General features: G+C 37.2%; 4 protein-coding genes and 1 long non-coding RNA gene across 6 annotated transcripts; all 5 read left to right on the forward strand.

Annotated features, from left to right (window-relative positions):
* Positions 1 to 10,431: 10,431 nt before the first annotated feature.
* On the forward strand, positions 10,432 to 15,228 carry LOC112195345. The gene is made up of 11 exons (XR_002934470.2): positions 10,432 to 10,852; positions 11,191 to 11,271; positions 11,569 to 11,634; positions 11,775 to 11,835; positions 12,076 to 12,125; positions 12,281 to 12,460; positions 12,788 to 12,839; positions 13,266 to 13,344; positions 13,730 to 13,881; positions 14,016 to 14,051; positions 15,015 to 15,228. It is a non-coding gene; the product is annotated as an uncharacterized LOC112195345 (long non-coding RNA).
* Positions 15,229 to 24,153: 8,925 nt separating this feature from the next.
* On the forward strand, positions 24,154 to 30,361 carry LOC112193022 (phosphatidylinositol N-acetylglucosaminyltransferase subunit C). The gene is made up of 3 exons (XM_024333025.2): positions 24,154 to 24,225; positions 24,333 to 24,397; positions 29,164 to 30,361. Exon 3 carries the CDS (start codon positions 29,269 to 29,271, stop codon positions 30,178 to 30,180), a length of 912 nt encoding a protein of 303 aa, XP_024188793.1. The 5' UTR covers positions 24,154 to 24,225; positions 24,333 to 24,397; positions 29,164 to 29,268; the 3' UTR covers positions 30,181 to 30,361.
* On the forward strand, positions 24,156 to 29,155 carry LOC112193021 (putative pentatricopeptide repeat-containing protein At5g08490). Of its 2 annotated transcripts, XM_024333023.2 has the most exons (3): positions 24,156 to 24,225; positions 24,333 to 24,397; positions 25,030 to 29,155. In XM_024333023.2, exon 3 carries the CDS (start codon positions 25,362 to 25,364, stop codon positions 28,044 to 28,046), a length of 2,685 nt encoding a protein of 894 aa, XP_024188791.1. In that variant the 5' UTR covers positions 24,156 to 24,225; positions 24,333 to 24,397; positions 25,030 to 25,361; the 3' UTR covers positions 28,047 to 29,155. The 2 variants fall into 2 exon arrangements, with proteins under 2 accessions (XP_024188791.1, XP_024188792.1); XM_024333024.2 differs by lacking the exons at positions 24,156 to 24,225; positions 24,333 to 24,397 and adding an exon at positions 24,404 to 24,917.
* Positions 30,362 to 31,109: 748 nt separating the features above from the next.
* LOC112194653 lies at positions 31,110 to 31,712 on the forward strand. Its single transcript, XM_024334870.1, has one exon. It carries the CDS (start codon positions 31,110 to 31,112, stop codon positions 31,710 to 31,712), a length of 603 nt encoding a protein of 200 aa, XP_024190638.1.
* Positions 31,713 to 35,364: 3,652 nt separating this feature from the next.
* On the forward strand, positions 35,365 to 37,374 carry LOC112191393 (cation/calcium exchanger 1). The gene has a single exon (XM_024330738.2). The coding sequence runs from the start codon at positions 35,504 to 35,506 to the stop codon at positions 37,220 to 37,222; it is 1,719 nt and encodes a 572-aa protein (XP_024186506.1). The 5' UTR covers positions 35,365 to 35,503; the 3' UTR covers positions 37,223 to 37,374.
* Positions 37,375 to 72,089: the final 34,715 nt, after the last annotated feature.

The following is a 72,089-nucleotide window of genomic DNA, read 5'->3' on the forward strand; positions in this document are numbered from 1 at the left end:
AAGTGCCCGCAAGCAAGAAATATATTCATAAGCCAGAATAGGCTGTTACATACCCTTCCGTTGCCATTTAGACAGACAAGAAGATAGTGGTAGTACCCACAGTGGTACATAGAAATAAACCTACTCATTGTACTATTAGGTACGTAGAACATAATGGGAGGCCCCTTTGGTACTACGCCGGAGGCGCTAGAAGGATCCGGCCCTCCCAACCTAACTATTACCCAGTAATCTAGTCGCCTAGAGACCTCAATTGGTGTACAACTAGAGACACTGAGAATTAAGTCGACAAGACCAAAACCAATAGCTAAAACTAGGTGCACAGAAGTGCCTAGACTGTCCCTGAAAATAGGGAATTATTGACTAAAGAAAACTAGATAAAAGGTAGGGCCCAGAGACCCCAGCCCAAACTGCAGCCCAGAATAGGCCCACAGCCACTGCCAAAGCCCAGAGAAAGCTAAACCAGAAGATTGCCATCCCCAACCCTTCCCGGCCCTAGACCAGCCTCGCTGCGCCGCCCCCCATCTCCACCACTGATGTCGGACAGAAAGACGTCGTCACCGCGGGACCACCAGCGAGAAACACCACTAATCATCATCCCAATCCCACACTAGGCCGCACCCTGAACTCTGCGCCATAACCAAGCCGGCAACCCGATCACCATCGACAACCAGTCGAGCCAACATCAGATCCAATCCGGCGAAGTGGCCCTCCGAATGCCGACCATCACCTTAAGCCGCAACTCCCCAGCAGAGCCCCGAGTCCGCACCAATCCAATCTGCAACCACAGCTCGACTACGCCATCCACCGAGAAAGAGAGCGTAGGACATTCCCAGATCTCCTCCTCCAAACCTGAAGCACAGCCTTAATTACCCGTCCGGCCGCACCCAACGTGCGTTGGCTAGGCCAGAGGCCGTCGCCATTGCCGGGGCATAGCCGGACAGGCGCTAGCACAGTGTCGGCGACTAGGGTTTCTAGAGAGAGTTGGACGGTGTATAGTGGTGTTTAGTATTGTTGTTGATTTTCCTGAAAAGAAAAAGTTAATTACCACAAAATAGAAAGATTTTATGGTACGTAAACCTGTTTTTGACTATTTATTGTCTCAATTTTCATGGAAAGTCCTATCTAGGGTCTCTGGTGGTATCAGTTTCCATCATTTAACGATTGAGTTGACGGGAAAAATGGAACTCTCACGCTGATACTTTGTTTGTCGATTGAGCCAAATATTTTGTAATCTTACCTAGTGTAGCAGGAGTGCCTTGAGTCCTTGAGGCATGTTGGCTTTTGGACTAGGCAATCACCATGCAAAGACAGACCATGAAACACTAGAAAATGAAATGTCTCAGACAGCCATGAAATTGGTTGGAAAATTAGAATCAAACCCTCAAAACTCACAAGGTTAATCATGTCAACGTATGTGTAATAATAGTTTTCTGATGAACTATCTACTACTGTAACCTTTTCTAACCATAGCTGGTGGCATTAGGCCTCAGAGTTGAAACAAATATAGCTGATGATCCAAGCAAGAGCAGCACACTTCTATGACTACTCAGACTTGTAGGCTGCGGATATGGAAAAAATTTTCCAATCAGGCAAGTTGTCATTGTTTGGAAGTCCATTGTGGGACGGAAATATTGTTGCCGATCAGATTTGGATTAGAAATCCTCTTGGAAAGGTAAGATAAATCAAATCCAACCAGATATCTCTTCGACCTCATCTATGAAACAAAATCTTTCTCCTCCTTTTGCGACCTTCAGCCACCATAACTTGAACCTCTTCTCATGAATCATGATCATCTCCTCCATCTACTTCTAATCCAATTTGGCTGAAGTGTGATCCAGATTCTCCCTCCGTCTTCTCCTACTCCAATTCAGCTGAAGCTTGATCCAGATTCTCCCCTCCATCTTCTCTTCATTTTTTTTTTCTACAATGAAGATTGTTGATCTTTGACCTTGATCTCGATCTCGAGCTATTGATTATATCTAGACTTGTACAGTGAATGATGTGATGAGACTAATATGGACTCGTATACTGTGAAAGATCTAATGAAATTGACTTGGAATTGTTTGCATCGTTTGCCATCAACTCCGCGTCAGCTTCAAACGAACGTCGCCGATGGGAATTTTTTTAATTTTAATATTTTCAATATCCCTTTAGAAATCTTGCTCCACCAAACACTTACAAGATTGATTGTAATCAAATCAAATCCAATCCAATCTATTTATCTAATCCAGTCAAACTCACCAAACGCGGTAGTGTTTGACTAGCTTAGATTTGTAAGCTTTGCGGAGTGAATGATGTAATTTTTTATCTTTTTTTAGAAAATTACACACAAATGTCATTTTGAAACTTTAATTAGCCATAAGGCCACCTAATTTATCTTGTACACATAAGATCACTTGCATCTTCAAATTATTTCTTCTCTGACAATTTTACCCTTCCACCTAAACTAGTTGCTCGACCCCTCTCTCTCTCTCTCTCTCTCTCTCTCTCTCTCTCTCTCTCTCTCTCTCTCTCTCTCTCTCTCTCTCTCTCTCTCTCTCTCTCTCTCTCTCTCTCTCTCTCCGTCAGACCCGTCTTCTTTTCCTCGTTCTACATTTCTAGAGTTTTCTTCAATTTGAGCCGTCTGGCGAGGGATCTAAGAGTAGCTTTGAATGGCATTGAAGCGTTGGAAAATCAAACAATGGAGTACTGAGGTCCGATTGTGAAGTCGGAGCAGGTGCAGCTCTCCGAGTAGATGTAGGCCAGAGTCAGAGCTAATTTCAGATCGCCGCAACAACAATTGAATTTGACGGCTCACAGAGGTCCGATTGGCTAGGTTGGGAAGCATGTCCAATTGTTGGAATCAAAGCAGGTCAAAGTGTAAGCTAAATTCTGATCGCCATCGAAGCATGCCAGGGCCGGAGCCGAAGCTTTTCTTCTTTAATTGCTTCTCAGATCCAGTTAAAATCCAGAATTCTAGTGGTTACAGTTGCTGAGTGTCTCTATCAGAAGTAATAGACTTGGGCACTCCATGCAAACGAACCACGTCTCTGAAAAACAATTTGGCTATATTGGAAGCATCAACAGTCTTTTTACAAGTGATAAAGTGCGCCATCTTGGAGAACCTATCAACTACCACAAACACAGAATCCACATCCCTTTGGGTACGGGGTAATCCCAACACAAAGTCCATAGCAAGATCCTGCCAAATATCTTTAGGAATACGTAAAAGTAAATAAAGACCAGTATTTTGGGACTGACCCTTAGAAACCTGGCAAGTGTAGCACTTCCTCACAATGGCTCCTACATCCTTCTTCAGCTGTGGCCAGAAATACCTCTCCTCAAGGCTAGCAATAGTTTTATCTCGGCCCAAGTGTCCACTCAAACGCCCCTCCATGCAGATTTCTGATTAGTTTCTCCCTCAATGATGAACTAGGAATACAAAGCCGATTGCCCTTGAATAAATAACCATCATTCACATAGAAATCTACAACTGCATGATTGCTACTGCACTTGGCCCAAATCTCCTTAAAATCAACATCTTCCTCATATAATTCCTTCAAGAGATCAAAACCCACAATCTCCTGAGCTAAAGTGACCAACAAGGAAGCTCTCCTACTCAAAGCATCTGCCACCCCATTAAGAGTACCAGATTTATGCTGAATTACAAAAGGAAATTTCTGCAGAAAACTCACCCATCTTGCATGCATCTTGTTCACAGTTTTCTGACTATTAAGGTACTTCAAGGCTTGATGATCAGTGAACAATACAAATTCTCTCTAGATTAAGTAGTGCTCCCATTGCTTCAATGCCCGGAACACTGCATAAAATTCCTGATCATAAGTACTCCACTTCTGACAAGCTTCACTCAATTTTTCACTAAAGAACGCTACTAGCCTCTTCTATTGTGACAACACAACACCTACTCCCACGCCACTAGCATCACATTCCACCTCAAACACCTTGTCGAAATTGGGAAGAGCAAGAACCGATGCAGTACATAGTTTCTCCTTGATTAAAGCAAAACTCTTTTCTTGTTCTTCTCCCCACTGGAATTTGCCTTTCTTCAAACATTCAGTAATAGGAGCAGTAATGGTACTGAAATCTTGAACAAATCTCCTGTAGAAAGTAGCCAAACCATGGAAGCTTTGCACCTCAGAAACTGTTTTTGGGGCTGGTCATTCTCGTATAGCTCTTATCTTCTCTTCATCAACCTGAATGCCTTCTTCTCCAACCACAAAACCTAGAAACAACAGCTTGCTAGTACAGAAAGTACACTTTTTCAGGCTAATGTACAGTTAATTTTCCTGTAAAGCTCCCAGAACCTGCTTCAAATGTATAAGATGTTCTTCTTTGGTCATGCTATATATCAATATATTATCAAAATACACCACAACAAAAGAACCAATAAAAGGACGAAGAACCTGTTTCATTAGCTTCAACCCGAATGGCATCACCATCCACTCATATAACCCATCATTGCTCTTAAAGGCTGTCTTCCACTCATCCCCTGGCTTGATTCGAATCTGATGGTAACCACTTCGAAGATCTATCTTGGTAAACACCTTGGAACCCTCCAACTCATCAAGCATGTCCTCCAAATGAGGAATAGGAAACTTGTACTTCACAGTTATCTTATTTATGGCCCTGCTATCAACACACATCCGCCATTGATTGCCCTTCTTAGGAACAAGGAGGACTAGAATTGCACAAGGACTCATACTTTCACGAATGAACCCTTTTTTCAGCAAGTCTTCAATTTGCTCCCTCAGAATCTCATTTTCCTTAGGACTCATGTGATAATGGGCAGATTAGGCAAATTGATAAACAGGAGTCATGGCAATTTTATGACTATTCCACATAAACATCATCACATTAGCTCGACCTTTATAAGTCACATCCACATCATATTGCCAAGGTCGCCCAAATAAAATATAACAAGCATCCATATCAATAATATCACACAGAACTTCATCTCTATAATGCTTATTACCAATGGATACTGGTACTTTGCAGGACTTAGCAACTCGAACTTGTGGACCTTTCTTGACCCATCCCAGAGAATAAGGTGATTCATGAGGCTGTGTAGGTAACTGCAAATACTCCACCAATTGCTTGGCTACGAAATTTTCGTAGCTCCCATTATCCACAATTAGATTGCACACTTTGTTATTAATGGAACAAAGTGATCTGAAAATATTGTGCCGCTGACCATCTTCCTTAGGAGATAATAAGATCCTATGCAACACAATATTAACCTTCTCAGGAGACTCCTCCACTGCAAACTCAACCCCTTCATATTCATCACCTCTTCCAACTTCTTCTCCATCTTCATCATAATCATCTATAAGGGCAGTTTGTCTCCTCTCATGACACACATTAGACCTATGTCTAGGCTTGTTGCATCTATAGCAAACTTCTGTTGTAGGCCTCGCATAAAGATTATTAGGCTTCTGATTTGGGACCCTACTTTGAGCACCACTAGAACTGCTAGAACCGCTAGTCCCTTTAAAAGGAGGATTGGAAACCCTAGGAGTACTCTCTGTATTTTGCTGTATGACTTTTCCCTTGCCAGCTGAGGAGTTCACCAACTCTGTGCTTCTCTGATAGGTATACCTCTAGAAGGAAGAAGCTCGTGAAGGCTTCTCTAATAATTATGCTTTCAATGCTAGGCTTGAAGCTTTTGTCACAGTCCACACAGTTTGCAATCCAATTTTCTCCTGAATGAATTTGTTTAGCCCACTAATATTTAGCCACCTTATGACTTTCAGTTTCTCCTAGTTCATTACGCTCTTAATAGCGTAAGAACTCAGCAGTGTACTCAGTCACGATCCTAGTGCCTTGGACACAATCAATATACAACCTATACAAAATCTGCTCATAATCATCTGGCAAGAATCTCTCTATCATCAGCTGTTTCATCCTTCGACATGTTTGAATGCCCTGCTTCCTCTGCTTCTTTTGAGTATTCTGCAACTTATCCCACCAAACTGTAGTAGTACTCTTCAGTTGCCAAGCAACATGCTTAACCTGCTTGTGTTCAGGAACCTCTATAATCTCAAAGAATCTGTCCACCTGAAGCTGCCAATCCAGATAATCTTCCACACCTAAGTTGCCCGAAAAGAAAGGAATTTCAACCTTGACTTTGTAATCCTGGTCTGCTTGCCCCTGTTGTTCAGGTTGCACAATTTCTTCATAATCAAATTCTGAATTATCAACAACTTCACCACGTGGAGCCCTAACTCGCTAGCCTCCTTCCCCGCCTCTATTCCGATTGTTGTTGTTGTTGTTGTTGTTGTTGTTGTTATTATTCCTCTCTCCCAACATTCCACGAATTTCTCCAATCTGAGTATTCAAGGAGTTGAAGGCAGCGGTAAACGCTGCTGTAAGAGATTCAAGATCTGCTTTTGTAACTTCACCCATTGCTACTAAGGTAAATAAGAGAGACATGGAAGACCTGCTCTGATACCACCTGACGCAGTCGGAAAGATCACCGAAGGTTTACAAGCAATAAACCTAACACAAAGGTGCTGGAGTCCACCAGAGATAAAAGAGAAAAATCTCAATTTGATTGATAATATGATAAAAGATAGGTTCTGCAGCCGTTTAAGGTTGCTTATATATGAGAAAAGAAACCCTAGGGTGACTAACAATGAAACTCTAAAGCCCACGGGTAAAAATAAAACAAATCCAAAACAAACTAGGAAATCAAAAATTCTGAAAAACAATAAATTGCAGTTTTGAGGCTCTAAAAGACCCCGAAAGCCCGAAAAAGCCCACTCATCATGGCCAAGCCACGAGTTTTGTTCCTGGTGTCGTTCCCTTTCCGGAAACCTATAACAATCACGAATCAGACACCGAATGCCAAAGTTGCAATAGTAACTTGGGCTTTCCTCCTTTTGCACGATCAAGCTATTCTTTAATTCGGATTGCCATTCGTTCTACATCAGGCCAGAGAGAGGAGTCTTAGCTTGACCTCTCCTATTATCCTCCAGTGATGGTGGTGACAACACGAACAATTTCTTGACCTTATGGTGGATCCGAGCCTCCTTGCTCTTCTCTGGCGAGAAACTGGCCAGATGATCTTTTTTCTTGGGAATAATTGGGACTAATATGTCGTTGATTTGATTTGTTTTTATTGGGAATAACTGACAACACGAACATGATCCTTTTATTTTTGTTTAAGATTGGTTTTTTTTGTATGAGGATTGGTGGTCTCTTCTTCTTTGGTTGATGATGAATGTTCTTCCTAGTATGAATTCATCTATTTTGTGGTGATGGAGTTTCTTATTTTATGTGTTCATTTGGTTATGGTTGATTCAGATTCATTTGGATGTTCACATGTTTGTGTAAATCTAGGGTTCTTCATTTTGCCAAAAATTCCCAAGTATTCTAGAAGAATCTTGAGTTTTGAGTCATCTTGAAGCCACATGGTCTCCTAATGCTCTCAGGTTTCCTAGCCACATCAGGACTCCTACTTTGACTGGGATTCCTAGTCTGACCAGGAATACACCATTTCTTCATTTCAGCTCATTTCTGCATCCCTTGTGCCTTGACTTTGTCATCTCCAACGTCTCACATCCTTCTCATGTGTCTTTAAGCTCATTTCCTTGTTATTTTCTTCGATGTACCTAGAAAATAGAAACTAAATTAAAAAAATGATTAAGTAAAGGAAATAACTAAGCAAAATATGGAGAATTAAATATTAAAATGTTGCATTAAAATGTTCCTATCGTATGGCAAAGCATAGAATCAATTAAGAACAAAAAGATGAATGCATACAAAGTTCTTTTTACTTCCCTTAGTTAAATTAACTAGATGAACGCCCCATAGTTAACCCTATTAATCATGCAATTACTAGTGGTAGCTAATTACTAACAAGAACACTCTTCACTCATTAAACATATTGGAAGTTTGATCAATTCAAGTCAAGAACGCAAGTTAGAACGCTAATCAAGCATGCAAGACTCATTGTTAATTTACCTAAATAATTATAGGTTTTCCACTTAAATTATTAAAGCCTAAGATGCTAGCACCTTAATAAGAATTCAATTACATGTTCATCAACCTAAGTATGCATTCAAAGATCAATTTACACATAAAAGACGGGATTGAAGTTCGAAATTAACAATCATGCTTAAACATATAGAAATCGCAATTTTTCAATCTAAAATCCTAAAACATGCTTCATAGTATTAAAAAATCACATATCTAAAATCAACACTTCATCATCATAAGAAATCGCAAAACATAATCTGGAGGAGTAATCATTAAGAGATCTATTTCTCCTGTTGTGGAGGGAGTTGTAAATTCCAATAATTTGAAATTATGGCTGTCCATCAATTCAAACTTTCCTTTTTTATTGATTTGTTTAAAATCTAATTTTGGAATTGGTTTGTGGAGTTTTTCACCTCCTGTTCTATTTCATTGTATTCAACTTCTACATTTAGGAGTTGTACTCCTTTCTTTTTTCCAAAGATGCTCATCATCTTGAAATCTCTTGCTACCAAGTGTTTTGGTTTTTTATATCTAATACTAGTTAGACTAGTAGAAGGTTCTAGAAAAATCATATTTAGAGTAGGATTCTTCTCAGGTTTTTCTAATAGTTTGAATCCATTAGATTTCTTAGATTTAACTAGAGGCTTTTTCTTATCCTTTAGTAAATTTTTCATAGAATCTAGCATTTCTTGCTGTTCACTGATTTTTTTGCCAACACTTGTTAGCTCTTCTTCTTCCCTTTTAGGAAGTTCTTTAATATAATCTAGTTTGTACTCCAATTTTTCTAATTGGGAGACTATATCTGGTACCCTTTCTAGATGATCTTGACATCTAGATAATTCTTTTATCAGATTTTAATGTTTCTCATCAGAAGATTTTAATAGAGAATTCAACTTCTCTAATATTAATTCAGACATTGTCCCCAATGAGAATTCCCTGTTGAGCTTTTTCAGCAAGCTCTGATACCAGTGGAATGCATATCTAACCGATGCTCAAATAATCAAGAGGTTTTTGTTTCTCTTTAAGAGTATATTTGATATCTCTAATATTTTTCTCAGCTTTATAAATTCTTTTTTGAACTGTAAAGATAATATCTCAATAATCAGATGTTTCTCTTTTAAGTCTTGATCTATAATCTTTTAAGTTTCTCAACTTTTCTCTTTCTTCAGCTAACTCTTTACTGGTTATTTTGCAAATGGCAATTAAATCTCTTCTAGAAAGGATAGAAATTATGAATAGTGAACAATTACCTGTTTACCTTTGAATATAGAGGATGAATTTTAACTGTAATTGCTATCTAAACAAACAATTTCAAGATATGGGCTCACCATGCTCTGTCATTAAAATTGAAAAACAAACGTTAAACTATTCATAATAATAGTAAAATAGAAAAGGTCGGAGAAAGAAAGGGAAAAAGGGTACTAATGATATGAAAGTATGTGAGATGGGTAGGTGAGAAGAAAAATGAAAAAGTTTTGTGTGAAAGGGAATAAAAATATGTTGGTGGAGTGTATGGGAAGTATATTGGTATTTTAGGGGTGTATGAACATTTCCCCTTTAGTTTTTGTAACTTTCCCATTAATTGTTTTAACCATTGCAAAAGTATCTCCTTACAATGTTGCTGCTATTTAATCTAAGAATCTATCTTTTGTCCATATGTTTCTATAATTAGTTATTAAAATGGACATGGATTGTGCCCAATCTTAATTATATTGTTCTTTCTTGATCTTTATAAGGTATATGAGTTAGATCAAGATATGTCACCTTTTGGGCCACAGTTTGTTTATTCATATCATCTCTTCTGGTATAAGTTGGACTTGGTTGATCTATAGGTTCATTTTTTATTCCAAAAGTTGACGCATAATTTGTTGTTTTGATAAAATCCTCATATGTTTCATCTTAAGTGTTTCTCAAGTATTCTTCAAAAGCTTCTTGGTTAGTAAACTCAAGAAGAGATTCTTTAGCCTCTTTTTTCTTTTGAGATTCATAAGTGTTTTCTTCTGTATCCATTTCTTCATCACTTAAAGTATTTATTTCATTTTCATCTTCATGTGATTCTGAAGATGTTGTTTCATCATCAGATAACATATTAATATCATAGTTGAAATAAGAAAATAAATCTTCATATTCCAAACAAGTTGTTCATATTTAGTTTAAAATATGATTTCTTTCCTCAATTGTTGATTGAGGATCTTTATAGATTGTTTTCCAATAGTCTAAAATTTCGACTATATTATTATATTCATCTTGAATTGGTTCTTTGTCTTGAAGAACCATTATATCTTCTGATCACTACTAGAAATATTGGCTTTAAGGACACCCTACAAGGACACATTTTTATGCATGTGTCCTAATAACCTTATGAGGAAGACTAAAAAAACAACAGGAGCCCCGCCGATTTTTTTCGCCAAAAGTTAAACTTCCCACACAAATTTGCAAGTGACCCGCCTCTCACTCTCTCTCTCAAATTGAGACTTTATAGGTCAGACCTAAATCAAAACCAGATCTGTGCAACCCCCTCTCCCTCGTCCACCCTCTGTTTTCGATCCCTGTCTCTCTCTTCTCCATTAGCGGCCTGCTTCTCGGCCGCTACCTCTCTTACCTTGATTTCTCACTACTGATCGAAACCCTAAGCTAACACCTCAAAAAAGCCAACCCAAAATCTGAATGCAAACCACTCTCCCGCCACACTTTCTGTCTTCCTCCACCGTCATCCGCCATCTGCAATTTCTCCATGCTCATCTCTTTAATCTCTTACCACTTTTGTCTATAAACGTCAAACCCCCATCATACCCTTTTCTAATTCCCTTCCAAATTTCCCATATTTTTCTCAATCTAACACCCAATTTTCTCTGCCCAGCATTTTCATATGCAGGTACTTTGATATATTTGAATTTTTTAAAATTTCATTCAAGAAAGTAAAAATTTTTCTGGGTTTGGGTTTGATTTGGTGGTCAGTTCTGGGTTTGTAGTAGTTTAAGTATATGTTGGGGTTGTAGTTTTCATTGAACAAAAGTCCAGATGTCTATTTTCTTTCGAGGGGTTTCAATTGCTTAAGGGGTTTATTGGGATTTATGCAGAAGATTGACTTGTGGGAAAGAAAACTAGTGTTTGAGTTGAGAGTCAATTTTTTAGGCTTTTGATTAGCATGTGCTTTGTATTGTAGGATTGTAAGACAAGAATTTGAGTTTTATAGTGTTTTGTTATTTATAGGGTGTGGGGGATCATGGGTTCCAAGGATCCTGCTCTGGTGGTTGACAACGTTAAGAGGGCAAAGCAGGTGCCGGTGGACTGGTAAATTTTACAGATCTTAGGTTTGATGTAGATGTAGAAGTGTCTATGTGAAAACTTGGAATGTCAGTTACATGTTTTGGAACTGTGCATTTATGAGAACATATAATCCTACTTTGCTTCATTTCATCTTATATTCATGATTAGCTTTCGATATTTTTCTTTAATCATTATCCATATGATAGTGGGTGGTTCTTAATTGACCTTTTTTATCTTCCTCATGATTGGAACTCTGAAGCATAAAGATTTGGAACACTTAACCCGCTTTGGTTTATTGCTGAAGTCGAATGGTTTGTGCAGATTTCACTCTCTTTATAGCATGCAAGTGAAAACATAAATGTGGTATTGCTTATATTTGCATAAGAGGTTAGTCTAGTATACTATGACACCATAAACATTACACAAACAGATCTGATAGAGTGCACAGAATGCAAGTTTGTTGTTGTTTTGACCTGATTAGTGTGGTACTCTCAATTCATTGCATTACATTATTGTTGTGTTTGCAGGTCTTGTGTGAAAATTAAAGTCGGACAATATCAAGGGGGAATTGTACTTGGTATTAATAAAGTGAGTTTCTTTCCTTTTTCTGTAGTTTCGGGTTGAGAAACTTTTTAAATTGTTCACTATATCAGCTTCTTGTATTTCCTTTTGACCTTTAATTTTCTGTAGTTTTGGATTGAGAACTGAAATTTATGAAACATACTCTTAATAAACTTCTTCACATTATGGCATTAGTTTTTCCTTAACCATGTATTTATTATGTCACTGTCCGTTAAAGAGTAATTGATTCTTTGAATCCTTTTGTAGTTGGAGGATAGATTTGTGTCTCGAACTAGCATGTCATGCACAAGCCAAAGGTATAGAATTCCTATCTAGCTAGCTTCACCCAATACATTCCTTTATCAACACCAAGTTCCCTTTTTTTTTTTTTTTTGAACAATCTAGGTTATCAAATTTTGAGATCTTTGTTAGGTAGATTTGTTGATTAGTGGAATTAATCTGTTGTGGTTAGGTTTGTTTAAATTGTCATCTTGTCAATTATGACGATTCTGAATTTGGGTTTCATGATGGAGAACGAGGTGAGTTGCTTACCGCACACACCAGAGGAGGAGAAGCGGATCATTGATGAATTGGGCTGTCAATCTGAAGCCAATGTCAAACAAGGCAACTTGTTCTACGTTATTTCTAACAGGTTTTTCTCTCCTTTTTTCTCTGTGCTTACTGGAAAAGGTTAATCTTTGTAGAACTAGCATCTAATTGAAATATTGGATGTTTTTATTCGTTTCTTTTATCGTTTCTTCTATTTGTTTGATCACTTTCATTAGTTGACATCATTAGATGTCCAATAGGTGGATCAGTTTGAATATAGAAGAAACTTAATGTAACCTGCATGAGCACCTACTCCACTGCATTGGTGGCATCTACTCTCTGTACATTCAGAGTTACCATCTTTTTTTTTCAATATCAATGTATTTTTTATTTTTTATTTCTTAGTAGGTTCTTTCTGCTCTTTGTCCAGGTGGTACTCAAGCCTCTAAAAGAGATGTAGGGGTTATTGTTCAACAATTCAGGTTATCAATTTTACCTCTTTCAAAGAACTTCATTTCCATTATCAAGCCAAGGAAGTCATTAACCTTGCATTGTCTTTCAAACATTTGTTATTTCTGAGATTTGAATTGATAGGCATTCTTTGAAACATGAGGCAAATGATCTCCTTGGTGAAGTTAAAATGCATCACAACAGTGCACACACAGTGTTAAGCATATAGTCTTGTACAAGGTTGTTTACTTTTATGTATGTTTGAGCATAGATAATCCCTTTTTTCTTTTGTTTTTCCTTCTGATCATTCATTTTCAATGATGGTCATTTTTTCCTTTATATATATATATATATATATATATATATATATATATATATATATATTGTTTTCTTTCTTATTTTCCATTATTTTCCACACTCAGGTTTGTGACATAATCAGTTGCAAAATGTATATGCAGATCTGACATTGACTTCCAGGAATTTTGCTTGCAAGTGTTACTTGAATGTGTAAGCAAGGACATGCCTGCTCTTTTACAGGTACCCACAAAGTCTCTCTCTCTTTTTTTTCTTTTCCTTTTTTTGGTACCATAGAGGTGTAGTCGTATAGATTGACAGGTTTACAAGTGACACTTTCCAATGCAAGTGGATATGCTTTTCATCTTGATCTAAAGATGATTTGATGTTCCATTTATGTATTATGAATAATAAATTCAATGTCATCTCTCTACACTTATGCATGTCTATTTGATATGCTTTTCATCTTGATTTATCTCCAATCTTAAGGTAGTTTGTTGACCTTTTCTTTTGTTCTACCGATAACTTTCAATGCAATTTAATCAGATTACAATAATCTGATTGTATTATTTGCTTTAGAGTTCAGAGTCAGTATTCATGTTACCTGCCTAAAACATTACATAACCAGGATCTAAGATCTTTCTCCGTTGCCTCTAACGAGGATCTAAGAGCTCGTTTCGGATCTCGTTCTGTGCTGTGGAATAATGGATACTCGTAAACGAGGGAGGAATGAAGCTACTGGCTTTCATGCTAATGGAGGCTTCAAGAAGAACAAGCAAGGTTCGCTCTCTGCTCTTTCACACCTTTTTTTTTTTGTTAATTTAAATTCCATCAATTTACTTCAAGTTTTATTTTTATCTGTGTTCTCTTAACTATTTTTTATCTTCTGTTTAATTTTCTATGTTGTTTAGCAGTTTTGATTGAATGACTCCCTGCACCAAGTTTTTCAGGTTCAAATCTTTGCCTGTCTATTATTTATATCATGAACTTTATCTTATACAAGTTTAAGGTGTATATCAGTTCACTAAAGAGTTTAAACTGCAACTGTAACAAAATAATATCTTGCAGGAAATTCAAAGTTGTTATACAGGTATAGACTTTGCTTTGGTTTGATGTAGACGACTTAAAAAAAAGGAGCAATAGTTTGCTCGGCCCGCCAAATTTTTTGGTCGAAAGTCAAACTTCCCACTTTTTTTTTCCCACAATTATTCGCACTTTGGCCTCCATTTTCCAGTTGACCCCTCTCTTTCTCTCTCTCTTTTATTTACAATGCAAAAAATATGTAAAGTATACACAAGGTATATTCTCCTCCGGTCTCCATTTGTTTCTGTTATTGGTTCTTTGTCTGTCAGCACATATAGAACTTTCAGTATATGGGGTCTTGTTGTGACTTTGGTTCTTATGGAGATAATAAGATTTTGAATGATTTAGTGATTTAATGGACATGTGGTGGTCATTAATCCTATATCTATATCTAAATTACTAATAACTACTCTCTTTTTTTTTACCAAGAAAGAAACAATCAAGAATATGAAGATGAAATGTTATTCATGCTCCTAGCATTATTCTGCAGTATTCCTTTTCATTTTTGCAAGTACCTAGAAATAATATTGACTTTGGAGTGCATAAAAACACAAGTACATGGAAATAATTGCAGCCTTGAAATCAGCTTTTAATTTTTGGTTGCTGATGAGTTTGTTTGTGTAGTTTGCAAGTATTGAGTAATTGATTTTTATTTTTCATACTTCTGTTGCAATTGTATATGAAAATGAGACGTTGTAATACAGACTAATTTGAATTATATATTGTTGGTTGGAAGACCTGTGGTTGGATTCTAGACTTGGCTCAATCAAATTGTTGAATTTCAGGAGTGTTAATATGTACTTGATATTGGTTTGTGCTATATTTATCAGGTTATGATTGAAGATATTGGGAAGCAGATTAAGCAACTATAAACCTACAAGGTGCAAGACATTGATTTACTTGACTAGAATTGTTGAACTGTAATTTGTTATACTTTATAAATTTGTTTGCATATGGTGTATTTTGATTCAGTTAATATTGCATTTGGTGGTGTATTTTGAGGGGTGTACAATTGGAGAAAGCTTCCTCTTGTTATTAATTAATTAATTTTTTTTTGGGTTTTTTACAAGTTTTAAGGACACGTTTTGAACGTCCTCTATGACTCTTTTAAGTGTCCTGTTTTAGTTTTAAGGACACATATGAGTGTATTTTTTGTGTCCTATTATGGTTTTAAGGACTCTATTTTCAGAGCTTTTAGGACACAGTTTGTGTGTCCTAGTATAGAATAGAGGACACATATTAGAAGATATAAGGATGCAATTTAGGTGTCCACTTATGGATTTAAGGACATTGCATCCAAAGCTTTAAGGACACACAAATTGTGTCCTTGTATAGAAAAGAGGACACGTTTTCAGTGTCCTTGTTTGAGACTTATAATGACTGCCAGATAGAGGACTCTTTTTTAAAGAGTCCTTGTATGTATTTAAGGACACAGTTTCAGTGTCCTTAAATGGTGTTTTTCTAGTAGTGGATCCGTAGAAGAATCTGGAGATTTTGTTATCTTCAGGATAACTCATCTCATCTTGTTGTAAGATAAGAGTATTAACTGTTTTAGTTAACTCTTGTATTTGTTCTTTAGTCTTTATTTTGAGATCTATGTCTACAATTTGAGCAAGAGATTGAATTTTTTGTTCAATCTTGCTTGTTGTAGTATTAAGATCAGGAAGTTGTTGTTCAACTTTTTCATTATGTGTTTTTGATTTTTTGATAACATATGTAACATATCACACATAAAATTTACAATACTACTAAGAATAGAAATATCCTTATTATAATTTTTTGGAATATGTAAAGTATGATTATAATTTTGTTTATCATATAAACATTCTAAAGGTTCTGTTACAAAATTTTTTGTCATTAATATTTCATAGATGGTACCAAAAACTGGTTCTTCTGGTGCTTAAAACCAGTTCCCAAAAGGCCTAACAACCACCACTGGTTTAAATGCCTATATAGGGATATGCGCTTTGTGAGAGTATGAGTTTTACTAAGAAATATATATGTCAAATCTTTTTATAACAAGATTTAAACTCTAGTATACGAACAAAAAACTATGCTAATAAGATAACAATCAAAAAGTAATTTACATAGTAAGAGCACTTACTAGATGGATATGTACAAGGATGAAACCCTAATGCTTGAGTTTCCTCAAGCTTAAAGCTTGAAGCTTTCAAGCTTCAAGCTTTAAGCTATATGCAGACTGGATCTTGTTGAGTTCTAGCTTTGATACCAGTAACACAAACGGGGAAATTTTATTGATGTAGTGGAAATTTTTACAAGAGTTGTGACAATGAAAGGACAAAGCAATTAACTCCAAAAGAAAGTATGGATGTGAAGGGACCGTGTCCCTCAATTTACAACATTCACTCCTATATATAAAATTGAGAAGTAACTATGGTTAACAAAAAGTAACTTGTGTTAACTAACTATGGTTTCAAAAATAACATAACTAAGGTTACAAATTATCAAGTCACTGACCATGGTTAGGTTAAAGTGACACCTATACAATATCTACAAACCTCTACATATATGTGTGTGTGTGTGTATTTGAAACTCAGGGGCCTTGTGCAGCGACACCACTTGCACACCTCCAGGGCCACCCCTGACATGTTATATGACACACTACATTGTTGAATAATATTACCAACAAATGAGAGGTGAAATGAAATATTCTCACGCAGGAGAATTAGAGCTAATGCAGTGATATGTTCAATCGTCAAAATAGATGTTGACCATGTTTTTTTTAGATAATGCATAAGCAAAAGACCATTGAGACAACCGACACTACAAATCCTAGATCAATGATGCAAGTAAGTATCCCTATAAATTGACTACTAGCTTGTTCATCGAATGCAGAAGGAAAAGACCATTGAGACAACCTACACTACAAATCTCAGATCAATGATGCAAGTTAATTAGTATCCCTAAGTACTGAAGCTTTTCCCTTTTTTTTTTTCCTTGTTTGTTCCTCTTTTATTGTATGAGATCTTTGTATTTGTTATCCTTGAGTGCTAGAGGTCATGGATCTGGTCAAGGTATTTCTGAAACAGACCAAAATTTGAACACATGCTCTTCCCTTAAGTTTTATGTGTTTTCCATCGCAGATTTTTGAGGCTCCCTTGCTGCCACTCCCAAAGAGGACTACAAAGTTGCCAGAATTTCATGCAGTCTTGTTTAATCCATATGGAGCATCTGCTCTCAATTATGTTTGGAGCACTCCTCTAGCTTTTTGACCATTTTGTCATTTTAGGAGTAAATGTCTTTTGTAAATTATAAGGATCATGATCAAAGACATAAATTAATGTAATGCCCCATTATTACAATTTCTTTTGAATCATTTTATTTTGAGAAATGTGGATTGAATATCCTAGCAGCAATTACAAATCAGTTTATAATTATAAAAAAGAAATAAATAAGAACTTATACATCAGTTCTAAAAGAAAATAACGATGTCCCATTAGTAAGTGGATAACGAAATATTATGATAGAACCGATGTCCCAAAAGCTAGTGCACATAGAATGATAACATATTGATTGATGTGCTCTATAAGATTGGACAACAATACAGATTCAATAAACGATGTCATAAGAGTTACGGGACATCGATACAGAATGAGAACCGATGTGCCAAAAACTAAAAGACATCGTTTGTGTCTTGAGAAACGATGTTAAAATGCAGGTTGTGCTGCTGGACCTATATTTCTTTAAACATTAAATGCTAAAATATGAAGGTTTAACAATATCTAAACATACCAATATGTCATCATAACAACGGTTTTACATCGATTCTTGTTGCTTATCCGATGTCTATTTTGTTATGGGACATCAGTTTTTAACCGATGTTTTTTTTTTTTTTCATGATCTTTAACATCACCCACTAAGATATAGGTATGCTCTTTTTTTCATCGGCCAGGAAACGATGTCTGAGGCTAAAATTTTAGTAGTGTGTTGACTGAGATCTATATAGATTGTTTTCCAATAGTCTAAAATTTCAACTATATTATTATATTCATCTTGACTTGGTTCTTTGTTTTGAAGAACCATTATATCTTCTGTTCTGTAGAACAATCTGGAGATTTTGTTATCTCCAGGATAACTCATCTCATCTTGTTGTAAGATAAAAGTAGTAACTGTTTTACTTAATTCTTGTATTTGTTCTTTGGTCTCCGTTTTGAGATCTATGTCTACAATTTGAGCAAGAGATTTAATTTTTTGTTCAATCTTGCTTGTTGTAGTGCTAAGATCAGAAAGTTGTTGTTCAACTTTTTCATTATGTGGTTTTTGATTTTTTGATAACATATGTAGCATATCACAGATAAAATTTACAGTACTACTAAGGACAGAAATATCCTTATATTTTTTTGGAATATGTAAAGTATGATCATAATTTTGTTCATCATATAAACATTCTAAAAGTTCTGTTATAAAAAGTTTTGACATTAATTTTTGATAGATGGTACCTAAAACCGGTTCTCTTTGGTGCTGAAAACCAGTTCCTAAAAAGCCTAACAATCACCACTTGGTTTAAGTGGCTATGTAGTGATATGAGCTTCGAGAGAGTATGAGTTTTACTATGAAATATGTATGTCAAATATTTTTATAACAAGATTTAAACTCTAGTAGACGAACAAAAAAGTATGATAATAAGATAACAATCAAAAAGTAATTTGCATAGTAAAAGCACTTACTAGATGGATATGTACAATGATGAAACCCTGATGCTTGAGTTTCCTCAAGCTTGAAGCTTGAAAGCTATATACAAACTAGATCTTGTTTACTTCTAGCTCTGATATCAGTAACACAAACAGGAAAATTTTATTGATGTAGTGGAAATTTTTTACAAGAGTTGTGACAATGAAAGGATAGAGCAACTAATTACAAAAGAAAGTATGGATGAGAAGGGACTGTCTCCCTCAACTTACAACATCACTCCTATATATACAATTGAGAAGTAACTATGGTTAACAAAAAGTAACTTGAGTTAACTAAATATGGTTACAAAAACGACCTAACTAAGGTTACAAATTATCAAGTCACTAACCATGGTTAGGTTAAATGACCCATATATATATATATATATATATATAGACACACACACACACACACACAAACAGATCTTATCTAGAGTAGAGCTCCGCTTTGAATTTAAGTGCAGATTTAGAGTTTAGGGTCACTTTTCAATCGTATATTCACATCTCAACCGTTCAATTTTTAGGCACTAACGTATAAATCATCTCTGCAAATTTTCAGCCAAATTGATGATGTTTAAGGGATCTAACTCATTTAAACCAATAGACAAACTGAATCTGTCCAACCGGAACCGTACTGGCATTAAGGTAGTTATGAATGCCCTAACGATCATTAATTTGGCTAAAAATTTTGCAGAGATGATCTATACATTAATATCTAAAAACTGAATGGTCGAGATGTGGATATGAGACTGAAAAGTGACTATAAACTCTAAATCCGCAGTTTAATTTCAAAGCGGAGCTCCTCTGAACCATACTAGATTTAAGGCAGTTATGAATGCCTTAACGATTCTCATTTTGGCTGAAAATTTGCAAAGATGATCTATATATTAGTACCTAAAAACCGATCGGTCGAGATGTGGATATGCGACTGAAAAGTGACCATAAACTCTAAATCCGCACTTTAATTTCAAAGCAAAGCTCCGCTCTAGATAGGATATGTGTACACACACACACTATATATATATATAAATATAAATATATATATATATATAAATATATACTGGGTCATTCCAATGAGGGATCCATTTTCTTAGCCAATCTGAGGGATCGCTTATTAGACCCACTTTTCAATCACATATCCATATCTCAATCGTTTAGTTTTTAGGTCTATACAAGTAAATCACATATGCAAATTTTCAGCCAAATTGATAATCATTAAGGCATTCATAACTGCGTTTTACAATTATAAACATGAATGATTCAGGTTGGACAGATTTGGTTCATCCATTGGTTTATTCTAGTTCGATACCTTAACGATAATCAATTTGGCTGAAAATTCACAGAAGTAATCTATTCATTAAAACCTAAAAACTGTATAGTCGAGATGCCGAAATAAGATAGAAAAATGGGTCCCATGGATCCCTTAAAATGGCAAAAAAAAAAGATCCCTTAGTGGAAGGGCCTATATAGGTTTTATAGATGACCTCCTTATTTTTAGAATTTGAGGATTTTTACTATCTTATACTAGTATATAACCTAATTCAACGATTTCAACCATTCGATCCTTTAGATTTATATGCAATAATTGTGTCTATGAAAATCAACTAATCCATAATGATTTGGTCATTCAAAATTGTGTAAATAATTATAATCCATTAGAAAAAATTAAAACGAACAGTGTGCTAATTAAATGGTTAAACGTTTTCCAATTTGACTAATTTTTTGTATGATTCATATGTATGTATGTAACTAAAGAATGAATAGTTTAAATTATTAGGGAGCTTCTATTCATACCTCCAAATTTGGCATTTGGACCTCCCTACCTTAATAGACCTCCAACTTACTTTTACAAATAACCAATTTGCTATCTACACCTCTCTAATTTTCCTATAATGCCCATCGTCCAATAAAATCAATAAAAGCTTTTTTTTTTTATATTTTTATTCTATTCATACTTTCAAAAATCAATAGTTGGATCTTCTTTAGTTTTTGAAGATTTGGAATTGTAGCAATTATTTTTTTTTGGAAGTTCATCCTCCATATACGAGTAACAGAGGTGCTAGCACTTTTTCAATTAATTGTCGACTCTTGTTAAGTGTAAGCAACAATACCATGTTTGCTCATCATCTCGTACAAATATGTTTTCCAAGTATTATTTTCATTGCATTTAGGTGTCATTGTCCCTAAACAGATTTTCTCTGACTTGTTTCCATAGCAACTGAACATGCATGGTCCTTTTTTTAGATATGTATGGGATAGTGGAGGAAATTACAATAATCAACCGTGAGTCTATTGCATTCTCCATAGATTTATATCAGAGGGTCGAATTTTCATCATATCTATAGAATAGTTCCACATAAAATTGCTCTGCACTGATGATGTGCAGGAAGATCTTGTGGACAACTATCCATTGCTACGTTTGTCATATAAACGTGTTGGAGTACTGCTTTTTGTCGCCGCTCGTTCACATGTTTGATTGCATTCAGAATGAGTAGGGCTTCATCAACTGAGGTGTCTTTATATTTCCCATTTTCTCTCCTTCTATTTTTTTTTTATAGCGTAATGATAAATCTTGTAAATTGTCAGCTGTGTGAGCAAGGAAATCTATCACTTTACAAGGACAAAGTCAAATTCAGAAAATTTTGACTACAACGTTAAATAACGTTTGGCGATATATATTTTAGGGTTTACATTGGAGGAAAAATTTTTCCCAAGTTTAAAAACTATTATTGTTCGTAGAGATAAGAAGAGATTTTTTTTTTCCTTATTTGTGTCTTTATTGGTAATTTGACATGAGTTGACAAAGTTAACTATTACTTGTAAAAAGTGAGAGGTCCAAAGGTAGGCTCTAAGTTTAGATCTCAACACAGACTCTTCAAATACACTTTTGTCTAGTTTTGAAAAGGATTAAATATTGTTTACTCCCTATACTTATATGGTTTCATCGTTTAATTCCCTGACCTTCGAATTTCACCTAAAAAGTCTCTGAACTCTCAATTTCCTTCAAATTGGTCCCTGAACTCTCAAAATTAATTTTAGTGAACAATGACCAAAACAATATGTTCGTATTCAAGAATTAGGTCAATCTTCAAGACATTCGCATTATTTTGCAGATTCTGCTTATGCGGACATTCTGTCAAGAAGAGATTATGACTTAGATAAAATAAAAGAATTTGAAGATGAATTAAAAAGACTCGAATTGAATATGGTAAAAACAGCTTCGCAAGTTAGCTACCCCTGCTATGAAGATACAAATAAAATAAATCAAATACCATATGATAATGAACAAACCTCTCCAACTAGGGGTGTGCAAAACACGGTACAAACCGGCCAAACCGGTCAAAACCGACCGGTAAATATGGTTTGGTTAAGATTTTTTAATTTTAAAAATTGAAAGCCGGTTCAATACCAAACCAAACCATTTATGAATTGGGTTGGTTTGGTTTCTCTTTTTCTTAAATCGCAGAACCCGAACCGACCGGTATGTTTGAAATGTAATAAGAAAAAGTTTTAAATTTATATATATATATATATTTATATATATTCATTTGTCCAGTTGTTCTAATAAGTTCTAAATATCCAATTATAACTTTATTCTCAAATGATATACTACCATATTGAATCCAATGCCCAAAGGCCTAGAAGTTTAATATATAATCGCTACGATTAATTTGATCCTCTCATATCACATCAGTAGTGTTCACCTGGACAGTTGTTGACCAAACAATTTATGCTCAACAACCCTTAGATTTACATCCAAGGGTGGAAAACAAAACACCTCAACTTAATAATAATTCTCTCTGCCCTTGGATTTACATCCAAGGGTGGTTGAGCATTATTTTATTGGTCAATAACTGACCAGGTGAACATTTTGATTATTGTATTTTAAATTTAGATTATGCTTATTTAATATAATTTTTATTATTTAGATTGAATTTTACTAGAATTTTTTTGCATAAATAGTATGTTAATATAATATAGGTTAAAACCGCCCAACCGACCAAACCAAACAATCTTTAATTGGATTGGATTGGATCGGGTTAAGCTTTTTTTTTTTTAATGATCGGTTGTCTAAAATGTTTAAACCGCTCACTTTAGTATAGAGACGGTTTAGAGTCAAAACCGATCCAACCCAATCCGTGTGCAGCCCTATCTCCAACAGCTATTGATTTCAAGGTTGTTCCTCATATTAACCTTGAGTTAAATACAAGGGAGCTTCTATTCATACCTCCAAAATTAGTATTTGGACATCTCTTTTTTTCCAATTTATGGTTGACTTCGTCAACTTATGTCAAATTACCAATAAGGATACAAAAGAGGAATTTTTTTTTTTTTTTTTTCTGAAAATATTTTTTTTAACCCTACCTCACCGCCCTTCCATGATGTAAGTGAGGTTTGAATCTGTGACTTCCACGATATCGGTGATCCTAGATAACCAACAGGGCACAGTTCACTGCCAAAAAAAAAAAAAAAAAACCTCTTCTTACCTCTACAAACCGTATGTTTCGATGAGGCAATTCACAAAATTCTAAGCTGTGCATTGCCTATTATATTGCTGCTTGTGCTTTTTACCCAACTCGAAGCAATTAGTAAATATGTGTCTTTCCAAGCTAAGGAGCATTATGGTGGACTGACTTTGGAACACCATGACCACTTTCAGTATGGGTACCTGCAGTACGTAATCCATAATTAAGTGATGAAAACTTTGTATCCAAAAACTCAGTTAAATTAAAAATTTGAGATTGGGAGTAATATCTAAACATCTCAGATAGTAGTATACTAATTTGCTTTTATATTCAATTGATTTAATGAAAAAAAAAAAACTATATTGACTACCAACTGGAGATCTTTTATTTATTTTTTTTTTGTGCAGCTTAATTGTATCAATGGTAAAATAGGATTGTGAAATCTTCAAAAATTGAATGAGGTTCAACTATCGATTTTGGAGGTATATGAATAGAACCTAAAAAAAGAGAAGTTTTTATTGATCTTATTGGACGAGGGACGTTGTGGGAAAATTAGGGAGGTATAGATAGCAAATTGATTATTTATAAAAGTAAGTTGGAGGCCTATTAAGTTGGGAGGTCCAAATGCCAACTTTAAAGGTATGAATAGAAGCTCCTCAAATACAATTAACAAAATATTTAAAATAAATCGGAAACATTTAAGCAAAGATAACCTGGCTTGTTCACGAATTGGACTCGAGCTGTATTTACAGCCCGACCCAGTACCCACCCACAAAGTGGACGCCGTCCGGAACGTGTCAAAAAGACTTCAACCCCTTGATGTTGGTGTTGGTGTTGGTGTTGGTGCCCGCCCATATGAAGATGAAGTTGTACTCCTACCTACGGTACTGTTTCTTTCGATCTTTGTTCCCCTTTGAGTATAACATATGTTGGGCGGCTATCTGTAGTAGAGTTGGAAATCTGATTCAGTTTAATCTACTGTTGCCCTCAGCCCCTGTTGATATGTGTCTTAAGAGTTGAGCCCTATAGGCCACACTGCCCCCAAATCGGAATCAGGTAATGGTAATTTATTTCTTCTCCGGTTTTACATTTAGTTTCAAACTCAAGAGCATACTAATGCTTGAATCTTAGTTAATCTGTGATGCTCTGCTAAGAAATTGAAGGAAAACTGCTTGTGTTTCATTTCTCTATTCTGATAATGGTTATAGGATTGGTTGACAAGAATCGCAGTGTGAAGTTTTGTGGATCCTTGTTCTTTTCATTTAGAGATTTGCTGCATTTTCAACTGCATTTAGAGATGTTTCATGTATCCCAACTCTGATTTGAATGAAACCCACTTTTAGTTTTTTTTTTTAATCTGTTTCCATTTTTGACGATTTTTGTTAAGAAAATGTTAAATTCCCAAAGAAGGCAGATGGATTTTTGTTGATTTTCATATGGCTTTTCTCTTGATTTTGTGATTTACTTAGGTGTGCCACAATTCCACACTGCTATATATTTTTTTGCATTTTTCTTTTGTTTGGCTTGGACAAGACAAGCTTAAGAAATGAGAGAGAGAAAGGGTGAATACATAAGGGTGAGTAATTGGCTATTGTACGTATGCCAACATGCAATTGTTCCAACCACTAGGTTTAGTTAAAAGCTGAGAGGTTTTGAATTAGAAATAATGCCATGTTTATTGAAAATAGGGTCCAGCACGGCCACTAAGACGAGTTGTGCACTGAAGCGATAATTCTTAAGGAGGAGGCCGGAAGTGTCTTAAGATATAACCCTTTTCCTCCTCAATTTCAGTCATCTTTTTTTGAGCAAAGAACTCAGAGTGACCAGTATTTGGAAGAAGACACTGCAGGACTCTGTTGGCTGAAATTCTCTGCAATCAGAAAAAGCGGGGATGTAAAGCAACATAAGAATGTGGTTCCATACATGTACTCGGTGGAATTCTCTCCACTGGCTGTCCAATTTTGGTTGAGGTTTCCGAGTGGGAATTTGAAAAGCTTAAAACTTCTTTAACTCAGCTATAATGCTGAGAAATTTTAATGCTTGTAATATATATTTAAAGCGTACAAGAGCTGCTTGTAGACATGTGTCACCCAGTTCTCGAAATTTTAAAAGGAGCTACTGCATAGATGACAGGCATAATGAAGTGTTGCCTCTTCCACTTCGTAGTTCTCAAAGTTCTGGTCAGTTTAAACCCTATTACCAGGTATTAGCAGCCCTTCTCAAATCCTGTGCTGCCCTCTTAGCAATAAATTCCGGAAAAGCACTTCATGGTTATGTTGTCAAGCATGGTGATCTTTCATGCCTCTCTGTCTCGAAAGCGCTGCTCAATATGTATGCCAAATGTGGCGCATTGGATGATTGCAAGACACTCTTTGGTCAAATGTGTTACTCAGATTCTGTAATTTGGAACATTGTCTTATCTGGGTTTTCTGCATCTCGGAAGTACAATAGTGAGGTAATAAAGTTGTTTCATGAAATGCATGTAGGTGGGAAGGCTAAGCCGACTTCTGTTACCATTGCTACTGTTCTTCCGGTGTGTGCTCGCTTAGGGGATTTAGATATGGGGAAGAGTGTGCACACTTATGTGATTAAGTCTGGATTAGAAACAGATGTTCTTGTGGGAAATTCTCTGATATCTATGTATGCAAAATGTGGGCTAGTTTCTGATGATGCATATACTGTGTTCGATAACATCATTGACAAAGATGTCGTTTCGTGGAATGCAATGATTGCTGGGTTTTCTGAGAATAGATTGATAAAAAAGGCATATGAGTTGTTCAGTTGGATGCTCAAAGGACCAATGGACCCAAATAATGCAACCATTGCAACTATTCTGCCCATTTGTGCTTCTTTAGATAATAATGCCTACTGGTCAGGGAGAGAGATTCATTGTTATGTTCTACACCGGAGTGAACTAGCAGCAGATGTTTCCGTGTGCAATGCTTTGTTAAGTTTTTATTTACTTCTTGGACGAATAGAAAAAGCGGAATCTTTGTTCCACAGGATGAAATCAAGAGATTTGGTTTCATGGAATGCAATTATTGCAGGATATTCATCAAATGGTGAGTGGTTGAAAGCATTGGATTTGTTTCACAAACTAATCTCTTTACAGACGATGGGGCCAGACTCTGTAACTATTATCAGCATTCTGCCTGCTTGTGCACATTTAAAACTCTTGCATGTGGGGAGAAAGATCCATGGGTACATTCTTCGACATCCTAGGCTATATGAGTCTACAGCAGTTGGAAATGCCATGGTTAGTTTCTATGTGAAATGTGATAAAATTAAAGATGCTTATGAGACATTTTTGATGATGTTTTGGAGAGATTTGATATCGTGGAATACCATGCTAGTTGCCTTTGCAGGTATTGGCTATTCTACCAAGTTTGTGAACCTGTTAAATGGGCTGCTTAAGGAATGTATGATACCGGATCATATTACCATCTTGACCATAATTCAGTTTTGCTCTGCAGTATTGAGAGTAGAAAAGGTTAAAGAAGCTCATAGCTATTCAATTAAGGCTGGGCTTTTGTTGGATGATACTGAGCCTAATATTGGAAATGCGATACTTGATGCATACGCCAAATGTGGTAACATGGACTACGCATTCAAGATCTTTCAGAGTTTATCACAGAAAAGAGCAACATGCAATTCAATGATTTCAGCATATGTAAATTGTGGGTCGCATGATGATGCACAAATGGTATTTAACAGCATGTCTGAAACTGATCTCATCTCTTGGAATCTAATGGTCCGAGCTTATGCTGAAAATGATTGTCCTGCTGAAGCTGTTAATCTGTTTTATGAGTTACAAGCTCAAGGAATGAAGCCAGATGCAATGACCATTATGAGCCTCCTTCCTGTATCTGCTCAAATATCCTCAGTCCACCTGCTGAGGCAGTGTCATGGATATGTGGTGAGAGCTTTTCTTCATGACGTTTACTTGACGGGAGCTCTGTTAGATATGTATGCAAAATGCGGTGCCATAGTATGTGCTTATAAGCTGTTTCAGTGCAGCCTGCATAAGGATCTGGTTATGTATACAGCTATGATTGGTGGGTTTGCCATGCATGGTATGGGAGAGGAAGCACTTGGGGTCTTCTCTCATATGCTTGAGTTGGGTATAAAGCCTGATAATGTTATTATTACTGCTGTTTTATCTGCTTGCAGTCATGCTGGCCTTGTGAATGAAGGGCTGAAGATCTTTTATACCATAGAAGCGGTTTATGGTGTCAAACCAACCGTGGAACAGTATGCTTGTGTGGTGGATCTCCTTGGGAGAGGTGGGCGTGTTGATGATGCATTTTCTTTTGTGTCCAAGATGCCTATTGAAGCAAATGCCAACATATGGGGGACATTGCTGGGTGCTTGTAGAACTCATCATATGGTGGACTTGGGCCGTATTGTGGCAGATCATCTGTTTGAAATTGAAGTCGATAATATTGGGAACTATGTGGTGATGTCAAACTTATATGCATCAGAAGCTAGATGGGATAGGGTCATGGAGGTAAGACAGCTTATGAGGATAAGAGACTTGAAAAAGCCAGCTGGATGCAGTTGGATAGAAGTTGAGAGGAGTACAAACCGTTTTATAGCGGGAGACTTGTCCCATCCACAGAGAAGTATTATTTACAGTACATTGAGTTCATTGGACCAACAAATTAAAGAGCCAGTTTATTTAAGACTTGATACTAGAAACACTTAAAAATGTTTTTGAATTCTAACCTCGTGTTTGCTTTGCTGACGGTCCTCTTATTTTTGTTAAAACAACAAAGAAAGCAACCAAATTGTTTCGACATTCATTGGATATTACTTAACTTTATAACTTGAAGACAACAAGCAATTTTCATGAATGCTGACATTAATAGTAATATTTATAATTATGCTGCTTAATGTCTTCATATTCCACTTAAAAATATAATGCATGGAAAACATTATTCGTTTCTATCTTTGAAGCACCATTTTATGCAAAACTATACTAAAATCCGGACAGGAGCTTGTTGATCACATTGTATGATCTATCCTCTTGAGTACATAAGTTTACGTATATGACTGCAATTGTGCCTTGCTTGAATAGTTAGGTGTTTGATCTTTTTTTATGATGCCAAAAGTCAAAAGGCTCCGGTGATGGCCCTGCTTATGGAAGCTAGGAATAACCCTGTGGACCTTCTGTCTTCTGTCAATAGACTTCTTCCTTTTCTTGACATTAGCCTCGAGTCTTTTTTGAGTTATCAGGTTCATCTTTCTGTGAACGTAGAGGCTAATTTCCAGGTTGTTCACATAGTTCTGTATGGGTATCTGGCGATTCTAATATGTAATGTTAATATGTAATTCAAACTTGTGATATGTGCTCAACTTTCTCTCAGTTTTTTATCTTTTAATTTTTATTTTGTCTGTGTTTGTTTTTATTCATGTAGTTATAATTTTATGTATTTTGTGGGTGGAAAATTTTGAACTTTTTTTTCTTTTAATGTTAGGTTGTGTGTTCTTCAAGAGCTTGGTATTTCTTGCTTGAGTGTATGTCTGTGTGTGTGTGTATATATATATATTTATGATAGAGGAAAAAAAAAAAAAAGCTAGTTTTAGCCTTTAGGTATGATACATTGCATTTTTGTTTTTCTTTTCCTTATGACAGAGCACCTAACCCACATTGGTCTTGAGGGATGTCTGAAATTTCTCTGCTCGATATACATTTTGAAATGAATATTTGGTGTAATTATTTTCGGATAAAGATGGGGGGAAAATTATTTTTGAAGTCAAGTGATTGTCTTTATTAGTAATTTTTTGTTTCTTCATTATCTATTTTCCATATACTTGGACAGGTTGGCAAAGCCTATTTCTTCTGGAAACTCATTGGAAGTCCCTGTGAAGGTTAGATCTCACGTGACTATAGACGGTTTTCGTTTTTGCTAGACAATTGAGTTGCAATGGTTAGCAGCATGACTGAAAGCACATCTCCCGCAAAACCTAAATGGAAAAAAGTGGTTTATGGGGGGATGCAACCTGGTTTTGATGACAATCACACAGATGAATCTTTTCTTGAAGATATGGTCACTAATGCCAATGTTGTTAAAAGGGACTTGCTAAAAGTGATACAGGATTCAGTGTCCATCTCCCAATATTTGTGCATTGTAGCTCTAATCGGGTTGGTTTGGATCTACACCCTCAGATCAACTCTTAATGAAAATTCACTTTTACTTCTTGATGTCACCCTTCTTGGGTTGGGTTTTCTTATTCTCCTTTTAACTCAAGAAATGTTATCCCTCAATCTGTTCTTGCATTACCTCCTCAATGTTTCCTTTTTCACCTCTGGCCTGTATCTTTTGGCTCCTATCTATCAAACTCTTACAAGATCCATTAGCTCAGACTCCATTTTGGCAGTAACATTTTCACTACTTTTGCTCCATCTGTTCTTCCATGACTACTTTGGATCCACTGTAAGAACACTTGGTGCTCTAAACAGTCCGACATTGACAAGTTGCATTTCTTTAAATGCTTCTATTGTGGCCTCAGTTTTTATTGCATCCCGCCTTCCATCAACTCTGCTTGTTTTTGCAATCATGCACTTCTCTTTGCAAGTTTTCCTTTTCGCTCCATTGGTTACTTACTGTATTAAGAAATATTCCTTCCGTTTGCACATGTGGTTTTCTTTTGGTCTGATGATTGCCACCTTGGCCCTTGTTTATACCTTGCACCTATTTCTTTTTGTGATGTTCTTAGGGTTGTTGATTATTGTATCAGTTGTCTGTCCATACTGGCTCATACAGATGCAGGAATTCAAATTTGAGATCCATGGTCCCTGGGATGAGGCTAAGCTCTGTTTTGATATAATAGATTGAGAATTTAAGTACCCTTAACAGTTCGCTTATATTCGAAATTCTATGTATAATGTCTTACAAGTTTGGTAGTATATGTATGTAATCTTCTGTATGTACCTTATACCACCCAAGGGACTTGAATTTTTATGCTACAAATTTTACCGCTAATTTTCATTACAAAATTAGTTTTAATTTTAATTTATGAGAAGTGTAAAGATGCTCGTCTGATACTTGACCCATGTTCAAGTGCAATTTTTAATACCTAGAAACAATGTATTGTGTCGCCAGCCACTTTAGTACTGCCATCAAAATTTTAATTATTGGCTTATGTTGCACTGACATTGCATTTACTCAATCAATTGCATTACATAAACATCAATATTACATTGAAGACAGCAAATACTACTAGTAAAGATGCTAACTTCAACAAGCCATCAACAATACCAACTCCAATGAAAAAAGCGGACAAAAGCCGCCGGTGACAACTATTAATCCCACATCACCAAAATCAACATTAAATCCAAAACAATTGCACACAACCCAAAACAACAAAAATCCTTAAAAAAATTCATAAAAAATCAAAATTATGATTATCACCACAAACTGAAATAACACTGCCATAGATATTATTGCATCTGACCAATGTACGACCGTAGAATAATATATGATGATGTAGTGTGGGCGGCAGCCCACGTAGCCCTATGCTGGGTTCACCAATGTCTAAGTCCAATGATCCATCTGCTAAGAGCAAGTCCATCCGTAGTCAAGAAATGTCAAGGTCGAAAAGTCAAGGCTTCGACAGTCAAGATGAAGCTGATCACGTTTTATGTGAAGATTGTAAATAAATAGGCAAGAGGCAGCACACCATTCACACACAAGCTGATATTCACAAATCTCCTTCTTTTTCATATCTCCAGATCCAACACATTTCCTCTCATTCTCTCATTTCAATGAAGAGATTGTGGGCTAAGTATCTAGAATCTCGAGATGAAGATCATGAAGAGATGTGTAGGACTAGTGCTCTTGTGGTAGCAGCAGTCGCTGAAGCTGAAGCTTCCTCTCAAACACGACGAGGGGGTTCTAGACCGGGGAGTGCACCGAATGAGGAGCGATTTAGGGAATCAAGAGGGAAAAACATGGTGGAAGATTACTTTGTGGAGCGTCATGTTTTCAGTGAAGAGGAGTTCCGGACACGGTACAGGATGAGTCACAATGTTTTCAACCGCATCTCCAGTGACCTTTGTCGCTATGACCGGTACTTTGTCCAGAAATCAGATGCTGCTAAGAAAGTCGAACTACTTCCCCAGCAGAAGCTGACATGTTCCTTAAGAATGCTTGCTTATAATGCTGGGTCATATCAATGCGGTGAGTATTGTCGGATGACGAAATCTACCGCCATCGAGGCTCTGAAACGATTTACAAGAGGAATCGTTAATCTGTACTCTGCAGAATACCTCCGGGCTCCTACTCTGGCCGACCTTAGAAGACCTCTCGCCAAAGCTGAGAGAAGAGGTTTTCCTAGGATGATTGGAAGCATCGATTGCATGCACTAGCAATGGAAGAATTGCCCAACAGGTCGGGTTGGAGAATACAGCGGTCGAAAACGTGTGTCCACTATTATCCTCGAAGCAGTCGCTTCTTATGACACATGGATATGATATGCCTTCTTTGGAATGCCTGGATCATGCAACGACCTTAATGTGCTTGCAAAGTCCCCTCAGATCCAATTTCAAGTGAATAACATAATTCACAATTTAGGCTACTATCTCGCTGATGGTATCTATCCGCAATAGGCGACTTTTGTGAAATCAATTCCAAGGCCTACACGACCCAAGGATCTTAAGTTTTTCTAGGCTCAAGAGGAGTACATGAAGGATGTGGAAAGATGTTTCGGCATTTTACAGTCGCGCTTTAGTATTGTTCGAGGAGCGACTCGTGGCTGGGATAAAGAAGACCTTTGATACATCATGCTGACTTGTATTATATTACACAACATGATAATCGAGGATGAAAGACCAGATGACAACGATGAGGATTTGGAGTCCGATGAAGAGGAGGATAACAATATGAGGCCTAGGTTGGCCCAAGTTTGGGAAGGACCGACAAGTGATAACGGTGATCCTGTTGGTAGAGATGGTTATTATTTCAATGGATTCATGGATCGATATGATGTCATTAGAAGTTCAAACAGTCACTCAAACCTTTAAGAAGATCTGATAGAGCATTTATGAAACATTCAAGGCAACAAGAAGATCTAGATTTGGTATAGGTTTTTTGGAATAATTGGCTAATATCTTTGTTTTTTTATGTTTGTGTGCTTTGAATTTGGCTTGGATTATGTTTTGGGAAGTTGGTGTGCTTTTAATTTGGCTAATGTCTATGTATTTTATGTCAGTGTGATTTTAATTTGGTTTGTATTATGTTTTTTATGTGCTATGATTTTGAATATAAGGTGTGTGCTTTAATAAGAGGAATTTTCAAGTACAACTTTTATTTCATTAAATTGTCACTTACATAAATGAAAACCTAGGAATAAGTACAATACAACTACACAACATGCATAATAACCTAATTATTCAAATCATGATCCTCATCCTCTCTAGGAATCCAATTTGTGTTTGAAGGGTCATCATTAGGGTTAGGGTTGGTGGAATCACCCGTAGAGAAAGGTGAAAATTGTCGTTGTACGTGTAGGATATCCCTTGGGGTAAGGTGGTTGCTGATAGTATCCACTGGGGTAAGGGAGTTGTGGGAATCTACTGGTGAAGGGAGGTGGTGGGAATCCACCGGTGAAGGGAGGTTGTGGCAATCCATTGGGGCAATGTGGTTGTGGGTATGCACCGGGATAAGGTGGTTATGGGAATGCACCACCATAATTGGGTTGCGGATAGTATCCAACCATAGAAGGTGGCGTCTGCTCGCCAAGATCTTCTTTCTCCGCTCTCTTCTTTTGCCTTCTTGACCAATAACACTTTTTAGTTGGCGTCATTTGACTTGTATCAATCTCCATAATACGCTCTTCCCTCTCTTTAATTCGCTCTTCCTTCTCTTGTAATAGGAATGCCTCTTTTCACATATCCATTTGCAATCGGATACATTCTCGTTGATTTTCCTCTTGGAGACTTCGGGAGAATTCCTCATCGAGTTTTTTCTTGCCCGCGGTTGCCTCTATTTGGTTGTTCGCTATACTCTCGACAGTGCTTGACAAAGAACTTTGATCTTTCGCTGCCTTCTTTTATTTCCGAATTGCTTCTTTCGCAGCTTTCTTTCCTTGAGATCTCACATTAGGATCTGCAGTTTCACCGGCAATTACCTCATGTAAATCCATGTCCAAGTTGATGGGAGAATTTTCAGCAATTGGTTGAGTGTGCGCGTATGTTGACTTCCTTCATTTGATTTTCCTCTTGATGTATGGCTAGAGATGTCTTTAAATTGTGCAAAACCCTCCACAACAGCGTAACTATCAAAACTCTGAAAATTGTGTCTTCTTTTTTTCCCTCTTCTCTTCATCCCGACATGCCACAATTTATGTGCTTCTTCTTGCTACGTAATTAAAAAAAAAAAACAAATGCAATTAGTACAAATATAAACGCTATTATGAAGGTTCATCTATTATAAAGGTCATAATTTTAATAATAAAGTATCTCACCGTTTTACAATAAAAATCAATAAGTACAAATATAAACATCGTTGTAATTACATCATTATTTATCAAGTAATTATTTTAATTATAACGAAAAGCAATTACTACAATTAAAACGATATTATAATTACTACATTATTTATCAAGTAATATTTTATTATAATGTATCAACAAATTAAATTATTTATCAACAAATGCATACCTCATCAACCGCATTCGAACCGCTCTTGCACCAATTTTTCACTTGCCTTAATGCACAATGCCACTCAAAGAGTTCAACCTCAAAATTTTCCACCTTCCCTGCAAAGAGGAAGATGATTGGCTCTTGGGCTAATTTGCGACAAAGTGTCGCTTCACGCGCCTCCATAAGTCGTGTTTTTTTTTTTTTTTTCCTGATTTGTGCCCACAGCCGGATCTTGGCCTACAGCTTTCCGAGACTTGCACAATTGAACATCTTCCTCATCTATCCATCTCCTCCCGGATTCGATATTATCATCTGAACTTTGATCTCCCTCTTGTCCGGCCACTGGACTTGTGTTTCCCCTTTGTTCAACCATTTTGGATATAAACAAATTTGGATGATGAGAGCTATATGAAGAGGAGGAAGGTGAAACTATGAAGTATAATTTTTTGGATGTGAGATGTAAAAAAATTGATAGGTATTTATAGAGAAACTTTTAGAATTTCTTAGAATTGATTTTCTTACCCGTTACATACATATATATATATATATATATATATATATATAATACATGCTAATTGTTTGCCATCGGATCGCCCATTTAATTGAAACAAAGGGCTGGGATTAATTGACCGTTAGACCAGATTTCAAATAGGACCAACGGCTATCTTCCACGTGGTAAGGCCGGCCCCCTCTTGTCGCTACGCTACAAGCGACTGGGTTCACGCCTTTATGCTTTGCGGCGCCACGCGTCATCACGTTGTCGTCCAGTTCCCTCCTTCGGCGCGTCGTCTTCTCCAGGTGAGCACCCACGTTCAGGGCTGGGCCGAGCTAGTAGACGGGCTTGGTCGGTCATGGATTTAGTCATGGACTTGACTATTTTCTTAGCTGCAGTCAAGAGGGGGTGGGTTTTGCCCGGTCAATAGCCCACCGGTGGAAGCTGGTTTTTCTCCTCCATGGTCACCACATCAGCTTTTCCTAACTGGTGACCAGTCAAAAAGCAACCGGTGAAGTTGCTCTAACAATAGCAAATTGCCTAACAACCTTCTAAACCCATAAGAATCTTGATCTAAAGAAGATGGCCAAGAGCACTTGGACAAATATTAGTCTTTCCTTTTCGGAGTAAGGATGATTAATTTAGGCTTATGGATGCTTGTTTGTAGATTTAATTCCTTAGTGGGTGCTATGATTGCAGCAGGTTGTGGTTATAGTTTATTGAATGAATTTATCTTGACTAAAAAAAAGTGAAAAAAAAAAGTGTTTTTTTTTGGGTTCTGATTAGAAGTAAAATAAAAAAGTTACTGTCTCGTGATTTCAATTTTTTCTTAATATTTTATTTATTTATATCTCAGCAAATACCAAACACTGAAACACCACACGTTAGTTACTCCCCATGGGATAACAAGATTCCCCGCCTGAAATTCTCAAAATCATGGACTATTTCTTAATTATCTGCTTTCAACGTCTACACATCTCCAAACGAGACTTTCTCTGCAGCACCTAACCTCTCTATCTTGTGAATGGCTGGCTCAACCTCCAGTTCTACACTCAAGAAACTCGCTCTATTATTCCTCAACATATCCTTTCTCTTTCTCTTCTCATGTCTCTGTCTTACAACTACTAATCATCTCCATCCCAATCATCACAGTTCAACCTTACCAAACCAGTCCACTATTCTTCATGCCACCATAGCTGATGATGGCTGCAGTAAACTCCATGAACACCCAGATTTTGAAACCAAGTGTTTGTATGTCAAAACCCAAATAGGTTGCAGGCCTGATGGTTACTTAAACTATCTCCAAATCTTTTATTGCAACTTTGGCCAGTTCCCAATAATAGCCCATGTTGCAATTCTACTTTGGCTTCTTGTTTTGTTCTACCTCTTGGGGAACACAGCTGCCAATTACTTCTGCTCCTCCTTAGAGAGCTTGTCCAAAATCTTGAAGCTCTCTCCCACCATTGCCGGAGTAACCCTCCTTTCGCTCGGAAATGGCGCCCCGGATGTCTTTTCGAGCATCGTTTCTTTCACGGGATCAGGTGATGGTGATGTCGGCCTAAACAGTGTGTTGGGGGGAGCCTTCTTTGTGTCTACTATTGTGGTAGGTCTTATTAGCATACTAATTAGCCATCAAAAAGTGTCGGTTGATAAGTCCAGCTTCATAAGGGATGTCATCTTTTTCTTATTCTCCCTCTCCTCTCTTCTTGCGATCATAGCCATCGGAATAATCAATTTGTGGGGTTCCATTGCTTTTGTTGCTATTTACTTTGTCTATGTCGGTTCAGTCTCAGCCACACACATGAACAACGTAAGGAAATTAGAGAGAGAAAGAGACCAATTATTGGTTCTCGGAGACACTAGCACTAGTCCTTTGTTGAGGCATATCGACGAAGAAAAAATAGTTGTTTCTGTTCAAGATGATGATGATAAAGATGGTGTCGATGCTCAAGAACAGAAACTATATTCGTCTTTTGGTTATTTGGGGTATCTGTTGGAGCTGCCTCTGTCGTTGCCTAGAAGATTGACCATACCGGTTGTGAGCGAGGAAAATTGGTCCAAGCCATTTGCAGTTATTTCTGTGACTTTGGCACCAATGTCACTCGCTGCCCTTTTCAACACACAGGCTGAAAACGTGGGTTCCAGAACTAAATTAGTGGCTTACATAACAGCAGCTATTACTGGTTTGGTTTTTGGTAATCTTGCTTATTTGAGCACGAAAAAGTCAGGCCCACCAAACAATAACAAGTACTTGTTCCCATGGCTTGTGGGAGGGTTTGTGATGAGTGTGGCCTGGACTTACCTCACTGCTGAAGAACTGGTGTGTTTGTTAGAGTCGTATGGGAATATATTGGGGATTAGTCCTTCCATTCTGGGACTTACTATTCTGGCTTGGGGTAACTCTCTCGGAGATTTGATAGCTAATGTGGCCATGGCGGTTAACGGTGGGGCAGACGGAGCCCAGATTGCTATTACGGGCTGCTACGCCGGGCCGATGTTCAATACACTGGTGGGATTGGGGTTCTCACTGGTTTTGTCATCTTGGAAGGAGTATCCATCCTCATACGTCATTGTTATCGACCATTCTCTGTACGAGACGGTGGCGTTTCTGATGGTGGGGTTGCTCTGGGCGCTTGTCATGTTGCCAAACAAGAATATGAAGCTGGATCGTTATATGGGGAGTGGCCTAATCGCAATCTACTTGTGTTTTCTGTCTCTGAAGCTAGCCATGCTGCTGCTGTGATCGTGTAAATTAATAATATAAGTGCAGCACATCCAAGCGGTTACTTTTGAATTCTGTCATGGAGGGAGTGTGGAACAAATATTTAATGAATCATATTGAAGCGCTCCATCTTGCTCTATACATCTCTTTGTTTTTCATTTGCTTGTTTAAGAGCAAGTTCACCGTTGGCTCACCAGGTCACCTACTATTCACTTTTTTTAGTGTATTTTCATTCTCTGGGTCACTAGCACAGTATATTTCATGCCCTGGGTCACCTTGGATCACTTTTTGGGTCACCATGGTGACCTACACAGTGTATTTCGTGCGTTGGGTCACCCAGAGAATGAAAATATACACTAAAAAGCAGTGAATAGTAGGTGACCTGGTGACCCAATGGGTGAACTTGCTCTAAGAGCAACTCCAACAGCTTCCTTATAATTTCAGTATAATATAGGAAAGCAAAAGTTAAACCTTTAGCATCTTTTTCTTCTCCAACTCTAACAAATTCTCTATTTTACAGCAATCTCTAAAATCTCCATATTTTTCTTTTTTTGCTGTAAATATAAGGAATTTGGTTTTCTCTTTCCTCACTTTCCCTACAATAGGGAAATTTATAGAGAATCTGTTGGAGCAAAAGAGGCTTTTTTTCCCTAAAGTGGAGAAAAATCAAAATATAGGGAAGCTGTTAGTGATAGATAAGCAACATATTCTTGGAAAATTAAGTGTTTTTGTTGATATATGGCCTGACTTTTTCCTTAAACAAATAAAAAATAAAATAAAAAATCCCTTGAAGCAGGGTAGATTCATACCTCGAAAAGACGAAAACTCAAAAGAAACATGTATATTTTTTACTTAAACTATGTTATACCGGAAACAAAAAAAACTTGCGAATCATCGGACTAAATAAGCCTAATCTCTTAAATCAATTAACAACAATTCAACTGTATAAGCACTCAAATGCATTACGATAAAATGATTTTGAGCTAAATGATTAATATAAAGTCACATACAATTTTAGGCAAAACCAAAGTAGAATATCAATCGAGTCATCTTAGCGTTGACCTTCGGGTCAAAGTGAGGATAAGCTATCGAATTAGTGAGGCGAAAAGGACCAACTACCATGGGTTTGTTCTTAGATGGATTAAAAATGTCATTATTATGGCTCCCACTGGAACCCTAGCGCCTCACACACTTTAGTGCATCGCTTCTACCAATCCATCATCAAATCTATAAGATTAGAATTGGCATCGTACCATTGGTTCTTCTAGCCGCCAAAGCCAATTTCAAGTCTTTATGTGAACCTGACTCATTATGCAGAAGGTGTTAACCTGATCGGCAACGAAACAAAAGAAATTATGTTCAACTATGCTTTAAACTAGATCTAATGGTGGTAAAGAGTTATTTTTTTAATTTGAGTTCTTTTGTTTTCCACAAATGGATCCATATTAACAGAAGTTGAGTATAATTCTATTAGTGTTCAAGTAAATGCAGAATATGTGTCTGACCCAAACTCTAGATTACTTGACTTAGTGGTAATAGAGTTAGAATTAGAGATAATATCGGAGAATCTTGGAGATATCCAATCAATTGTAATATTATGTTTCCTTGTAGAACTCTGATTCGATGCCTTGTAATCCTCTATATAAAGAGACCCCTATTATCAATGAAAGTACAACTCAATTTTTTCCCAATTTCGGTTTTCCTTCAACACGTTATCAACACGAAGCCCTAACCCTGAAACCCTAAATTCGTAGCCTTCAAACTCTAGCCACCACCGCCACATATATTGAAACCCTCAATCCCAGGATTCTAGAATCGGCAGCGGAACTACAGGAATCGACCAAAAAACCACCGAACCGACCACCGGAAGTATCGAACTAGCCCTCCAAGAAGAACAAAAGGGGATTCCTGCATTGGTTCACCACCTTCTGGACCTCCGATTGCTACCAAATTTTTCCATCAGCAGCTCTTCGATACCAAGATCTAGGAACCAGAAGAACAACTCCAAAAACCGGTCTCAAAGTTGCAAAACTAGCCAACAGAAAAGCCGGCAAAATGAAAGAAAAAAAAGAGAAAAAAAAAAGGAAAGGAAAAGAAGCCCAGAAGCCCAAGACCAAGCCATAAGCCCAATGACGCAGACCCACAGACCCCCACAGCCACTTCAGCAAAGGGCCCACAGCCACGTCAGCAACACAGTCAGCAGCCACATAAGCACCCGGTCAATCACCGCCGGCGACTTTTCCGGCCAAATTTTCCTGCGACCTATTTCTAGGTTTTTTTTTTTTTTTTTTTTTTTTTTTTTTTTTTTTTTTTAAGTTCCCGTTTTTAGAGTTTTTACATCTAATTTTTCTTATTTTTCAGGGACTTGCAACCTCCCTTCTTCTACCCCCCTTTCTTTATCATAGGGGAGACCAAATTAAGTCGAACTGTGGGGGTTCGTGCTCACTCCAAGCTTGGAGCTTGTAGAGTCCTCCAAACTTAGAGTTTGTTGAGATAAAACGATCGACTGCAAACATCATTCTTTCGATCTAATCCAATACCTCTTGGAATTGAATTTCTTAGAAGTGATTACGCTCAGAAATTCCTAATTTTTTGGAAGCGATTACGCTTAGAAATTTTATATGTTTTTGTGGTAGCCTTTCACGCTCCGAAACTAACCCTAATTTCTTGTTCTCTTTCAGGATGAGTAACCTGAACAAATTGGACTTTGCTCCATTGGGAACAACTAGCTCTGAATATCACAGGTGGGTTCGTGATGTCGGCCAGCATATCAAGGCGATGGAATCCTGGATACGATTCTCGAGCCTAACCAGGACGTGCTAACTGCTGAGCAAGCTCAAGCTTTGGAAGCAAATAGAGAGCAGCCTTAGAGGCAAATAAGGCTAAAGCCATCATGCTAATGACTCGTCATATGGATGATTCGCTCCAGTACGAGTGTATGAATGAAGAAGACCCCAGAAGGCTATGGGTCTCACTCGAAGAAAGATTTGGCAACGTCCGTGACTCCTTACTTCCTGACCTAGAAGTGAGATGGCATAGCCTACGCTTCTGTGATTTCAAGTCAGTTCTTGACTACAACTCATAAGCACTTTGCATTAAATCTTTAATGGAATTATGTGGTAAAGAGATCACAAATGCGATGTTGATTGAGAAGACTCTCTCTACATTCCTCGTCTCTGCATTGATGGTTGCTAAGAACTATCGAATCGATGTTACTGCAGGACGGATCACAAGGTTTCATGAGCTTATTGGAGCTATGAATGTCGCTGAAAAGCATGACAACATCCTTGTGAAGAACTATAATTCGAGATCCATATAAACAGAGCATATTCCGGAATCCAATTATAGTCGCGCCTCTAAGAGAGGGCGCCAAGAGCGAAACCCTAATCTTAGGGATACTTCTGGACATTCTGGTCCATATAATTGCTCTACTTGGGAAGGTAACCGCCAAAATAGGCGAACACAGAACCGAAGAGGTAAACATGGAAAGAGAGAGGGAGGCAACGCCTCTAGCCATGTTGGTGGCACCACCAACACTAAGAGCCATCTAGATGACACTTTCAAAGCGCCTTAATCAATGGAGTCTGAGCAAAGAGATGTATGTTCTTGATGTGGAGTATCTGGTCATTGGGCACACATTTGTAGAGCTCGTTAAGAAATTGTCACCGCCTACAAAGTATATTGTGAAGCAAGAAAAGCTCACGATATGGAACAAGAAAATCAAGAAGATGATCTAGAGTGAAGGGTTGAAGACTACAAATCTGGCTGGGATCAATAGATCGCCAATTTTGTTTAAGTCTTTATTTTCCCAAGAGATGTAATAGGCAATTGCCATATACTTTGTAGTAAATATCAATGGTTTAGTCTTTCTTCAAAGTAGACTAGCCCAAAGTAAGTGTGATGTCTAGGAAGGTTATGAGATTAGTGGTACTTAAGCGAGCCTTGCTCCACTATCATCTCTCTACTCACCTGGTCAGATTTATTTTGGAACTACTTAAAGAAGTTAGACGACTACCATTGTTTTGCATTACCTAGCATTTTGGATTAGATTTTCTTTGGTCAAAGAGACAATGATGTAACTCCATTGGCTTATGAATAAAATTTCGAGTTCTTTTCGTTATGACTCCATTTTGATTCTGAGCATATGACTTTGTGACTATGATGGCTGGGCCATCAGTATTGATTCAAGGCCATGGAATAGCCCAAGTTCTCCCTTGCCAAATGGCACCTTGATTACTGTCACAGAAACTCTTTACGCTCTTAGGGCAAATCATACCCTATGAATAGCCAACGGATTCTATGCGAAAATGCATGTTGAGAACGGAAATGAGTTCCTTTGCAATACCTCTAATGATTGCGAACAAAAGCGCATCTTAGAGAAGTTTATATGTCTCTCTAGTGGACTCTATGTCACTATTCTAGCTATTAATCCAATAAAAGTTATGAGAGAAGATCTCTTAGATTTAGACACATATTGGCTTTGTCATGACAGGATAGGTCATCCTAGTCATGATATGATGATTCTTCTACTAAAGACTTCACATGGACATCATTTTTTTTGAGTGAAACAAAGCATGAATCAAAAATTGATTTCTAGACTAAGTGTGACCGACGCTGGTACCTAGGGCACTGCCTCTATCCACCACCAGCCTAGGGCTAGCGCAGTCCCTATCCATGACGCCATGGATGGCATCCATCATGGTGATGGCGCCCTAGGTGATGCTGCAATCACCAACTTGCTTCAAATAGCGTTTTAGACGCTCAGGCCCAACCAGAATTCTCCTTGGTTGCTTCTAAAGCCTCTTGCTCATTTTATAAAGCCCGTTCCTTAGGGAAATTAGGACTAAGACCATCCTCTGCAAAGGATATGAAAATACTTATTCTGTTCTTACATAGAATCCATGGGGATTCTGTGGACTGATTCAACCAACTTGCGAACGTTTAAATATCTCATGATGATTGGTTGACACGCAAACATGCTGGTCACGTGTTGTGCCATTGTCCACTTGTAATGCTGCTTATGCTACACTCCCCAAATCATCCTATTCAGTCAATTGGATTTGACAATGCTAGAGAGTTTACATCAAAGACTTTAATTTCGATGGTTGTTGCATTAGGACTGATGTTGGATATCATATTCCTATGAACACACCCAATTGGTCTCGCGGAAAGGACTACGATGGTAGTCTAGACATTGGTAATGCGCACCAATCTCCTTATATCTGCTTAGGGTGATGCAATATCGCATGCAGCTATGCTAATTCGTCTATGACCTACTGCCACTCAATCTACCTCTGCGTTACAGCTAGTGACTGGAACAAATATTGTACTTCGCATATTTGAGTGTGCCATTTATATGCCAATTGCGCCGCCATAGGACACTATGATTGGTCCTTACAGACGAATGGGCAATTACATTGGATTTGAGACTCCAATCGTCCGCCACTTAATGCCCTTGCAAGGCGATCTCCTCACTGCAAGATTTGCTGATGTCACTTTGATGAGACAGTCTTCCCATCATTAGGGGAGATAAGAACACGAATATTTAGCAGGAACAACAAGAATTATCCTGGCCTGTTCCCACTATGTCTCATCTCGATCCCTGTTAAAGTGACGAGATCACACACATTTGTTGCAAATATGCCTGCAAGGAAGGACGTCTCTACAAAAGGACGTAGCGCCACCCAACACGGAGGTAGGCAGGGCACCAACGCCAAAAAGAGTGGCACTATGACGTTATGGGCCATGACCTGAGCTAGGATGCATGGGAGGCCCGTGGGTTCGAAGGATACTTTGGCACATTCCAATCCTTTGATCATCAAGACTCAAAATCCGTCTCATGAGAATCTTCCGGGTTATGGTTATATTTGAGAGATGCTTCAACGTCAGAACCTATTCCTGATAATATAGAGCTCTATGAAAATTACACTAGTATACATGATACGTGGGATAGAAACTCCATCATAATTGATGATGTAGTTGCGCATTTTGTTGCGCATGATTTTGTTGAGTCTGATGATATCGAACCACACTCCGTTGATGAATGAAAGTTAACATAGAGAAATTTGGCATAAATGGAAAGATGCGATCCAGGTAACGTTGGATTCTCTAACGAAGAGGAAGGTTTTTTGAGCCAATGATGCCAACACCTCCTAACATAAAACATATTGACTAATGGGTCTTCGTTAGAAGGTGTGATGAGAAAAAGATATGGCAATCTCGCCTTATGGCGCAAGGCTTCTCACAAAACGCCCTAGAATCGACTACGATGAGACATATTCTCTCGTAATGGATGTCATTGCACTCCACTACCCTGTCAATTTGGTAGTTTTCAAATAACTGATCATGCAGCTTACGAATGTGGTCACTACGTATCTCTATAGGGATCTAGATACAGAATATACGTGAAGGTTCATGGTAAACTTTGTTTACCCAAGTCAAGTGGTTCTAGACCACGGAGCGGCTTTACAATAAGGTTGAAACGCTCACTAAAGTGACTACTTGATTGAGAAGGGATATGCCAGCGCGTTTCCATAACAAGTTTCGGATTCTGTCACGGGTCATGTTGGATATGATCTTCATTGGAAGCCCTTAAAGAGTTAAGGGAAACCGCTGAACACTTGAAATCCGATTTTGAGATGAAGGATTTTGGGGGAACATGATTATGTCTCGGTTTGGAACTTGAGTATCATGTTAATATATGCTTAGGCATTTTGACAAGGTCAAGCCTTCAAGCACCCCCATAATCGTCCGTAGTCTGACAAGGCGCATTATTATACTTAGCTCAATACACAAGACCAGACATCTCATTTGCAGTGAACTTGTTAGCTAAGGTATAGCTTTGCGCCAAAGCGACGCCATTAGATTGGTGTAACAGACATCTTTCGGTACTTGAGATGTACGATTGATATGGGCTTGTTCTATCCCCACAAAGAGACGATGGATTCGGACCCATCACACACCAGGGACGCTGCCAACACTGGCCTGCGTCCACTATACCCATCCCAAAACAACATGTGTTTTGGAAGGTTTTGCTGATGTTGGGTATCTCTCTGACCCACACAAAGGTCATTCTCAAACCGGTTAAATGTTCACCATGGGTAAAGACCATGATATCTTGGAGGTCTACAGAACAGACCTTAGTCGCTGTATCTTCGAACAATGTAGAGATTATTGCTCTTCACGAAGTGGTTCATGAATGTATATGGATTGGATCCATAATTAAGCATGTTCGAACAATTGTGGTTTGAAGTCGACCATAGATGAGTCTACAAGCATTTAGGATAATGCTGCTTGTTTTGAACAAATAAAGCAAGGCTACATCAAAAGCGATAACACCAAGAATAATAAGCAGCAACAGACTCTCCTCAAATCAAAGTCATTGCCTAAATTCCACTTTCGAGAAACATGTTGGTAACATCGTTTGCGGAAGTTATCCGAACTCCCATGACCGTAGTCATCACGGGGAGATGCAGACATCAGGGGGAGATGTTTACATGTATAGTCTTGAAACGTGAAGGGTGTGTTGTGCTCTTTTCCCCTTCGACCAAGGTTATTTTTGTCCCACTGGGTTTTTGTAACTCGGCAAGGTTTTTAATGAGGCAACGAGAGAAGCACTACATTTGGGTGACACAAGGGGGAGTGTTCAAGTAAATCCAAAATATGTGTCTGGCCCAAACTCTAGGTTACTTGACCTAGTGGTAATATGGTTAGAATTAGAGATAATATCGGAGAACGTTGGAGATATTCAATCAATTGTAATATTACGTTTCGTTGTAGAACTCTGATTCTATGCCCTGTAATCCTCTATATAAAGAGGCCCCTATTATCAATGAAAGTACAACTCAATTCTCTCACAATTTCGGTTTTCCTTCAACAATTAGTTAGTCATTGACTAGGTGAACATAATTCTTAAAATCAAATGCCAAAGAGTACCAAAATCAAATGTTGACCTTGCTATCTAGTGTCTCATGCCTATGTTACCTTATTTGATAAATATTAATTATTACAAAAATACCAACAAAAACACTTCATTTTCCAAGAATATGTTGCTTATATATCACTTAAGCACGCAAATAATATATGCATTTTAAAGAAGTTGATAGTAAAGCCTTCATTAGACACTATACATGGGAGACTTGCATGAAATAATATTCAATTGCAATAAAAAGGTCCTTCCCTTACATAACCGGATAAACAACAGTTGACGTTTTGAAATCATATTCCTCTTCCCCTCCCTTTGATATTGGTTAGAAAAGATTGCATAAAATAACCTTTCAAAAAAAAAATTGCATAAAATAATATAAATTTTTTTGATTCATCAACTAGCTCAATTGACCTCTTAAGACCCCGTTTGGGATTGCTTCACTTTTAAAAAAAAAATCAGCTTTTGTTCAAAATTTTAGATTTTATTGTGTTTGGTAAATAAATAAAAAGCAGCTTTAATTAAAAGTTATAGGTCACTGACAGCAGATTTTAGAAGCAGCCTAAAGGTTGCTTTTAGAATCTATTGTGGATCAAAACACACTTTGTAGTTGTTTTATGTACTGACATCACTTTTAAAAATATTATTTACCAAACACGAAACTGTTTTAATTCACAACACAGCAGCAGCAGTTTTTTTTTAAGTCACATCAATCCCAAACTAGCCCTCAGTTCTTCCATTCCCAGTTCTGGATGGTCACAATGCAATATAACTATGGGAAGTTTGGTTCATACATAGCCTATACCTCGCATGATGGGTTACTTCCCTAAATTAATCTGAAACCTATTGCTGGAGAGGCAAATAAGGAGTGGGTTGAGTTTGACCAAATATGGTACTGGCACTATTAGATAGGATGTGTGCTAGGTTAATTTCATTTATTTTTTATGCTATGTGCTATACCAAAAATAATTGCATTTTTATTTTCAATTACTCTTTGTCAATCACTCATATATGATAATCATCATATCCCAGATTTGTATAGATGGACTTTGAATTACTTTCTATATTGGCTCCACCAGCTGCATACTTGTAATAACTGGGGATGGACATAATTTCCATACTTTCTTCTTAATAGAAAGTATGTTGTAAGTGTGATGTCTAGAAAAGTAGTTGAGATAAGTAGTACTTAAGCGAGTTTTCCTCCACTGACATTTCCTCTCACTTTCCTGGTCATGCTTAATTTGGAGTTACCGAAAGAAGTTAGGCGACAATCTTTGTTTTGCATTAGCTGGTTTACATATTAGATTTCTTTGTGGTTAAGAAACAATGATGTAATCCGTTGAGTTATTAATAAGATGTTGAGTTCATTCATATCAACTCCATTTGAGCTTTTCTTTTAGGAATGAACGCTAGAGAACTTCAATGTCTCGCGGATAGCGCGACTACACACATTATTCTCCTCCATAAGCAATTATTCTTAGAGATATTGCCTACATATTCCTATATGATTATGATGACTGGGCCATCAGGTTTAGTTCAAGGACATGGAAAGACCTAGTTCCTCTTGCCTAATGGCACCTTGATCACTGTCGCAGAAGCTCTCTACGCTCTTAAGGCAAATTGAACCCTATTGAGCTAACGGATTCCATGCGGAAACGCATACTAAGAAAAGTAAAGAGTTTCTTTGCATTATCTCTAATGATTGCAAATGAAAGCGCATCTTAGAGAAGTCTATGTGTCAATCTAGTGTACTTTATGTCACTACTATTCAACCTATCGAATCCAATAATGTAATAAGAGAAGATCTCTTGGATTCTAACGCATACCGACTTTGGCATGACCGACTAGGACATCTTGGTCGTGACATGATGATTCATATATTAAATACTTCACACGGACATCCATTCTTTTGAGCGAAACGAAGCAAGAATCAGAAATTGATTCCTGAATCAGAAATTGATTCCTGGTCTAAGTGGTGATGTTATCACTAATTTTGCTTCCATCAGCGTTTCAAACACACAGGTCCAACCAAAATCCTCATTGGTTGCTTCTAAGGCCCATCGCTTGTTTTGCGAAGCCTGTTCTTTAAGAAAATTAGGACCGAGACGGTCCTACGCAAAGGATATGAAAATACTCGTTCCGTTCTTACATAGAATCCGAAAGGATTCTGTGGACCGATTCAACCAACTTGTGGACCGTTTATGGTATTGGTTGACACGTAGACATGTTGGTCACATGTCACGCTATTCCCGCTCCTAATTCTACTTATGCTAAACTCCTAGTTCAGATCATAAGGCTACGAGCTCACTATCTGGATCATCTTATTTAGTCAATTCGACATCACAATGCTGAAGAGTCTACATCGATGACTTTCGATGATTATTGCATATCGTTGGGACTGATGTTGGACATCATATTCTCATTTACACACCCAAATGATTTTGCGGATGCCGCCATCAAATAATTACAATGGTAGCCTGGACATTGGTAATGGGCACCAATCTCACTATATCTGCTTGGGGTTATGCAATATTACATGCAGTTATGGTAATTAGTCTACGACCCACCGCCACTTAATCTATCTCTGCATTACAACTAGTGACTGGGTACAAGTATCTCGTATTTACGCATATTTGAGTTCGTGATTTATGTGCCAATTGCACTGCCACAGTGCATCAAGATGGGTCTCATAGACGAATGTGCATATACATTGGGTTTGATGCGCCAACGATCATCCGCTACTTAAACCCTTGCCAGGCGATCTCTTTACCTCTTGTTTTGCGGAATTGTCACTTTGATGAGACAGTCTTCCTATCGTTAGGGAGAGATAAGAACGTCAAAGTTTAACAGGAACGATAGGAATTGTCGCGGTATGTCACCACTATGTCTCATCTCAATCTTCGCTAAAGTGACGAGGTCACACATATCTGCTACAAACGTGCTTGAAAGGAAGGACGTCCCAATGAGAGGATGTAGCACCACCCTACATAGAGGTAGGCATGGCACCGACGCCATAGATAGTGGTACTCTGGCGTCACAGGCCATGGCTCCAGCTGCTAACCCAATCCTTTGATCATCAACACTCAAAATCCATCTCATGAGAAGGTTTCAGACTATGATTACCGTTGAGGGATGCCTCAATGTCAGAACCTATTCTTGAGAATATAGAAATCTCTGAAAATTACACTAGTGTACATAAGATGTGGGATATTAACTATATCATTATTGATGATGTATTAACGCTTTTTATTGTGCATGAGATTGTCGAGTTCGAGGATATCGAACCATGTTTCATTGTTGAATGATGAATGCAAATGTAGAGAAAACTTCCCTAAATGGAAAGATGGGATCCAAGTTGAATTGGTGTGATCCAGGTTGAATTGGATTCTCTAATAAAGAGGAAGGTTCTTTGAGCCAGTGATGCTGACACCTCCTAACATAAAAATTGTTGGCTAATGGGTCTTTGCTATAAAGCGTGATGAGAAAAAGAGGTTATAGACTCGCTTTATGGTGTAAAGCTGCTCACGATGCCCTGGAATCCACTACGAGGAGACATATATATTCTCCTGTAATGGATGTCATTACATTTCACCACCTTATCAGTTTGGTAGTTTCTGAATAACTAAGCATGCAGCTTATGAATGTGGTCACTATGTATCTTTATGGGGATCTAGATACGGAATATACATGAAGGTTCTTGATGAACTTCATTTACCCAAGTCAAGTAGCTCTAGACCGAGGAGTACTTTTGCAATATGGTTAAAACGCTCACTAAGTGACCACTTGATTAGAAAGGGTTATGTCAAAGATGAACTATTACACTTCACCACCTTATCAGTTTGGTAGTTTGTGAATAACTAAACATATAGCTTACAAATGTGGTCACTATGTATCTTTATGGGGATCTAGATACGGAATATACATGAAGGTTCTTGATGAACTTCATTTACCCAAGTCAAGTAGCTCTAGACCAAGGAGTACTTTTTCAATATGGTTAAAACGCTAACTAAGTGACCACTTGATTAGGAAGGGATATGTCAAAGATGAACTATGTCCGCACGTATTTGTGACAAGTTTCAAATTTTATCGCGGTTCATATTGATGACATGAACTTCATTGGAAGCCCTTAAGGAGTTCTAGGAAACCGCTGAACATTTGAAATCCAAGTCTGAGATGAAAGATCTTAGGGGAATACTGTTTTGTCTCAATTTCGAACTTGAGCACCGTGTTGATGGCATGGTATCCACATTCATCAATAAGCTTATACCCAAAAGATGCTTAGGCGCTTTAATGATGACAAAGCTAAGCCTTCAAGCACACCTATGATTGTCTGTTGTCTTGACCCTAAAAAAGGATACGTTTCATCCTAAAGATGATGACAAAGACTCGTACTAGAGGCAGAAGTACCCTACTTAAGTGTAATATGCACATTATTGTACTTAACTCAATGCACAAGATCGGACATCTCATTTTCAGTGAACCTGTTAGCTAGATATAACTTTGCGCCAACACGATGCCATTGGACTGTCGTAAGGATATCTTTTGATACTTAAGTGGTACGACTGATATGAACTTGTTCTATCTCTACAGACCTATGATGGATTCAGACCCATCACACACCAGAAACGCCGCCAACCTTGGCCTGAATTCTCTTTCCCCTCCCCAAAACATGGTTGATGTTTCGGAAGGTTTTGCTGATGCTGGGTATCTCTCTGATCTACACAAAGTTCGTTCCCAAACTGTTTATGTGTTAACCATGAGAAAGATCGCGATATCTTGGAGGCCTACATAACAAACTCTTGTCGCTACATCTTCCAACCGCGCAGAGAATATTGATTTTCACGAAACTGCATGAATGTGTATGGTTGAGATCCATAATTAAAGCACTTGTGGTTTAAATTCTACCACAGATTAGCTTACGAGCATTTATGAGGATCATACTGCTTGCATTAAACAAATGAAGTAAGGCTACATCAAAGGCGACAATTCCAAGCACATATTGCCCAAGTTCTTTTATAATAAGCTACAACAGACTCTCATCAAGATCAAAGTGAACCAGGCTCGATCTGAGGTCAATGTGGCAAACTTGTTCACTAAGTCATTGCCCAAATCCACTTTCGAGAAACATGTTGCTAGCATCGGTTTGAGGAAGTTATTCGAACTCTCATGATCGTAGTCATCCGGAAGAGATGCAGACATCAGGGGGAGATGTCTATATGTATGGTCTCAAAATGTGAAAGGTGTGTTGTACTCTTTTTCTTATTCGATCGAGGTTATTTTTATCCCACTGGATTTTCGTTACTTGTCAAGGTTTTTGACGAGGCAACAAGATGAGCATCACATTTGGGCGACACAAGGGGAAGTGTTTAAGGATATCTAGTTTATGTGTCTGGTCCAATGTACGATTATGTTTATTTGTAAGACTCATATTATTTGTTTGTAATCGTCTATATAAAGTGACCCCTATTATCAATGAAAGTACATATCATTCTCTCCCATATTTTGATTCCCTAAAACATTCTCATGATTGTTGCTTAAATCACCATACTGTTGATGGTAATTAGTTATGAGATTATTGTTTTGCAAGCATGCTTTGCCATGATATCTATCTATCTGTGTGGTGAGGTGAGCCGTTGCCTTGGTAGTAAGGTCACCGAAGCCCATATGCTTGTGTGGTGAGGTGAAAGACTTGACTTACTAGCAAGATCACCAAAGCCCAGTATCTGCTCCTCTTTAGTGATGTGATGATATGGGAGTATGCGAGTACATTATTTAGCTCAAATGTCAGTTGCCCTTGCCTTTCTAACTTTTTATTAATATGGTGAATTTCTCCTTCTCCATTGTATTTTTTAATTACCAGTGAAGCATAACTGGTATTTTTCAGATTTGAGACTTTCACTTTTCAATTCTCAAAGGTTTGATAACTGAATTGCATGCTTGATTTTAAGAAAAAAATAAATAGAAAAGTATTTAGTTACATTATTCTTTTTCATTAAAAAAAAAAAAAAATCCACTCACGCTAACGTTTTCAAATACTTTTTCTATGGCACTTTAGTTTCACTTTGCCCAATCTGCAAATTAGCAGTTTCAACATGTTAAGAGTTGGGGCATGGCAACACCCACTGCTACATTTTGTCTCTAGATTTCTTTTTCAACTTGTATTATATTTCAGCTAAACTATCTAGGGTGCTCTGATTACCTAATTTAATGTTGTATTCAAATTTGAAGTTAGGATTTAAGGTTAGCGACTTGATTATTATATTTGTAGGAGTATGTAATTGTGAGTATGTTGACATATTGAAGATTTGGGTTTGTTATTGAATATTGTTGTAGTGTTGGTTATAAATTGTACTTGTTTATTTTTTTTGGTAGTCCCTTTTTAAAAGAAGTTCTGCCAAAATTTTTGGTAGAACACATGACCACTTCGTACTTCAAGGCCGGGGCGGGAGGATTTGAGTTGGGTTCTATCAACTTGGTATCAAAGCATTAGGTTACTAGATTATGTAGACTTGTTATCTTACTACTTATTTACTCGATGATACTTAGTATCTCTAGAATGATGGCCCAGCCGTGGCGAATCCCCGTCATTTACTCTTCGATGCTAGTGTTGCTAATGTCAGTCTTATCCCTAATATCATGGTAATTGTAATATATTTGGATTGTGTAATTAGAAGAGAATATCTCATTGTAATCACATGTAACTACTTTCCTAGTAAGACTATGTATAAGTCTGCATAAATGCCTCCATTGGGAGAAGAATAAATCATTATGAATTTTTAAAGTATTATTGTGTTCTTTCTGACTTGGTATCAAAGTAGAGATCCAATTTGGGTCTACCTTCTTGGGTTCTTATGGTTTCGTTGTGTTCTTTTGGTTGACTAATCGAGGTATTTGGTGGTCTTTGGTGCTGTGGAGATTTGTTGTTGGTCCCTTGGTGTTTTGAGTATTTTAGGGTTTTTGAACCCGTCAGTAGATTCCATTTCCTGTCAAATCGACTTATCGAAACTTGTCTGCTTCGCCTGTTCGTTTGATTTTCAGCATAATGGTAATCCCAGAAAGTCTCAATCTACCTCTTCTTGGTCATGGCAAGGGTGACTCTAGTACCAATCCCCTACCAAAACCTCAAGAAGTCATGATTGTTCCAAATATGAATGATAATTCTGCTGCAAATTTTGGAATAAGTTATGGCACCGATTATCAGTTATGGCACAAGCTTATATATGAAGATCCATGTGCATGGCATTGGAAAGTAGGGATACATCACATGTAGCATTGCAAGGCCACCTATTGGCAGTGCACAATTTGAGGCATGGGAGGGATATAGTAAATTTCAATGTTATGAGAATTCTGCTCTCAAGGCTATGACACCAGAAGTAGCGCAATTATTTACATTTTTGATACAGCTAGGGCTATATGGGATTCAATGTCTTCTACTTATTATGACGGGAATGATTTTGCTCATATTCATGAGTAGACAACCAAAACATTTAAGATGTCAGAGAATAGACAATTTGTTGCCAATTATTTTGCTAGTTTGAAGACTATTTGCCAGGAACTTGATCAAAGGAACCCTAACCCGATGACATGTGAGAATGACATTAACTCATTGGGTGAAGCAGGATAAGATGAGAGTTCATATTTTTCTTGGAGGCCTAGACTCATATTTGGGTGCTGTTAAGAGTGAACTTCTCTGCATGGCACAACCATCAACTTTGGAGCAAGCATTTGTATATATTCGAAAAGATGAATCAAACAAGGCTGCAATGAAGAATATCCACACAAAAGTTTCTAGATTGGAAATTCAATCCAAGCCTCCACAACCACTGCCCACTCTTATCACCACTCTACTCTTCATCAGCTGGCAATCTTCTTCCTCTTAGGCATCAAGCTCTTCATTCCCTCAGTTCCAACAGAGGCTACAATGTTATGGAAGATCTCCAAGGTACTTTAGTAATCGAGTAAGGTGCCACTACTGCAAAGACCTTGGCCATGTCAAGGATAGGTGCCCAAAGATTGGAAGGAATAACCCTCACTATAATAACTCCACGTGGAAGGGTGGTAACACAAACACAAGGAGCAAGGCAACTGTTCAACTTATGCAAGAACGTGATTTCTATAGTGTGGAGGGGCAAGACCGCACTAATGGTAATGTTTCTATGACCGAAACGCCTTGAGGTAAAATTGGTGTTCCCTTATACATTTATGACTTCACTGGTAGTACATGGATAATTAATTCTGGTGCATCTGACCACATGACCTATGATAAATCTTTGTTTACCCATTTATCTCTACCATCTATAACCCATGTGTCCAATGTTAATGGTGAGTCCTTTCCAGTCTTAGGAGTTGGATTTGTTACTATCACCCATACAATTACTCTTCATGATGTTCTTTATGTTCCTTCTCTTGGTCATCATCTTCTTTCTGTGTTTGCGGTGAACTCACAAAACAAATGCTCTGTAACTTTTTCCCCATGTATGTTGTCTTTCACGACCTTTTCACTCGGAAGGTTGTTGGTAAGTGAGATCTGAGGGGGAGATTGTTTCACTTGGATTACATGTAAGCAAGGCAGGAGCAGACAACACAGGAAAATCAGGTGGCCCTAACATTGAATTCTAACCTATTGAATGAGTTATGGTTGAGGCACAGGCGTTTGGGATATCCTTCTTTTGTTGTTATGAAGAAATCTATACTTTCTTTGTATTTAGGTATTAATGATTCTAGTCTCCAATGTGAAACTTGTGTTTTGGCCAAGACCCACCGAACTAGTTATCCCCCAAGTTTTAATAAAAGTTCCATGCCTTTTGAGTTGATTCATTCTGATTTATGAGGGCCTTCTACACGCCCTACACTCTCCGAGATGCATTATTTTGTTCTCTGTATTGATGATTTTACTAGATTGACTCGGGTCGTGTTGTTAAAGTCAAAAGATGCTATCTTTACTGCTTTCCAAGCATTTCAGAATCTTGTCCATACTCAATATAATGCTCTGGTCAAGATATTTTGGTCTGATAATGAAGAGAATTTGTCAACTATCATTTTCATGATTACTTTATGGCCCATGGGATTGTCTATCAAACCACTTGCCCCTAAATATCTGAATAGAATGGTGTTTTTGTACAAAAAAACCAATCATCTGTTAGATATGAGTTGTGCTCTCCTGCTTAGTTCACAGATACCTAAGTATCTTTAGGGAGAAGTTTTTTTTTTCTTTTTTCTTTTTCCTGTGTCCATCTCATCTGATTAACAGATTACTTTCCGCTACTCTCCAAGGTTGTGTTTCATTCGAGGTATTGTCTACTCATTTTCCTATACCTTTCCTTAAAATACTTTACTAGCTCAGGTGTTTGGTTGTGTAGTATATGTCCACCTCTACAAGAATCAACGGTCTAACTTAGATGATTGTGCTCTTAAGTGTGTCTTTGTTGGTTCTGGCTCCCATCAGAAAGGTTATAAGTGCTATCATCCTCTTTCACATATATTTTATGTCATTATAGATCTTATGATTTGTGAAGATACTTGTTAATTCTCTCCTATAACGACTCCCACTCAGGGGGGAGAAGAATACATACTTTGAAGAGCAATATAGTCAGGTCTAGGTGCTTTGCTAAGGGGGAGAAAATGACCCTTCTCAACCCATCGAACAAAATTCAGGAGCTATTGGAAAGAAAATGACGAGTCTCGACTCGTCGAAAGTGGACAGGCAGTGGGTGCAGCTCCCAGGACTAATATTGACCCATCAATTGGTCTGTTTTGACCAATCGAATAGTGATTCGACCCATCAAAGGGGGAAGATTGACCGATCGATCGTGCTACTGGGGACAGTTCGAGTTTGAATAAAGAACATGAAAATCAAGTCTCCCTCTCCATCAGCTGTCTCTCTTGCTCAGTTCTCTTCAATACATATCCATAGCGTTAATTTACCTTTAAGTGATCCTAAATAGGTTAAAACAAAGGTCTTGCCTTAAAGGTCCACCCTTGGGCAGCCCCCGAAGAAGTATGAACCGTGTCTTAGTGTTAAAGCCAAGTATCTAGTAGCCAACTATGTGTCCACCCACAGGTAATCTAAGTCGTATATGTCATTTGTGAATCAATTGTCTTCTGTGTCTACCCCGAGTAAAGTGCAGGATGCTTTGAGGCATGAAAAAGGGCCGAAGGAATGTAGGTGGAGAGTGATGCACTGGAGAAAAATCATACATGGCAGTTGGTATCATTACCCCCAGGCAAGCGGACTGTGGGATGCAGGTGGATATATACTATGAAGTATAATTCATATGGGTCTATGGATAGATACAAGGTACGGTTAGTTGTGGGTACACTCAAAAGTATAGAGTGGATTACGATGAGACAATTGCACAAGTTGCAAAAATTAATATGATTCGAGTACTGTTATCACTTACTGCAAATCTTGATTGGCCTTAGCAGCAGTTTGATGTGAACAATGCGTTCTTGCATGGGGACTTACATGAAGAAATTTATATGAATATCCCTCCAGGGTATGGTACTTTTAGGTGAAGGAGTTTTGTGTAGACTGCAAAAGTCTCTGTATGGTTTGAAGCAGTCTCTTCGGGCTTGGTTTGGCAAATTCACTTCTTTCATGAGGTGGATCGGGTATAAGTACAGTAATTTGGATCATACCTTATTTCTAAAACGTTAGAGGGGTAAGCTTACAGCTTTCATTATGTATGTGGATGATATGGTAGTGACAGGTGATGATGCTGAGGAAATTAACAAACTACAAGTACAGTTGCATTTTGAGTTTGAGATAAAGGATCTGGGGAAGTTGAAATATTTTCTAGGAATATAGGTGTCTAGAGGAAGTGATTGTATTATGTTGTATCAGATGAAGTCTGTGCTTGATTTATTGGCAAAAACCTTTATGCTTGACCGTAAAGCAGCGGATACACCTATTTAGCAGAATCATCGCCTTGTTGAGTACCCAAAATAAGTCCCCACCAACAAAGCTCGATATCAAAGGATAGTTGGAAGATTGATTTATTTATCACACGCTAGGCCTGATATTGTATATGCAGTTAGTGTTGTGAGTCAATTCATGCATAATTTGAGTGAGTATCATATGGATGTGGTGATACATATTTTGAGGTATTTGAAGTCTACACTCGGTAAATGATTGGTTTTCTTTTCAAACAATAATTTGGATGTTTGTGGGTATACTAATGCAAACTGTGCAAGTTGTATCACTGATCGTAGATCCACTTCGGGATACTTTATATTTGTGGGTGGTCATTTAGTGACGCGAAAAAGTAAGAAGCAAAAGATAGTAGCCCGGTCGTGCTGAAGTAGAATATAGGGGAATGGCTCGTGGAGTGTGTGAGTTGTTGTTGTTGAGACATTTACTCAGAGATCGACTTAGGGTTTTAAACAAAGGAGGGGGACGAAGCTTTATTGTAATAACAAAGCTGCTGTTGAGATTGTACACAATCCAGTTCAGCATGATCGGACCAAGCATGTGAAGGTTGACAGAAATTTTATCAAGGAGAAGTTAGATGCTCAGATTATCTCATTCCCGTTTGTATTGACAGAGGAGCAGTTAGCTGATATTCTCGCAAAGGCTATTTCAAGTAAGGCATTCTATGACTCACTTAACAAGTTGGGTATCCGAGATCTGTATGCGCCGACTTGAGGGGGAGTGTTGACGTGAGTTATGTCCTTAATATCATAGTGATTGTAATATATTAGGATTGTGTAATTAGGAGTAAATATCTCATTGTAATTGCGTGTAATTACTAAATTTTCTAGTAGGACTGTGTATAAGTCTGTGTAAATGCCTGCCTCCATTGGGAGAAGAGTAAATCATTATGAATTCTCAAAGCATTATTGTGTTCTTTCTGAATAGTGTGATCATTAAGTATGTAGGATAGGTGCTTAAGTGTCCTATTCTTTCAATTTTCTTAATATTTATTTTTTCTCAGGTGCTATGACTCCTAGATGCTGAACTTGTGGGGAACGTTCTCTTGTAGAGTGGGGTAGAGATGATGATTTACCTAGAGGACTAACGTGGACCATTTAGTGCCTTTTTGAGTGTTTTTTCACAACACTTCCTGATTCTAGCACATACTTCAGCATTGAGCGGGCTAAGCGACATGGAGCCTACACCTTCTCAGTTGCCACTAATTCATTAACAACCGAGGAAGGGATTATTAGGTTAGAGAGAGCATTTACACAGATGAGGTGTCCTGCTGACATGAGGGTAGCATCGATTGTTGATTTTCTTGAGGGTGTTGCTTATTAGTGCTGCGTACTCCTTAGTTAGAGGCACAGAGATGCGAGTCAAATGACTTGGGATAAATTTGAAGCTCACTTTTATGACCAGTACTTTAACAAGACCATTTGTGATCGGTTATACTAGGAGTTCTTATATCTACAAAAAGGAGACATGAAAGTTTTGGAGTATAAGCAGCACTTCACCAGTTTGTCCCATCATGCACCTTAGTGGCCACTAAATGGACTTCGTCAGTATAAATTAGAGAAGTTGATAGGTATATTGTTCACTAAGTATGGTCAGGTGGTAGACGCAACCCTGAGGACTGAGGCCCTAACTCTATCAGGCTCACAACCATATGGGTGGCTTCAGCTAGGGTCCACTGAAGAGAGCTGCACCCAATTCTGGTTCTAGATCTTCGACTTGTATTGGACCTAGTATTTCTTATTCTAGTTCTTAATATATATATTCAGGGGACGTAATCGGTGCTTTATCGGAGGTCAGTTTGGTCAATGAGAGTTCAATCGATTCATGAGTAGTATGAGCAATCAGAATGGGGCTTCTAGTAGTCATCTAACTCAAAGGATCAGAGATGTGGTATGTAACACAAAGGGAAGTGTCAGATGGGAAAGTACAAGACAGGAGGGTCACGATGTTTTGAGTGTGGCCACAAAGGATACTTCAGGAAAGATTGCTCTTGGTTGACTCAGGGAGTTGCATATCCACTTGATCATACCATCAATCAGGCATTTGCTGGTGCTTTTAGCAGTCGTACTCACACTAGTTCAATAGCTATAGGTAGCTCCTAGCAACGTAGGGGTCAGAGAGGATGCCCTATGACTCATACTAGACTCCATGCCATGACTCAACAAGAGAGTCGTGCTTCACCAAAAGTTATTATTGGTACGTTATTTGTTTTTGTTCAGGTTTGCTTTTATTCTGATTGATCCTAGTGCAACGCATTCCTTCACCATTAACTATGGAGTAGGGATTGTTGTTTGGATTATGCAGAGTCACACCTTCATGATTCATAATGATTCGTCTTTGGCGGGTAACTTTCTGGTTTATCTTTATTTTTTTAACTATTATAATGAGTAGATAAACGTTATGACATTTTAATATTATACATGCAGCCTATCACCAAGCATAATCAAAACTCACTCTGTGACTGTTCCATCCATGCCATGGTCCCGCCATAGTAACCTTCAGGTATGCTAGAGGCAGAGCGTCCAACCTAAAGCAAGCTTAGGTTCAGTCATGCCGAGACACGCCTTCACAAGCTCATCGAATAACTCTTTACAGTAAGGTTCAGCTCCACAATTGATGCACATTAGTCTCACATCAGAAAAAAAAAGAAAACAACCAAGCCTCAAAGGGCTTTATAAAAGCCAAATCCTCAAGACATCAAAGGTACGCATTTTTTACTCTGTCAATAGTAATACATAAACTGACTTACACATTAGAGTGAAGATCGCACCCGGTCTACTTCTTAACGCTCGTGTATTAGATTCAACAAGTGACAGCCGTATATGTCACTAAATCAGCCCCTAAACACCACATCTACTAGCCCCCGATCTGTACAAGAACAAATATTTTATTATTTATTTGAACTTATTTTGGGTAAATTTATTTGCAAGATTAATATCAGAATTTATTTAATTTTTTTTTTTAATTTGTGGAACTGATGGTGGTTTCAATTTTTTTTTAATTGCTTTTATTTCTTGTGACCTCTAGCTTTGATTCTATATTAATTTTAAGGAGTCTATGTATGCAACCACTTCTTGCATGCTTGAGTTACATATGACTACTACAACAATGATGTTCCTCTAATTTGTGTAATTTGGTGTGAGCACAACTTGTGTATTGGACTATTGTATCCTAAAAGAGACAAGTCATGAGATTTTGTTGTAGGCTTTATTCTGTAGAGGGATTGAAACTCCTTAAGAAGAGCAAGACACTCACATCCTAGCATAATTGTCAACAACTTCTCAAATTAAAATTATAATTTTTACTATAAGTTTCACTAATTTTTTTTTTTTATAATTGTGTGTGTACGGGGTCCCTAAATATTTATCTATACCAAAAAAAAATTATAATTTTGTCAAGTAATTAGACGGTAAAACTATTATCTCTATTTTCTTTTATTCTAAAAAGGAGTGTCAATCCATTAAAATAAGATAAAAGTGACATTACACAATGACTCACACTTTGCAAGTTACGTCGATATTAAGCCATCACTTAAACTATCTGAAAATAATCTAAGAAAATATTACTCTGAAAAATAATCACCAAAGTAACTAGTAACATAACATCTAGAATTAACACATCTCCCGAAACTCGGTTCAAAGTTAGAACCACCATTACTACTAGTTCCACTTCCAACAACAATCCTGATTCTGAAGCAATAGCATCCAGAGACAACCCAAAGCTATGGACGCTTGTCTTAGACACTCAAGCCCGAAATCGAAGTCCTTTCACGCACCTTAAACCCTGCCCCAACAAACTTGTTGGCATTGAGGAAGAAAGAACCATAACATTCCCTCGGATCACATATCACAGCACAACTCGAACATGTAGAGTAGTCTTACTCTACCATCACCTAGAAAAGGTGCAAAACATGTAAACAATCCGATACGCAGAGAAGTAGGCATACAAGAGGTATAGCACTTGAAGGAAAACCAAGTAAACATGTAGCTTACACACTTCATAAGTACATCAACACCGAAGAGTAAATGATGGGGAACCGTTGTAGTCGGGCCATCACTCGAGAGGTATTGAATAACATCAAGTATATAAGGTAACAAGTCTACATAATCTAACAACCTAATGCTCTGATACCAAATTGACAGGACCCGCGCCAGATTTCATCCTGAAATCCGAAGTAGTACTGAGAGACTTACCTTAGAAGAAATTTTACCAAAAATTTGGTAAAATTTCGCCTAAAAGTGGACCACCCAAAACTTGCAGAAAGATATTTATACTTCTAATATCAAACATCATCCTCAACTCCTGGAGCCACCCTGCTCCCCAAATTACAACATCTCTCAATTCACATTATACAAATCTCAACTTAAGAATATTAATCCCACAGATTATCAGAGCAATTCTAAAGGAAAAAGGTATACAAGAATATAAAGTAAAAAAGTAAAGAATCAGTAACTCCTACAATGCGGAAGCAGTGACCACTATGCCTCAACTCCATGTATGCCCGACCTCAACTGATTAATCTACCTTGCACACTGGACATTTTGAAACCGAATGGCCCAGGGGAAAGTAATTGAAAAACATGTTAGTGTGAGTGGACAAAATAAATAAACAAGATAATTTAAATGAAGTAAAGTTTTAATACTTTCCCACGTGTTCATCGTTTGAAAACCTTGATGCATGCAACAATGATAAAACATTTATCTTTAAATATGAGAATCTCGTAAAAACAAGCTAACCCCTCTAGTTAAGTAAAATCGGACTCGCCCCGCTAGTCAAAAATAATAAAATAAAAGTATAGGAAGATGATAACCATACGAGTGAGCCCCCCATACTAAAGTACTCTCATGCTACCGTATATACCCTTACACCACTGAGGCGAATAGGATACTAGGCTTCAGAGTTACCACTACAAAGGCAGTAACCCAGCACCCCAAAGGCAGACAGACTTCCGTGATCCCATCACGTCACCACAAAGGCAGACTACATGCTAGCATGATAAATAATCACCCTAGGTACGGCATAGGAAAACATGAGAAAAACCAAAATCAGTAAAGCTTCCCCAACTCTCAAAATAAAGGCACGAGTACGGTTCCCATCCGCACTTGAAAAATCTCATGATAAGAAATCAATAAATCAATAGCGTGTCCCATACGCCCAAAAAATATTTGAATCAATAAACAAATAAGTAAAGAAAATTCATGAATTTCAATAATGTCATCATTTCGAAATATTCAATGGAAAGCTCAATGTCAAAACAAATAGTAAAGCAAAATCTTTCCAGAAAGTCAAAATCGAAATGAATCATAAATAATCTCTGAAATCATCATTGAAAGCAAATTCAGAAGATAAATCGATGCTTCTTTCTCCATGCAAATTGCAGCTGGTAGATGGGTGGGTTCTAATGACAAAGCAGACAGCTTCAAGATGTGGGTGGTGGCACGGCCTGAATTAGCTGGATTCCAACGAACTGACCGGAAGAAGAAAAACGGGTCGGCTGGAAACATTTCAAGCTTTGATTCTTCTTCCACAGGCCAAAACAACTCCAATGTCCTACCCAGACTTAAAAAGGACGGTGGAGCGGTCCAAAGACGTTGAAGAAAATGGCAATGAAAGTAAACCGGGTTGGGGAGAGAGAAAATCAACATTGGTAAAAATGTGATTTTCTGGAAATGGCAAGTTATCGAGATGATTTTTCTATTTGTAGGCAATTTACTGAAACAGTAAGTTTTACGTTTTTGATCATAACTTTCGCATGCAAACTCTGATTTTAACGCACCGCATGTCCACAAACTCGGTTTAATATCATCTACAACTTTAGTGAAGAAACTTTTCTAAAAAACTGAGCCAAACAAAAAGTCAACCTTTGAAACCCCTAAAAAGTCTGAAACGAAGGTAAAAGTAAAAATAGTTGACGTTTACCATCCAAATGATCAGTAAATCAATAACTTAAGATCCGGGACTTATCAATTCTCCCCTCCTTATAATAAATTTCGTCCCCAAAATTTCATACTATCAGAGTAGAGATAGGGTGTACACTCCAATCCGCAATACACACTCACGAAGAAGATAACATGTCGATGATACAACAATGGTGATGATAAGGCACAGAAATTAGCTTTAAAATTTATCCAAGAGTTGGCCAATTAGAACAGGGAGATTAGCACTTAGAAGAAACAATTCTCAAGCTGAGATCTGACTAGTCACTATAATCTGATCAACCCACAGCCTTCCTACTGAATTCACCATCTTAGGAGATAGATTTACTTCCAATCGTTATTGAAAGTCCTTATCGACTGAAGAAGAAAATCGTCAAAGCCTTATGTTCAAAGCAACTGGTAAGTAATTCGAATATGTGAGAAAAAACACCTTGTAGAATTTCAAGAATAAAGGCTCAAGGTTAATTCGAAGTCCGTTACTTGAATAAATTACACTTTGAATACCATGTTAGCCAAATAGATACCCTCAAGTAAAAGGGGTACAAGTAATAGTATAGGAATTTAAGAAAGGTTGTCGAATCCACAAGGATTGGATTCATTTCACTCGCTAGGGTGTGAACATAAGGAGAGTTAGAATAGACGAATGTAAAATCACAAATATATGTGAACCTAAGGAGAGTTAGAATATGCAAATGTACAATAACAAACTTAAATTCACAAGAAAATCTAGGCTTATGATGAGTATGTGCAAGATGGAGTAGTGATTTGATTTTGGTTTTTGAAGATAGTTTTGAATTGAAAACAACTAGATGCACAAATGTAAACTAAATTACTCTAAGCTAAACTAGTGATATAATGGATGAAATTAGAGGTTGGATTGTCTACCACTAACTTCCCTTACAAATATAGGAGTTCAAATACAAGTGATACTATTCTAATTTCCCAATTACCCTCTTTGCATCCGGATAAGACTATAAAGGCTTAAACTCCTTTAATGGTATCAATTCCAACCGGATAAGTCCCGGATAAGTCTAGAATTAACTACCTAAGAACAATTCCTATTACTGGTTAAGTCTCAATTCATTGTTCCTAGATGCATAAAGCTTTGAGTTTAGAAAATCAAGTAAGCAAACCAATCCTAGATTTAGGTGATTTTAACTCACAATCTTCACATACACATAGAGGATGCTATCTTGCTATCAATGCTTAGGGTTAACTACTCCCTAAATATTTTTTCATGAGATGGCAAACACAACACATCCAAAGTAGTTAAGTTTGAATGAATGCATTCACTTCTTGAATTAGCATATGAATATGAAAATCACAAATAACATCAAATGTCAATTAAAACATCAATTCATACAAGTTTGGCTAGGGCTTTCAACCCTAGCCCCATCAAAGTAACTATTCACTCATAATCCCCTAGCCCCATCAAAGTAACTATTCACTCATAATCATACAAATTAGCATCAAATATATATATAGTACAACTAGGTAAATTAAAGAGTTGAGGAATGAATGAACTGGTTGAAGCTTGACAAATCAATGGATAGCTTCTCCTTCATTTTCCTCCTTCAATGCTCCTTGATAGTGGAATGGATGGATGATAAACTTCTTGATGGTGATGAAGATATGATGCTCCTTTATCCAACTTTGAGTGGTAGTGGTGGTGGTGATGGAGGTTGAGGAGTATGGATTCACAAGGAAGAAGAAACATCACCCATACCACCCTATTACATCTTCTTTCTCTCTTCTACAGAAGAGAGAAAGAAGATGTAATAGGGTGGTATGGGTGATGTTTCTTCTTCCTTGTGAAGAATAGGTGCTTAAATATGGAGAGGAATGTGAAAATGGTGTTAAGAAGTCAAGATAGCAGCTAGGTTTTTGAATTAAGCAAAAATGTGGAGTATGAGAGTGGAATAAATCCCAAAAACAAGGGAAAAAAAGTATGAAAGTGATAATGTCGATTAGAGTAGGAAATGATGAGTGAGAGATATTGAAATGATGATGATGGTGGACTTTTGGGTAATAATGAGTGTTTGGATGAATTTAAACCAAAAGGTTTGGAATTTGGTTAAGATAAAATAATGGTGAATAGATATTATGGTACTCATCCTCCTTGCTCTTCCATGAATATAGTTGGAAAATACATGACATCACCGTGAATGGTGGTGCGCTGCCAAAAGTGGTGGTTCACAGAAAGTTTACTGGAATTTCACTTTTTTCTCCTCTTGTCAAGATTTTCTACAAAACATGGAATTTGATTAGTCAAAATTAAATTAGACTTTAGAACAAGTAATTTCCATGTTATAGGGCACGAATATGTATATGAATTATGATCCAATAAATACCCCCAAACTTGAACTTTATTTGTCCTCAAGCGATCTAACTCAGATCTGACACTACAATAACTACATAATCCTTTCAATAATTTCCTCAAATAACACAATATAGATAAGGCATAGAAATCAAGTTAGGTCTTAAAACTTCAAGGATCATGGATCAAATGCTTGCATTTTGAAATGTGCAACATGTCTCTAATTGTCATTTCAATGCAGCAAAATTGAGAATGCATGTCAAACCATGTTAATCATAAACTCACAAGATATTCACTCTATTTTTCACACATGTTTATGGGTTAATTAAATTTTTTACACTCATAACAATCTCATGCAATACCGCTATATGGTTGCTCTTCAATCTTATCTCTACTCATCAACAAAATTACATCTTGGATGAAAAATGACTTTTATTGGATGTAATGAGGCTTAGGGTGAAATGGAATGGTAAAAGAATTTTCAAGCAACTTAATAAGCAACAATTTTTTTGAGATTAAGAATTTAAGAACTAAAGATGCTCAAAATTTTCACTGATAAGCAACAATCCTTTTGAACAATAACTAATTATTGAATTGAAATAACACTATTTTGAGATTTTCTTTTGTTTCTCCTCTTTTTTCTTTCTTTTCAAATTTTTTTTTTCTTGATACTTTTTTTTTTAAAATAACAAAAAGTAAAATTGCAAAGCGACAAACAAGCCCACACTTATTCGTTTCTGGATACCCCCAAACTTGTTACTTTTAGCATCATGACATAAATAATTTTGTATTGCTCAATAAGTAAACTTGAAAGGGTAAGGCAAGTGTTTAAGTTAAGGGTAAACATTTATGGTATGAAGAATTGAAAGGCATACATAAAGGCTCAAAATAGCAATATAAGGATATTCAATCTTTTCAGACATACTCATTTGGCCATGATAGATTCCTAATTGCTTAATTAGTTTCCAATATGTAAAATTGTAACAGAGTTTTGAAAGATATGGAGCAAGTTCTAGAGATGCAAAGCAAATGAGATGTTCACTCATGAAGAAATTTGTGCTTAGAATAATGCATGCACTTCAATTAAGCTCAAGTCTCACTATATGACATGTAATAGTTCCCACAAGTCTCACTATGCTTCTCTGCCTCAATATACTGATATGACAAATATGGATATAAGTGAAATCAAACACTTGATCCATAATGATTTATTTTGAAAAATAAAGCTCATAAGAACAAAACATGCTTTCTAACCCGCATTTGTATCAAGCTCAAGTTCATCATTGGTGTTGAAGGCATAACTAAACACAATAAACAATTAAAAATCACAAGAGTCATCCAAACTAGCAAATTTTTCAATTTTAGGCGCTTTAAAGGCTTTGAACCAAAATATAACTTAAAACATAAAACAAAGTTTTCCTTCCCCCACACATAAATCTAACATTGTCCTCAATGTTAAAATGATGTTCTTAAAAGCTTCTCAATGAAACATTCATGCATGGATGGAGTAAAACTACACAATTTAACATAATTTCTAAAACAAAACAAGCACAAAAACACAAAACAGAAATAATTTAACACAATTACAAAAACAAAATGAGTAAATACGAAACACAAACTAAATGCAAGAGTTAGAAAAACTCCCTCTTGAAGACCATATTACTCTCCACAAGTCACCAACAATCACCAACAAACAAGGCATCAAGACTTGCAATCCAAGCTCATAACTTTGGTGTTGCATCAAAAATGACATATTTCTTCTTCATCTTATTTTCTTATTCAAAGACTCTTTATTCATACACTGCTACCTCCAAGTAAGGCTTTGTTTTTTAGGACTTCTAGCTGATCCTTAGAAGTTACAACCACTTGTTAGAGAGGATACTCCCTATGCAAGACCACCTTACTATTTGGAGCCAAAAGACTTCTTGATGTCATAGAGGCAAGAACAAAAGTAATCCATGAACTCTCCAATCTTTGACCAAATGAGTGGCTTTCTTTTAGTCTTCCTCTTCTTTGCAATGGATCTTCCATGTATCATTCTTGACTCCTTCAAAGTTGATGCAGATTTGATGCTTGGAGAAGGAGTACGTGGTATAGGTATGTGAGAGTGAGGTGGAAGGTTGTGAACAAGTGTACCACTTCCTTTCCAATCATTCACTTCATCATAGAAGCATTGAGCACTATATGGTGGATTGAGAGGTACAAGTACCTTGATCTCAATATTCTTATTGTGAACATGAGTGCTCAATGTTCTATCTTGCTCCTTGAGAAGTTCTTAATAGTGTTTCTTGGATAATAAAGGAAGGAAAATTCTTGATTCTTCAACTTCTTCTTCGTGACAAGGATAGATTTTCTTTATCTAGTATTCTACTCATTGGTAGATGGATCATGGTGCATGGCTTCAATTGTTGCACATTTCTCCCCAAAATGTTCATCATCTTCTTCAAGATCATCTTTAACAACAAACTGCCTTGCTTTCCGAAATTTCACAAAACCATCAATGCTTTGCTTCACTTCTTCTTTGCTCATTTGACGGCTAACATAACCAAGTGGTTCTTCTTGCGTTTTCACATCTTCTTCTTGAACTTGAATAGGGAATTCTTACTCATGATATTCAATACACACTCCTTCACTTGAGGTTGACTCCACTTGATCAAGGAAAATTTGTGGCTCTGGCAAGGTGGTAGATGATTGCTCTAATGCATAATGAAGTTTAAGTTGATCAATCTCTTCCTCCATTCTTACATTGGAAGCTTTCATCTCAGCAATGGCTTCTTGAAGTAAAGATCTTAGAGACTCACTTTTTTCTTCTTTTTGAGTGGATGTGCTTGGGATGCCATAGTCTCTTGATGCATGCTCATTTCGTACTCATACTCTTACGTGAATTCCGGGTACTCAAATCTTAAGACACACTCAAGAGGTGAGTGTTGTGGAGATCCACATAGGGCACAAATATAGTTGAAAGACATGAGACTTTAGATATAAGGCTTCCATTATTGATAAGCTTCACCATAATAGCTTTGTCGCTCAAACTCCCTTGGATCATTCCATCCTTGGTTCCATCCATCCATGGCTCAAAGAAATTATATGTATGTACCTATAACTTTCCAAAGGATTAGTAGCTATAAATAAAAAGAAAGAAAACAATAAACAAGGGATTTAAAGCACAAATATAGAAAAACAAAGCTGAAACAGAGGAAATGATCGTTCGTTTGGTTTCTAAGATCGATCATTTTTATCACGTATAGCTGAGATCAATCATTTGATACAAGAGATCAATCATTTTTTCTTCTAACCCTAGAAACGATCGTTTGTTTTGAACCCAAGATCTATCAATTTATGTGAATTTCGTTTCTATGACTTGAAACGATCGATCATCAGAAATCAAGATTGATAGTTTTCTAGAAAAACTTCAAAAACAGCAAATTACAAAAGAAAACGAGCTAGGAATTGGATTTTACTCTAATCCCCGGCAACGGTGCCAAAAACTTGTTAGCCAAATTGACACCCTCAAGTATAAGGGGTACAAATAATAGTATAGGGATTTAAGAAAGGTTGTCGAATCCACGAGGATTGGATTCCTTTCACTAGCAAGGGTGTGAACCTAAGGAGAGCTAGAATATGCAAATGTACAATCACAAACCTAAATTCACAAGGAAATCTAGGCTCATGGTGAGTATGAGCAAGATGGAGTAGTGACTTAATTTTGGTTTTTGAAGATAGTTTTGAATTGAAAACAACTAGATGCTCAAATGTAAACTAAATTACTCTAAACTAAACTAGTGATATAATGAATGAAGTTAGGGGTTGGATTGTCCGCCACTAACCTCCCTTGCAAGTGTTGAAGTTCAAATATAAGTGATGCTATTCTAATTTCCCAATTACCCTCTTTGCATTCAGATAAAACTACAAAGGCTTAAACTCCTTTAATGGTATCAATTCCAACCAGATAAGTCTAGAATTAACTACATATGAACAATTCCTATTTCCAGTTAAGTCTCAATTCATTGTTCCTAGATACATAAAGCTTTGAGTTTAGATAATCAAGTAAGCAAACCAATCCTAGATCTAGGTATTTTAACTCACAACCTTCACATGCACATAGAGCATTCATGCTATCAATGCTCAAGGTTAACTACTCCCTAAATATTTTTTCATGAAATGACAAATACAACATATCCAAAGTAGTTGAGTTTGAATGAATGCATTCACTGAATGAATTAGCATATGAAGATGAAAATCACAAAAAACATCAAATGTCAATTAAAACATCAATTCAAACAAGTTGGGGCTAGGGCATTCAACCCTATCTCAACAAAGTAACTACTAACTCATAATTATACAAATTAGCATCAAATCTATAAAGTACAACAAGGTAAATTAAAGAGTTGAGGAATGAATGAACTAGTTGAAGCTTGACAAATCAATGGGCAGCTTCTCCTTCGTTTTCCTCCTCCAATGCTTCTTGAATCCTTCTTGATGGTGGAATGAATGGATAATAAACTTCTTGTTGGTGATGATGAATGGAATAGTGATGAAGATATAATGCTCATTTGGCCAACTTTCAGTGGTAGTGATGGAGTAGTGGTGGTGATGATGGAGGCTAAGGAGTATGGATATCATGGGTTTGGATTTTGGGAGATAGATATGGAGATTTTGTGGAGGAAATAAAGAGATAAATAAGATGTAATGGGGTGGTATGAGTGATGTTTCTTCCTCTTTGTGAAGAATTGGTGCTTAATTAGATGGAGAAAGATGTGAAAATGGTGTTGAGAAGTCGAAATAACAGCTAGGTTTTTGAATTAAGCAAAGAGGTGGAGTATGAGAGTGGTAATAGATCCCAAAAATAAGAAAAAAGAATATGAGAGTGATAGTGTTGGTTAGAATAGAAAATGATGACTGAGTGATAGTGATGAAGCCTAAAACATGATATATATTGAAGTGATAATGATTGTAGACTTTTGAGTAATAGGGTGTGTTTGGTTGAATTGGAACCAAAAGGTTTGTAATTTGGTTAAGTTAAAATGATTGTGAATGGATGTAATGGAATAGATGTTATGGTACTCATCCTCCTTACTTCTCCACGAATGTGGTCGGAAAATACATGTGTCACTGTGAGTGGTGGTGCACGTAAAGTTTGCCGGAACATAATTTTTTCTCCTCTTGTCAAGATTTTCAACAAAACATGGAATTTGATTAGTCAACATTAAATTGGACTTTAGAACAAATAATTTCCATGTTTTATGGCACAAATATGTATATGAATTATGATCAAACATACCATATAACGGAAAATCGGCTCGTCAGTCAAGGAAAACGAGATATTGAAGCAACGACATAATCCACAAACATGAAGAATTTCTTTCATAGTCCCAAAAAGACTTGTCGAAGTAAAACCTCATTTGATTCTGCCAGAATCCTGAAACTTGTCAACTCTTCCTTGGGTTAAGTTTTCTTTTACGACCTCAAGTCAACTACTTTAACAACCTATAGAGTCTTCGACAATCCTAACTACACAATCAAATAAAAAACATGCTTATAACCCAGAATTATCAACATCAAAGTCGAACGTTTTGTCTTACCTAACAATATATCACTGTATACTCGCAAGTACATGAATTCCGGCGTAAAAAAAATTCGTGTCAACTACTAGCTCAGATGTAGCAAGGTAATGACATCACAAACCATCTGGTTGGAATAGCAGCATTCGCAACCTTTTCATATAGGTTGCACAGTTAAAATCCACCTTGTTCACCAACAATATTGTGATAATACATCTACTCACACTTAATACATTTTCAATTCGTACATGCGTTTATGGTGAAGTCCAACCGCTATTAAAATACCAAAAGAAACAAGTAGTTTCCTTGGCTAACATAAAACAACACTTTCTTTTTGTGTGTTTGTGCTTAAATTTCTGGTCAAATGTCGTTCACATAAAGGTCCCATAGTTACTAACTGTATCATTGGATAGCCTTAATCAAATCGATAAGTTCCTAATCATGTGGCTTCTTTGGCTGCCACAAGGCAATACCCTTTGGGTACCACTCACCCGTTCATGCTCAAGTTCTCGTATAAAGGCTGCTACCATAGCGTTTCACTATCTTCTTTGTCTTTTCAGATTGTGATATTCCAACAATTAACGTCAAACTACAAAGTACATAAATATGGTCAACTCTTCTTACTTGATTCAAAGTCGACATTCCTAGGCGGCAATTGCCTTTTACTGACTTGAGGACAAGGTAGCTGAAGATCCGTTCTCCAACAACAATCTCAATGATCATACTACATAAACCAATATTGCACCAAAAATTTTCAAACCTCATCTCGCCAAGCAGTAAGCCTACCACACAATTAAACCATAGGAGACCTACGATTCACACTTCAAATGTCAGTTTAGACTTCTGATAAATCTTAGGTGTATACCAATAATTCCATGCTAAACTCATACTTCGTAATCACGTCATCTAGCCAATAACCATGTAATGATGACTGAAGATCAATCATACCAACTACTTCCTATATTTTCTAATCAAAGGTCACCATACGGTAGAAAGTCGATCAAGGCAAGAACTAAAATCTCAAATAGCTTAACTCATTACCACCAGTAATGGCACCAAGGTAGTAAAACTCACTCAATTCCTCCAAAGCAATCCATTACATGTATTCAACTCAAGCAGCAAACAGTTTTCTAAGATGATAAAACACCATTCACCAGGTCTTCCTCGAACAACATCATTCATATAAAACGAAGGAGGTTTAACATCTTGTATCACACAAAGCAATACTCGGATCTGAAAGTGGTCCTACCATATAGCGATCCAATTTCCCGAATTAATCATGGCTAAAATACATCACTCAATAGACAAACCACAATATGTTTCACCCAATATATAACTAGAATTCTGGTCAAGCTTTGACTTAAAATATTCCCGGAGCTAACTGGAAAATTTATTTCCTTAAAGTTACTCCACTAACCACTTTTATAAAATCACAACACATCTGTCTAGCAAAAGCTTCACCAATTAAGAACCTATCACAATTCAATCTTCAAGGCTCCACGATTCAGAACTCGAATCATACTCTATATCACATAGCAATTCCGTTTCAATTTCTAAGGATAACCCACAATGTCACTACCGTCATTCCCCGATGCTACGTTCAGCCGTTTCACTCAAAAATGGATAACCAAGGACACACGTTGGCACAATCTCAAGTACAAAAGTTGTTTCTAATCCTCCCAGTTAAAATACCAACAAGGAAAGTAACTCCATTGTAAAACTCTAAGCATCCAACTAAATACACAAGCTTTAAACACAACTATTTCAAAAACCCATTTATGTACATCTTCCAACTCTCTACAATCCGGAACTTAATAGGACCAAACTATAACTCAAAAGTTCCTAAAATCAATTTCTTTTATTCCGAACAAAACTACGCCCAAATGTCGTGGTCAGGTCAACGACCCAAGATGACTAGTCCAACGATTTCCAAGTGATCTCCAACGTCTGCCAATAATGTCTTAAGTGTCGCTTATATAACCGATCACGTCAGGTAACACATCCCCCGAATCTCAGTTCAAAGTCAGAACCACCATTACTACTAGTTCCACTTCCAACAACAATCCTGATTCCGAAGCAATTATAGCATCCAGGGACAACCCAAAGCTATGGTCGCTCATCTCAGCCACTCAAGCACAAAATTGAACTTCGGTCTTGTACCTTAAATCCTGCCCTAACAAACTTGTTGGCATTAAGGAAGAAATAACCACAACATTCTCT

Source organism: Rosa chinensis, chromosome 3 (genome assembly GCF_002994745.2).
Source record: "Rosa chinensis cultivar Old Blush chromosome 3, RchiOBHm-V2, whole genome shotgun sequence".
NCBI lineage: Eukaryota > Viridiplantae > Streptophyta > Magnoliopsida > Rosales > Rosaceae > Rosa > Rosa chinensis.

Bases quoted from the DNA above. Each gene is read 5' to 3' on its own strand.
- LOC112193021 (XM_024333023.2), top strand. From the start codon at position 25,362: ATGCTGAGAAATTTTAATGCTTGTAATATATATTTAAAGCGTACAAGA.
- LOC112193022 (XM_024333025.2), top strand. From the start codon at position 29,269: ATGGTTAGCAGCATGACTGAAAGCACATCTCCCGCAAAACCTAAATGG.
- LOC112194653 (XM_024334870.1), top strand. From the start codon at position 31,110: ATGAAGAGATTGTGGGCTAAGTATCTAGAATCTCGAGATGAAGATCAT.
- LOC112191393 (XM_024330738.2), top strand. From the start codon at position 35,504: ATGGCTGGCTCAACCTCCAGTTCTACACTCAAGAAACTCGCTCTATTA.